At 37.8% G+C, this 72089-nt stretch overlaps 2 pseudogenes; one reads left to right on the plus strand and one right to left on the minus strand.

Annotated features, from left to right (window-relative positions):
• Positions 1-43838: 43838 nt before the first annotated feature.
• On the plus strand, positions 43839-44353 carry LOC144255144 (protein tyrosine phosphatase type IVA 2 pseudogene; annotated as a pseudogene).
• A 7252-nt stretch (positions 44354-51605) lies between these two features.
• Positions 51606-52140, minus strand: LOC144254961 (prostaglandin E synthase 3-like; annotated as a pseudogene).
• Between the last annotated feature and the right edge of the window lie 19949 nt (positions 52141-72089).

The raw sequence follows: 72089 nt of genomic DNA on the forward strand, positions 1-72089 counted from the left end.
CCTGTCAAGTCGTTTTGTCATTGCAGTGAAATAAATAAAATAAATAAATAAAACAGTGTGTTTAAGCAAGAATATCAGATTGTTGACTTGGAGATTTTAAAAAGTTGGCCATTCATTTGAAAGCTTGAGAAATAATCTGTAAATAGCAAGACTTACTGCCAGCTGCTGCTATATTCTCATGCTTTCATTCTAAATCTACATTTATGTCTTTCACAGGCTGGAACCCTACCTCCTGCATGTGTTTTCATTATCAATCTAGTCACATGACTGTCTTTCAAAAGGACGTTATCTCACCATGAATAACTTAAGATTACAGGGACTTCATTGTGAAGTTTTCATATAAACAAAATTATTATTTTGAGATGAATCTTAGAGTAGAAAGGAAGTGAAATTCCTATTACAACTTGAACTCAATGGCCATTTTACCCTGTGCTTAAATTTCCCCTATTGTTTGTTCGGTACTCTCAGCCTTTAACACATTTTTCTTTTTCTTTTTTTTTTTTTTTTTGGTTCTGGAGATTGAACTCACAGGCACTCAACCACTGAGCCACATTCCCAGCTCTATGTTATATTTTATTTAGAGACAGGGTCTCACTGAGTTGCTTAGTGCCTTGCTACTGCTGAAGCTAGCTTTGATCTCAAGATCCTCCTGCCTCAGCCTCCCAAGATGATGGGATTACAGGCATGTAACATGCCTAGATTTAACTCCTTTTTCTGACATGTTTTTCTTAACTCTTATCCAGCCTGAAATTCAGAAATATTAATTGCCTCTAAAAGTTAAATATCTTTCAGAAATAAACAAGCTTCTTATTTTTTGCCCACATCTTAGTTTGAACTAACAATCATTGTGATAAACCATCCAAAGTCTAGACAAGGGGTATAGGCATTTGCAGAGGAATGCAGGATATTTCTAACAATATATATATATATATATATATATATATATATATATATATATATTTATTTATTTCTACATTCCCAGGTCTATATAAATGCTCATGAGTTAGCAAAATAATTAGATGCTAAAAATATTGATAGAGTCAGGATAATCCAGAGGTGACTGGGAGATCCTAAATTTTCTCCAAATCCAAAGATTTCAGGAAATCTGTACACAGGGAGGACAGAATATTTTGGAGGCTACACATAAAAGATTTCTTATGAAAACTGAATGGATTCTTATCCAATTCTAAAACAACAACAACAAAGAGAATCTATTGCAAATTCTAGGAACCATCTCTTGAGCACCCTTTAAAAGTATTTAGTAGTATACTTTGAAAGAAAGAGGAACTGAATTCTCATCATAAAAGGTCCTGAGCCAAAATTATTATAGTAATACCTAAAAAAAGAATGAAAAATAGCCTCTTTGCCAGACAAAACTCAGTTTTTATTGAAATATTTGAAAAAAAGTATTGAAACAAAAACAGAACAAAACTCAAATAAATAGCCTTACAGATGAAAAAATGGGATATTTCCATGCAATCCATCAAGCACTGGAGACAGAAGTTTCTTGAATAAAAATGTTGGTTGACAACTGTAAGGAGAGTGAGAAAACTAATCCTGAAAGTCATTGGAAAATCATTCTGTACTGTGGAAGATAAGAAGGATGTATTGGGAAAATTAATTCTGATATCAAGGTAATTATGTGTTCTATTTTCCATTTTATCCTTAAAGTTTAAAGGAAAAAAAAAACCTCTCTAAATATGAAAAGACAAAATTAAGTGCTTTGACTCAGTTGTAGTAATATAATTCACAAACCTCAACAGTCATGCAATCTCTCCCTCAGAGTCAATTGATCCCTCTTTAGAGACAGTAAACCATTCAAAACTTTTCCTGACTTGTGAAGAAAAGCTATTTTATAAAGTACTTTTTTGGGGCAGGGGGGGGGAGTAATCAATCATAAGTAACTTTTTCAGTAAATTTCTAACATGCTGCACATTTAAGACCTAAGTTAAACTTTTAAATAACTCAATTTATTTCCCAGATTTGTGGTGTGTGTGTGTGTGTGTGTGTGTGTGTGTGTGTGAGAGAGAGAGAGAGAGAGAGAGAGAGAGAGAGAGAGAGAGAGATTGAGATTTAAAATGAACTTGACCTTATTAATTATTTTAAATCTTCTACTAATTTATACACAGGCAATCTGGACAAGCCATTTGGGTTCTGACTTAATATTAGTGAAAATTTTAAAGACCAAATGTCTGCTATAGTTTTTCTATAAACATGTTGACAAAAGTTTGCTCAGCTTCCCTAGGGGCAAGAGTAACATCAACCACTATAGTGAAGTCTACTACGACTTTTCTCTTCCTGTACAATCTTTGCTTTTAAAAAAATAAGTTATATATATTTATTGGCATTCTGAGTTACCTTCTGATTTACCCCTAATCGTTGCTGTAATGTATTAAATCTTGCTATTCCCATTTAAAGAGAATACCATGGTTATCTCTTTCTTGTCCAAACATCAACTTTGCCTTGAATATGTATATTAGAATTCTTACCCTTGAAATTCCAGTTTTAGTCTTTGTCACATTTCAAGATTGATGAGGAAAAGAAACAAGTGAAATATATCATAATGAGCACCAATCTCTCTTAGAATGTCCCTTAATCATGGTTAAAATCACCTGAGGTGGCAGGATTTACAGCTTACCTGAACTTGTCAATTTGCAGGTGCTAAGAGATTATATAGCTAATATCACTGGAATAGTCCTGGACATAAGACTGTTATAGGAACTACAGTATTTTGAACTCAGCAGAAATCCCAATTAAAAAGTAATTACTTTACTGGACTTCTTAAGGAGATGAGTATTAGATAGGTTGAATCTCATACAAGAAGTGATACATGCCCTAGAAGCTTGGGAGGCTGAGGCAGGAGTATCACATGTTCAAAGCCAGCCTCAGAAATTTAGCAAGGCCCTAAGCAATTCAGCTAGACCCTGCCTCTAAATGAAATATATATATGTATGTATGTATGTGTATATATATATATATATATATATATATATATATATATATACATTTGTATATATATGTGTATATATATATAATATATAATAATTATATATCTATAATCTACCTATCTTCTATCTCAAGGGCTGGGATGTGGCTCAGTGATTAAGCACTCCTGGGTTCAATTCCTAGGACCCCTTCAAAAAAACAAAGTGATAAATGAAGGCTGAAAGAAATGCCTACCTAATATTTATGTGAAACATAAAGCTCTGAAAGGCTCTTATTCTCATTACACTGTGTTACACATCTAATTTGTAAATAGCATAACCTTGATATAACTGTACAGATGAGAGATGAACACAATCTGCTAGGTTAATTTGAATACTTCCTACTTGCATGCAATTGGCACTTGCTTTGAGTTTTCAATATCCTGAAGGATTTGGGGTTATTTTCAAGATATATTAATATTTTTCTTTGCTAGAGAGTTACGGATTTGGTAATAGCAAAAATTTTATTCAACTGTGTTTGACAAAATTGGAAATTTTAACTTGTCACTTCATTGATAGAAGTACCCATTTTTATTGTTCCTCTTTTCAAAATGTTTGAAATGTCTTGCTATTTCTGTCCTGCCCCCATAATCATTAGTAAAAAGAGAAAGAGTCCATGGAGTTTTTAAACACAAACTAGTAACATTATCAGAACACTCTTAGGTATCCTTGGACAAGAATATTTCCATGTCCAATTAGTTCTACATTTCTGACATTCACCAACTTCCATCCTATAGGCTTTGTAGTTGTATGGTGTTGAGTATCTCTTCACTGTGAGTTCTTCCTTATAAAGTGAGCATGGCAATATCCTAGAAGGGCCTCAAGCAATACTCAGTCTAAACACCAAGATACAAGCTGCTTGTTCATTATGTGCCCCCTTGTTCTTCTGTGGTATCAAGATAATTTAGATTAATTTCATAAGTTTTGCCACTCCATACAATGCTAAACTTGTCCTCTTATATTTTAATAATGTCTTATTATATATTTAAGATATATAAAATCAATCTCTCTCTCTTCCTCTCTCTCTCTCTCTCTCTCTCTCTCTCTCACACACACACACACACACTCACACCTTCCCCCACCCCAAGAAAAAAGACCTTCTGCATTAAAGTTGGACATTGACTGTCTTGAATTTAGAATTTGGGCTTACTCATCATGTGAATCTGTTTTAGAAATGATATTCTTTGGGCCTCAGCTTATATTTTTCTGCCAATGGTCCTAATGTGGTTCATAAAATATTTCTTGCACATTATGACTTTAGGGTTAATCTTTTTCAGAAACCACTCAAATCACCATGATAATTTCCTCTCCAAAATTTTAAGTATGATTAATGTTGTTTATATTTCTTGGCTTAGATGGGGATTTCTAACAGTGAGTGTTCCTGAGAGTACTTTAGATGATACTTTGCAAGTACATAGACATGAAACTAATTCTTTAAAATTATTGCATAATGTTGCATAACAATAAACTATTTTCTAATTGAGTGATATTTAATATGCTTCCTATAATTCACTAAAAAAATGCTGCAAGAAATATTTTCATGTACACTAGTCTATGACTTAATACAAGACATTCTGTAATAACTAGAATTAGACTTTTCATATCAAAGAATATACAGAAATAAAATTTTGTTTAAGATTATCAATTTGTAAATATTCAATTTTTCATTAGTCATGTGTAAAGGTATACCCTACATTTTCATAGGCTTAAATGAAAGAAATTGCTTGCTCTATAGTTTTCATGGGATAAGTAAATTACTCCAGCATGGCTAGAAGTAATATAGCTTGCATACTTAATAAAAATTTTAAATCATAGGATACTAATGAAACTTACTCCACCCTTTATTTACCACATATTCAAGGGTGTTGAATTTTTCAAAAATGATTCACATGAGCGAATTTCATCAATGCCTTAAGATGGATTACCTATGTCTTCTTGTCAACTAGTAAATGCATTATAAAATCTGTAAATCTATTACCTTCCCTACCTGATTTTTTTTATTTCGTACATACATGACAATAGTGGAATGCATTGCAATCATAATTATCCATTCACAACAGCATTTTTAAATTTTGAATAAGCAAATATATGAATTATTTTCTTCTTCACTGATTTAGAAACTCTAGTAATTTGAACAAAGCAAATGAAATTGAAGATATAGTCAAATGTTAGGAGATATTAGAAAATAATCTGTGAAAATAAACAGGCAAATCATGAGAAAAAAATAAAACCTACATAACATTCCTAACTAAAATTCTAACATCATATAGCTGCTCATCTTGTGACTTTATGGAAATAATCCAGAAAATAATCACTGAGGACACTCACAACAAAGCAAGCACCCAGAGATTATATTTATAAAATCTGATGCAAGATTAATGGCACCATTTGAGAAAGAAATTAAAGACGTCCTGAAACAGATTTTCCAAGTGAAGGCTTGCAACTTGAAAATATGTATACAAAAAATGTTAATTACAGAAATGCAAGGGTCAAAAGTAAATGGGGGTAAAACCAGCTCAGGCACGATATTTAATGCAGGATATGTAATCTTCATCAACAAAAGTGTCATCTAGTGAAAAGACTATGATGTGTTGTGCATTGGGCTTAAGAAAGCAACTTTTCCTCTTTGCCTCCACCCATGATGGCACCAGTGAAAAAGGTGTAGTGAAAGGAAGACACTAAAAAGAAACAGGTTCTTAAGGTCAACCTCAATTGTACCTGTAGAAGATGGAATCATGGACTCTGCTGATGTTGAGCAGTTACTCCAAGAATCAAAATGAAGAGAAAAGTTGGGAATCTTATTGGAAGGGTTATGACCATCAAAAGGAGCAATAGCAAGATTACTGTAACATCCAAAAGGTATTTAAAATATGTCACCAAAAATATTTGAAGAATCATTTACATGATTGGTTGTGAGTAGTCACAAAGAGCAAAGAAAGGTAAAAATTATGTCATTTCCAGATTAATAGATTAACCAGGATAAAGAGGAGGAGGGAGATGAGTATTAAAACTATTTTATTTGGAATATTTTCTATGAGTTCTTGAAGAAAAATTGGGAAGACCCCCCAAATAATAAAAATAAACAGCAGAAAAAATATGTACAATAGAGGGAAGGGAAAGGGGGGTTAGAGGAAGGGAGGGGAGAGGAAAGTATTGGGGACTGAACCAGAACAAATTATATTCTGTACTTTTATAATTACATAAAAATGAATTCTACTGTCATGTATTACTAAAAATAGAACAATTAAAATGTCCAAAAATCTTTTTTTTAAACAAGGAAGCAACTGATCATATCAAATCAGGCTCATGAGAATCTAATTGTAGTTTTTCTTTTGTTTATTTTCCATATATATGTACCAATTACAAGTGATTATGGTAAAATATTTAGTAAAATGAACTGATGACATGTGAAATTTCTCTTCAAATGTAATATTTCATTTTCTAGGTTACATTATCTCTGTAAAAGTAGTCCTAACTTAAACAGGTAAAGTTACTGTGTATTTTACTTATGCATTAAATTAAGTACAAAAGCATATGATTATTGAGTATATACTATTAAGTATGTGTTAATCTTTGTATATATGTAACTGAAGAACTGAAATTGAATAATTGCAAGTTGAAAAAAAAAACTATTAAGTAAGGACTTCTTTAAGCCCAGATAGGTCAATTATTTTTTTCATACTTATCTTTCTATATGACTTTGTCTTCATGAATTTTTGTCTGTGGATTTCAGAAAAGTAGTACCTGACTCAAAATAAAAATAAATCAATAAAAAGGGCTGGGGATGTGGGTCTGTGCTTATGTGTCCCTGGGTTCAATCCCTAATAAAAAGAAAAGTGATACTTGAAACCCTACCACAGATTTTAAAACAATTTGTATTCTGATTACTATTTTGATGTACTTTATCATTGGTACATTTCTTTTTTAAAAATAAATCTACATTACTGTCCAGGTTTTGAAATACACACAGTTATTGCTAATGCCATCATCCTAAAGCTGGGTCTACTGTGACCACAAAATCACAGACCATCAATCTGATGGCCTGCAATATTTCTGCTTTTGCAACTCTTTTTCTCTGGTGTGTTTGCATTTGTATTTGAATAAAGCCACTGCTCTACATGTGTAATTGTGTCAGCATCTGGATTTTCCAGGTATAACTGACAACAGAAATGCAAATCCACCTCAGTACAATGTTACCTTTTCAGTCAAAATAAATGCACAGGAGATATCAAGCTGTCAGGTAGTATCCAAATTACTATCTGCTCAGTTGACAAAAGAGTAACAAGTGCATTGAAGAGTATAAGCAAAGTTGCAAAGTTTCTTGATAAATAATTGTGGCAAGAAGTCATTACATCTGTGGGATGTAGCTCAATTAACAATACCTTTAACAGGAAGATCATCAGCTTGCCTCACCAAGGGACAGTATCTTGTCAAACTAGGGTTTTAGCTTCAGGTTTAATAATGTGGCAGCTACTGGATTCATCCTCTGTTCTGTTTGTGTGTGTTGTGGTAATAATAATAAAAAAAATAACTCAGTCCATCCATAACAAAATACTTAAAAAAATACAACCATCATTCTGAGAAATTAAATGTATAACAGATCTTGTTATCTGTTCCATGTTGAAGGAAATTAAATATCTGGATGGTTATTTCATAAGAAAAAAAAATTAAAGAGACAAATTAATAACCCCAAGAGATGCTAATTGGCTTATTCCCAAGAACACAGAGAGAAAATTGTAGAGAGAACAAGAGTGCTGTTTCCTAATTACAAATTAATTAATTAATGCTGAGTCACCCGAAATAAAACACTAATTCACAGCAGTTTTTATGGATTCCCCATTTTCCCCACATGCTACTGAATCCACCAAAATCTTAAATTTTTAAATTGTTTTATCTATTCATTCCAAATGATTACATATCAGAAATGATTCCTTGCAAGATGCTAAAGTAAGTTATAAATTTAGACTAGAGTGAATGAGCATGTCTAATTTAAGGCAAAACTGAATTTTGCCTTTCCTCATTGAGAAGGTTCAGAAATGTGGCTAAATTTAGAGAAAAGTTGGCATTATCTTTTCACTAATAGAAATCATGCATGTTAAAAAATAGCAGAGAGAGCCTTTTGAACCCTATTTCCAGATTCACCTTTAGTGTAACAGATAGTTTATTTCAAATAAAATGTTCAGGCTAAAATCACAGCAAACTTTAACTAATTAACTTCAGAAAAGAATACCATATAATTTGCTACTTGAATTTACTCAGTTTCATATGAAGAATATCTCCTGTTATGAATTAGGGGGCCAACTAGAAAAAAAAATCTTTTTGTTTTAATGAGAAAGCCAGATGTGAATATAACCTCCCAAATGACTATTTGGTACCTCTTAAGGAGAGACTGGAAAATAGTGTATTTGTTATCTCATCAACAAAATAGGAATATAATTCTATCTCTAGATTTTTATGAAGATTAAGTTTAAAACACAAGAGATTCTTATCATAGAACCTAGCATAAGACAGAGCAAAACTCTATAAATTGTTGATTTCAACATTATGGCCATTCATTAATGTCTACAACATTTAGAAAATATGATATTATGTATTAAGAAATATGCCCATTTTTAGGGGAAAGTGAACCATGAAAATTGGAGAGAAAGAATATGCTGCTTTCTCTTCAGCACTGCCAAAGGAAAGGGTGCTTTAAATCAAACACTTCAGCCACCCATTCCTGCTACCTAAATGGAATCATGTGTCTAGGAAAACTGGTGGGACCCAAACCATTACCATCCATTAATTCCTTTTATTTAGTTTAATCCTGATTGTACTTTTTGAATTGAAGCTTGGCTTCCAATTTCTGTGTACCTGCAGGTAGAAAACATTATTGTCTATCAAATTCATACATTCCAGTCTCTTTGCCAATTACATTTCTTTTTATACATAAACACATTTGCATTTTGTCAAGCGGTTGCCATACATGGCTTTGGTTATTGTGATCTTTCCTCCTGAGTTCAGTCACATCCAGATTTGCTGCCAAAGACCTGTGTTTCCAGATCTGTGGACCAGCCTCGGGACCTTCCTTTCCCCAGCTAGGTGCTTGTACCTACTGAAGCTTGACCTAAATGGCCAGCTGGCCTCTCTAGAGAGTAGCCATAACCAGTTTTTCTCTAATTAGAGCACTGTGGCTATAAGTTAAAAAAAAATGTTAAAAAAAAGAGACTGGATATCAACAAGGATGCGTAACTTACATGTTTCTAAATATTATTATTATGATGGTGGTGAAGATAACAATGGGCAAATAAATAAATAATGACTGAAGAAGAGAATTATACTTTCCAAACTGATGAAAATGTTTGTTATGTGCTGGGGATAGCATCTACACAGGGGTAGGTAATTGTCAAAACTCATGTAACTAAAATTTTGATTTCTTGTGCTTTATCTTATGCAAATTTACCTCAATATTTTTTATTCAGCAGGAATGAGTACAAGATTTCTTGTGCATAAATAAAATGAATCATGACCATTTATATATACAATGTAATATATACAATGAATTTGTGGCATTTTTTATATTTAAAAGATTATTTTAAGGGAAGTTTTAGGTTCACAGCCAAATTAAGAGGAAGGTACAACAATATACTATATACTTCTTAACCCACATATACCACATATCTGGTATATGCCTAGCTTCTCCCATTACCAATATTCCTCTGCAGAGTGGTACATTTGTTACAACTGATAAAACTGTGATGACTTATTATTACCTGAAGACCATAATTTACATTAGGGTTCACACTTGTTATTGGTTCTTTATGACATCAAAAAAATGCATAAGGACATGTAGTCATCATTATACTATAATGAAAAGCATTTTCACTGCTATAAAAATCCTCCATGATCCCCACTACCACCCAGCCCCTAGGAACACTGGTCTTTTACCCTGTTTCCCAAGTTTTGCCTTCTCCATGATTGTCAGATGGAATTAAATGTATGTATCCTTTTCAGATTGGTTTGTTTCACCTAATAATTTGCATTTATGTTTCCTGGATGTCTTCATGATTTGATGGCTCAGTTATTGTAGTGTGGAATAATATTTCACTGCCTGGATTTACACACTACAGTTTACCCATTCACCTACAGGAGGATGTCTTGGTTTTAGTCTTAAATTTGGCAATTAGCTCCTCTATATATTCGGGTACTGATTTTTTGTTTTTAAGTTTTCAACTTCCTGTAAACACCAGTTTGACGTGGCTATGTAGTTTTGCATTGCATTAGCAAGGAATGTGTTCCATTTTTCCACATCTTAACCAGCATCTGGTACTGTTAGTGTTCCAGATATTGGCCTAGATTCTAATAGTTGATTAGTGATATCAGTATTTTAATTCATAATTCACTGATGTAATGTGAGATATCTTTTCATATGTTAATTTTTCATCTGTATATCTTGTTTGTTGAGGTGTCTTGTTAAGGCTTTTGGCACATTCTTCAATTGTGTTGTTTTATTACTATTGAGTTTGAGAGTTCCTGGGTGGTATTTTGGATAATAAACTTTTATCTGATGTATCTTTTACATATATTTTCTCCCAGTCGATAGTTCTTCTTCTCATGATTCTTATATTAATTATCACTGTGAAGATTTTAATTTTAATGGAGTCTAGCTTGTCAATTATTTCTTGCATAGATCATGTCCTTGATGTTGTATTTGAAAATTCATCATCATATACAAGTTCACATAGATTTTTTTTCCTATATATTTTTTAGTAAAAAGAATACTTTTGAAAGATAAATACAATAAAATTGTATTATAATATTTCATTTTCTCTTCTTTTAATTATTTCAATCTTATTGGATATATTTTTATTGTGTCATAAAATCTAATGATGATTTATCTTTTAAAATGGCAAGGCTAAAACATTCCTACAATAAAGTAGCATAATCTTTTGATTCTACTGTAATAGCTGAAGGACACTGTGCTTTACAATTAAACATTATGTTGAAACTGTTTTGCTGCCTGAAACATTTTCTAATTAACTCAAAGAGAATTTTTGGTACCTGGAATTCAACCCGGGCCACTTAACTACTGAGCTACATCCCCAGTCCCATTTTCAAAGGCACACAAGTTTCCATTTTAAATACATAAGCACCATACAATTAAAATAAAAACCAAGACAAAGTTGTGGGAAGCCACTCCTGAGCTATTTAGCATCTTCTTGGGACTTGAGCAAAGGAGATTTCGGTTTGGCATTGCAAGTCATTTTATGGCTCCTCCCACTTAATGGATTACACAATGCTGTGACCTCAGTCTTTGCTGGGCTAGGAAATCTGCTCTCCTAGCTCTGGAATTGGGTGTAACCCCTTGGGCCTGGACAGCTCACCTCCTACCTTATTTGGCAAAAGAACATTCTATTGAAAAATCTTTGGTGTTCCCCCTATATGAATAAACCAAACATGGGCTCTCACTTTCTCTTTTTACAGTGTTGAAGCTCAATTCCTAAGTTTATAGAGCCGTCCTGCCCTCACCTTTCAAAATCACTTTCGATGTTGTGTCTTGTGGTGTTTTTTCACCACCTTTATTTTTTCCCTTAGCTTTATTTTGCAGCCAGTCACTCCAAGCAGAGGAATTCTGTTTTTCCACCACTTTTGTGGGACATGGGTGGGAAAAAAGATGAGAAAATCTGGGAAGAGGATGGGTATCTTGTAGATAAATGAGCATGTTCAAGTAATCGACTGGGATAGTGTAGAAGGGATGGAACAATATATATTATGAAGCATAATTCACTCAATTCTGAACTAAATTTCTTCTAGCTCTTCTTCTGGGTTAGTCAGTTTCCTATTACTATAACAAAATCCCTGAAAAAAATCAACATATGAAAAAGGAAAGGTTTATTGTGGTTCACAGTTTTGAAGTCTGTGGCTGCTTGTTCCAGTTGCTTTTGTGCATGCTTCTGTACTTGTAGTGAGGCAAAGCATCATGGTGGAAGATTATGGTAGAGAAAGTATGTTCACCCCATGGCCAGGGATGAGAGAGAGAAAGAACTCAGCACTGCACAATCCCATTTAGGGGCAAGCATTCAGTGACCCAAAACCTCCCATTGGGCCCCACCTCCTAAAGTTTCCACAACTTTCCTAAAGTGCTGTGGCCTGAGCACCAAGCCTTTAAAACATGGACCTTTGGGGGATATTCTAGATTAAAACAATAGCAGCTGTCATGAAAATGTCACGTTAGCTTGGGGCATTGAGCGACCCCATAATATGAGCATCACACAAGGCCTCAGGCCCATATGGGCGGCCTTATAGGAGCCTCTAAATACCACAAGTGTGTGAGCCAGATGCCCTCCAGGGTCCCTCCCAATGGACCATTCTTTGGTTTGTGAAGGGCCTGGTTTCCTTACTTCCTGCTGACCCTGTGCCTGCAGATAAGCCCATGTTGGTAGAGAGTCACATGGCCAAAGCAGAGGATGGCTATTAGTTTGGGGCCCAGAGGTTCAGCAGGCATCTTGTTTATCTCTCATCGCTACTCTTTACTATCCAGAGCTGCTGCCTTCTGCTCCAGTGCAGGAGGTAAGTGAGGTCATTGACATTAGGTCACCCTGGAGATACTCACTTGAACCACAGTGTTTGCCTTCACTGTGTACTAAGTTCCAAGGCCAAGAAACTGCATTGCCCAAACATGACATTTCCCAGGATTGGGCTGGGTTGGGAGTGCATCTGGGTGGGAAGTCAGTCTGACATTTGACCCACAGATTTGAGCACCACTCATTTATGAGCACCTTCGTGCTCTCCAATCTCCAGCAGAGCTTCTGCACCATGAGATGCCTCTCTCTACATGCATCAGCCTCTGATTACACACTCTGCTCTTCACCCCACATAAAAGCCCACTTTCTTCAGGATTTCAGGGACTTCCCAATACTGCCTCCCTTCTGAGAGCTCCTCTGGAAATCTCCCTCACCCCAAGAGGCTGCAGAGATGATTGCCTCCCTGACCTGTAGGAAGGTGTCTTCCTCCCATCTCCTTTGGTAGCCTGGGTGGAATCTGAGCTCCGCCACTTCCTGTCTGTCTAACTTGGCCAGATTCTAATGCCTTTGTGGCCTCAGTTCCCTGTTGTGTGAAAGAGGGCATACTGCCTTGGCTGTGCATTGTTGCACACTTGTGGGGTCCACTCCAAGAGTGCATGGCACAGCTCCCCAAGGCAGTCTGCTTCTGACAGGCCTTCACCTGCAGGATGATGGGCCATAGTTTTCTTAGCTTGTGTTCTTGCACAGTCCCATCTGGGAGGCAAAGGGTGGGTATAGAATCAGAAGTCTTGGTTTTGACTCATGATTGTGAGTTTAGACAAACCACATACTGGCTCAACGTTGGTCTTGACCTGTATAAAATAAGATTTTGAGCCCATTCCCTTTTCCACAGGATGCTGCAAGCATCACAGAGGCAATATGTGGGAGTGTCTTTACCCTCAAGGCTATCAGGAAAACACAGTCATAGTCAATTATTTTATTTTATTTTCAGATTTGAGTTTGCTTTTTCTATCTTTTGCAGGAGGGTAATTGTACACAACAGTCCACCAGACTTTTTCATGGGATTTGGTTTTGTGTTGGGTAATTTGAGGGGAAGTTTAAGAAACTGTCAGGAAGCTGGGCAAATCTAATTGGGTATCTTAATTTTATGAGATGAGTGGAGTAGAGTGAGGCAAAGCTATACTTTGAAAAGGAGTAGCTAATATTCATGTTAAGTAGGAGAAGGACATGTTTTCCACTTTTGTGGTTCACAGAGCGTCTCTTTTCTCTAAGTGTAGAGACATTTTGGAGTGATTTCATATTTCATACAGAGAGGTTTTATTTTAAGTTGGCCTCCGGTGGAATTGTTTATGGTAGGCGGGGAATCCCACAATGTGGTCTGAGAGACAAATGACAGCAGCTATCTCTGTCAGCAGTGCCCCTTGTGGCTCGAATGTTCTCCCTCTTATACTCTCCCTCCTGTACACTCTCCATCCTGTACTGTCCTGTGTTTCCACTTAGAGTATTTTTTTCTTGCTTCTTACAAACCCTGAGCAAATCCAAAGACATCATGGGCCTTCTTTTCAACAAAGACAATTATACAACAATACACATACCATTTGCAACTGTATCAGGGAATTCATCTGTCCCTATAGTCATACTGGCAGACAACCCCAACTGGCAAGCATATAGTGGAAGTTCAGAAATTTAAGGAGTTGGGCGTAAATACCTCTGTCATCCCAGTTTTTGTCTCACTTTGATTGCTAAACCCAACTTCATTTAATAGCCACACTTTGATTCAACCAAGAACAAGGGGACCCCTTGGAAGAAAAAAATTATGAAAGTCTCAAGAAAACATCATAATATGTCTTCCCTGATATTCTCTTAGCTCCTATGTTATCTTCCTGGGACCAGAGACAGCAAGTTCAGCTCTTTCAATAACGAACTAATTGCATCATCAATTTAATTGTCCAAAATCCCACACTGTGCACTTGGGAAAAAAATTCACACTCTATGTATCCAGGTATGTACGAATACATGTACTTATATATATACTTGTGTGGGGGATTTCTGTATGTGAGTCTAAGCCTTTTTATAAATTGTGTGGCCCCACCTATGATCATACCGCACACCTGGGATTTTGAACTCTGAAGTGATTCAACACTCTGGAGCTATTTAGGAGACAGAGATCACAAAGTAATCTAAAGAGGGGAAGTTTAAAGCATAGAATTATTAAGCTATGATTAAAAAGATAATAATAGGATATTAGCAATTTCCTGTGGTTCAGACCCCAGTGGAAAAGTTGTTGTTGAACCCACTGAGTGGCCAAGAACTGTACTTGTTTGCTGAGCCAGAGTAGCTCTGCAATCATGGGGTAGTCAGGAATCAGCCCTGCAGACCAGGGCAGGTCAAGCAAACTGAAACTTGTGGCCCTAATGGCTGCCCAGTGGCAGTGGGGTGCAGGTGCAGTAGGAGGCCTGGAACACTGCGTGGACCATGGGAGACCTGGGGGAAGGGTACAAGCAGAGGAAATCACAGGCAGGGTGGGTGGGAAATCCCAGGCTCTTTCCCTGTTTCTAGGACTGCAGGAAGGGTGAGTTGAGGCCAGGTAGCTGCTCTAATATCTCTGACTCCCTAGGGTGCAGGCTCTGGCTCAGAAAGCAAACCTACTGAGGCACATCCAGAATCTGCAGGAAGCCCTTGTTCTTGTGACATCTCTCTAGCACCATCTGTTGAAAAGCTTGTCACTGTGCCCACTTGAAAAACACTTAAAGGGATTCTCTCCTTGATCAAGAGCATAAATTGAAGGGTAAATTTGTAGCCCAGAGTCCCCTGATAATTGGCAGATAGGTGTGTCTGTGTATCTTCATGTATGTGCACCCTCATGTCTGTGTGCATAGCAAGTCCATATGTGCACCGAGTGTGCCCTCTGTGTGCAGAAAGGACAACAAGGATTCCTCAAGCTGGGTTGCATAGGAGAGGCTGAGCAGGCAAGGAAGGAGGAGGGGTGGGCGTGGCTGGTTCTGGGCTCAGAGGTCCCCTCTGGCTTTCCTCTTTCTTTCTTTCCTTCCAGGCACAACCAACTGGCTCCCAGCCCAGTTCAACATTAAGAGAACCACTTAGGTCTGGAAATCTCAGCCAACCACCCACAACCACCCTCAGTAGTAGGAAGGTGAGAATTTAGGGGAGGATTTCAAGGATGGAAAGGTAGAGATCATGCAAAAGAATGACCGAGTAGCAAATTTGGGAAGCATAATCTTAAGGAAGGTGTTCTCTGGCAAAAATGCTGAGAGGAGGCTGGTTCCAAAGGGCTTGGCTTTATAACAATTGCTCCACCCAATCAGCTGGATGCCCAGAAACCAGGCCAAGTCAGTGGAATGGTGTTAGGGACAAGAGAGGTGCACACATATGATTCTGCTCCATCCCTACCTGAGCAGAGCCACGTAGACAAGGGCCCTCACCTGGAAAAATCTGTTATTTACTCATAAAATGAACTTAGGAGAGTAATTAGCAACTAAAAATGTATCCTAAGGTTGAGTGATCCCCCTGCTCCCTCAGAAAAAAACAGTGAAAGAAAAGGATTGCTTACTGAGACAGGATAGACACAGAGGCCTAGAAAAAGGAGTGTCTGACCCAGGAATATTTGCCCCAAGTTGACTCCCCTCTTTAGAGATCCATAGAAGGGTGGTTTGTCCTTGAAGGATCAGGGGCTCATGTATATCTCTTGAAGAGAGGTTAGGGCTTTCTTGACCCTGAGGTATTGAGCCAGCCCACACACACAAAAAGAAATTGGGACAGACAACTTCAGACACTAGACTACGAAGTCAGGAGAGAGGATCTGATTCACTGTGTTCACCTGTATCTTGCAAACTGCTGTGAAGAGACCATGTTAAGCATTTGATAATGAAGAAATCAGTAATAAGAATTTTAATGAGAGGAAAAATTCAATTGTTTAGAAAGATTAAAGGGAGGGAGAAAGAAGAGGCATTTATTAAGCACCTGATATATGCCTCAGTGTGATGATTACTTTGTAGGCAATATCTCACTTAATTTTCACAACACTTGTAGTTGGCACACATTATGTTACTACTCCCACCCTGTTTCCATGAGTCACTAGGAGGAGTCACCATTGGACTCAGGATATGGTAGCACTCAGCCATGGTTAAGCCTAGTGAAAGGATACAAAGCAAATCAGAAAACATTAAGAAACGAAGAAACACATAAGGTGAAATCTGGAGAAGGCCAGGTGCAAGCTTCCAAGGGTCCTCTCCTGATGGCGTCACAAAGGATGTGCTTAATGCCTCTAGTAAGAAACTGTGACAACACATGTATTATAAGGCATACTGAGGAAGTTCATTAGAAACTTAGTATTCAGGATTATTTGTTAGTATTCAGGATTATTTGTTAGTATTCAGGTTTATTTATTGGGTGCTGGTAAAGTAGGCAGTTTCTGTCTAGAATATACTGCAATTCCAGGCTTCTGGATGTAAAATAGATGTTTAGACTAAACAGTACTGTTTATACAATGCTTCAGGCACAGTGAGCCACTCTGAGACGTTCTGGGATAGTTTAATCAGCTTTTTCATGGCGGTGAGTAAAAAACTCAACCAGCAATTTCCTCCTCTACAACTGTAGAGGAGGAAAAGTATACCTGGAGGCTCACTGTTGGTTTCAGAGGTCTCAGTACATAGACAGCAGGTTCCACTCCTTGTGGCTCAAGGTAAGGCAGCAAATCAGAGTGGAAGAATGTGGTGGAGAGAAACAGCTCCTATGAAAATCCAAAAGCAGAGAGAGCGACTCCATTCACCTGATACAAATGTATACCCCAAAGTTATAGCCCCAATGCCCCAACTCCTCCAGCTACCACTCAATTAATCCCATCAGGTGATTGATTTGCTGACTGGGTTAAGACACTCATAACCCAATCCTTTCTTCTCTGAACCTTCTTGCATTTTCTCATGCGTGAGCTTTCTTTTGGGGAACACCCCACATCCAAACCATAACATGGGGATGGATGGGAACTCAAGAAATCCAAGTTCTGAGACTCCAATCAAAGGCCTGTCTTACAGGTAAGCCTTTCTAAAGAGGGCAGGTTCTGGCTGCCCTGTTATTTGTTTCCTCCACAGTAGTTTGAGGGACACTCAGGCTCTGGACTATGACCCCAGTGCCTACTCACCTGGGCATCTTTAATGATCTCAAAAAACAACTTGCAGCTTTTAGAGGGATGTTTTGGGAAAATCACAAAAGCAGGATGGGACTCCATGTTTAGGTCTTCGGGAGCCTGGAAGTGAGATAAATGCCGGGACGATTAAGACATGTTTGGAAAAGTCAACAAGCTTATTAACCAAGAGAACTTGAAACCCAGGGTATCTATAATCTTGTCATTGAATGTCCCTATGATAAGGAGTATAGCGTCAGCTCTGATCATCTGACACACTGTACAGTATTTATTCTTTTGGGGTGACCTGTGGGATGAGCCTCAAGATTCCTCCCTGTGACCTAAAGTCTGCTAGACTCCAAAGTCCTGTTACTTTTCTGTCTCCCCTCTTCACTCTCCCTTACCTCCCAGAAAACTTCCCTTGCCTCCTTCCTGGGGCACTGTTTCCCCTACATGTGCTTTTGTTTTCTCACTTCTTCAAAGTAACAAACTTTTCTTTCTTCTGCCTCAGCACAAGTTTCCCCAACTTGGGCTTCTTCTATCTTCTTCATTAGGGCTTCTTTCCCCTGCAACAGGACACATAACCTGGATGTGTTTTGTTGTTTTTGTTTTTGTTTCTGCCTTTAAATACCCTAAAATGTTGAAGCTGGGGGCTGTTTCCTGCAGAGATAACTTGGTCCAGTAAGAAGCAGTCTCTGCCCATCAGACAATATTCTGTTCAATTTGGACAAAACTAGGACTTGGTGTGTTTTCTGAGCAACTGCCCCACAACACTATTAAGCTTGCTAAGGGCATTAGTCAATATATTTTACAGAAGAATGGCAAGCACTGATTCATAAGGAATTTTTGGCACAGTATTTAAAGGACTTCTAAATTAGTATTTCTCATTACCTAGGAACTAACTCCAACTGACTTAGCATATAAGATCCCCGAATTTCACATGATGAATGTTTATCTGGTGTGTATCATTGTATACTGTATAACTTACTATTTATTCTGCCTCATTCTATTTGCAGGTGGCATTATAGTCAGTCAATTTGTGGATGTGTGTTTTAATCTGCTGCAAATAAATTTTAGTTCATCACTTTCCAGTGCAAATGAATCAAGCAAATGTATTTTCAATGCTTCTGCGCTTTCAACTTTCCAAATAGTTACTTTTATTTCAAAGACAGACATAGGAAATTTCAGAAGATTAAATTTGAGAAAATGCTCTAATAATTCTTAATAACAGTGGGAATGAGCTGGTGAAAGAATGGATAACATCTGAATACTAGCAAATCACTATGCTCTTACAATGACGAAACTCTAAAAGAGGAAAAAACAGCATGTTATAATACTTATCTCAGGGCATACATACATCCCCCAGAATATTATAATCAGAGGGGCATTAATGATTGTGATCAAGCAATTAACTTGAGTGGTTCTGAGTATTTATTTATTTATTCATTCATTCATTTGTCAATGTCAGCCCTAGCTCATCTCAGTTGTATAGGTGTACATCTTTTCTTTTCTTCCATTTTTTTAGATCAATCTAGTTTTGCTGAGAAGCACACTTTTCTTATATGTTTCTTAATAGGAAGAATTATTCAGTTTGGTATAAAAACAAATAGTATACATGTTATAAAAAATATTTAAAAACAAAATAACTTTCTCCACCTCAATGGTTTCTTGTTCTCTTCTTTTCATCTGAAGAATTAGGATCATATTGGTAATAATCTAAAGATTTCCCTACCAGAGTGGATTTTAATTTAAAAACTAACAATATCTGAAAAACTATTTTCAGCTTAATTGAATCAATGTGATGTCCTTTTGGTATTACTTATACATGTATAATTCCCAACAAATAAACTGTTCAGTGTTTATTCTGAAGTGGCACACTTAATAAATATACCTTTAATATTCAAATGTGTATTTATATAAAGGTAGAATGTACATTCACATATATGTTCATCAGTATTATAAATGTTTAATTATATGACAATATAGCAGATTGCTAGATCTTTACCATCATTTACTTCTGAGTATTTATTCAATAATTTTTGAAGGAAAAATAAATATTAAAAGCATTACTTTGATTAGTAGGAAACATTGTCAAGAATCTTTTTATACTGCTTGGATGCTAAAACTTTAAGCATATTATTTGTGTGTGTGTGTGTGTGTGTGTGTTTGTATGCAACACATATCTAATGAGAATTTAAGTCTGCAGTACAAGGCACAACAATTTTATTTGTTTTCCATGTCTAAATATACCTTTCTTGAAGTTCTTCTAGTTCACAGTTCCTTTATTCAATTAATATACAACTATTTCTATGCATATTTATTGTACAGTAGATAATGATTCAAACTACTGAGATCAAATGCATTGCTTTTAACAAATAACATGTAAGATATTAAATTTTTAAAATTCAAATGTATGACATTATTGCCATTGGTAATCTGGTAATAAAAAATAAAAGTGTTTTGAATATGTATTTAAAATAATGGATATAGATCAGTAATTGCTTCAGTGTTCCTCAGAAGTTTTCACATACTGTGGAATGTTTTGAATGACACACATTTTTTAAAAGTGAAATTCCTCATAGAGATGAGAGGTTTCAGTTGCAGAACCAACCTTCAAACACACCCCACTGTGAACCTTGTCCAACTGCACCTGACTACTTGCTAGCATAAGATCTGGGAGACTTTGGCAGTTCAGAAGAGGGAGTCACCCAGCTTAACAAGGGTAACCTGAATCATCAGACACCCTCATCACACCTGGATGACCTGGTAATGTCAAATTGGTCTACAGATTTTCACCTGACTCCCATCTTCATTAATGACAGGTCAGTGACAAGGAAGACTGGATTGATTACAAAGGCTTCAACACAAATCTTTCTGGAAAACTTGATTTTTGCTCTAGTTTGAACATCCTTGTAAATCACTACCAGTAAGTTAGTGAAAATCTGCCAAGATGTCTTTTACAAGAAAGAACCCAGAATTTAAAATTACGTCATGCAAAAATTTCCAATTCAGCCATATTTTCACTCCACATTCTTATTTCCTAAATTCCGTGAAGAATTGAAATAGGCTGAGTACTCACGTGCTCTTGCTGTTTTTGATCTCATTTGATTTTCACATAATGTTACACATCAAGTTGAAGATTTCTGGTACATGAAATGTTTATGACAGTGTCCTCTACCCCTCCTGGAAGTTCACTACGTGGGGTCAGAGCCCTCTTCCAGCAGCTGTGGCTCAGTTCAGATAGCTCACCACCACAGAAACGCTGCAGTTACAAGGAGCTGATGTTGGGCTTTTGCGGATCCACTCCTCTGCACCTGCACCATCAGTTTTCTCCAGGCTCAGTCACTCTCAATGGAGGAACAGCCAGGAACAAGCAGCTCGCCCTGGGAAAGCTCTGGGCCAGAACAGGCGCCCACTGTGTGAGCTCAGCAGTGCAGACCTGCCTGTAAGTCCTTAGAGAAGCTTGTCTGCTCCCGGTGGAAGGGACTTTTTTAACAGTCCCTTCGCTCACAAAGGGAAGAGATTTTTTTTTTTTTTGGAGGGGGCTTGCTCTTCCTGTTGTACTTTTGTTTCTGCCCACACTGGACAGGGTCCTCATCTGCCTCTTGATTATAGCATTTAAGGCAGAAGCACACGGGACACCCCATACCCTCTGCTTTTTCGGTGGACTCCAGACTCTGGCGGTGAACTCCAGGCTCGCTGGAGGAGAGGTAAGCACTTATTCCCAAATTTTGCTGGTAGCGATCAGGTGGGGTGCTGGCGGTGACGTTTCTCTCTGCGGGCCTTTGTCCCAGTAGTGGCTTTGGTTTCCTGAAGACTTGTATGTGCGATTTCAACAAGGAAATTATCTTCTCTTCCCAGGGAAAATACAGCTTCCTTCTTCCTTCCGTCGGTACTTCGGTTCCACGCAGTCTCCCCACTTCCAGCGCCCAGCACACCTGTGGCTAATTCCTCAAGGTGTAGCGGCAGCGCCCTGACAGCGCCACCGTGTGGTTCAGAAGGAACTGTTGCCGCAGGCTTCCTGGGTGACCCTTTGCAGAAGAGAAACCGGAACCCACTGGAAAACATCTAACAACTATGCTTTAAGCCGGTTAAAACCACAGGCCAAATTTCTTATTCCTACGGACTTGTGCAGTGGCTAAAGCTCTCTTACACTCAACACATGAAGCATGAAAGACCGTTCTTTAGAACACCAAGGTCATGATGCAGCGCAGTTCTCCAGAAGCCCAGTGTATTCCTGCCCCTTTTGCTGTGCTCTTGTAAGAGGAGACAGACACATTGTTAAGTTTGAAGGAACAACTGGATTATATTTGCTAATTCTTTTAAGTTTTGATTTTTTTTCCATGTAGGCTCATCAGGAATGGTAATAATTCCTCTATCTCCTGAGGTTTCAGTGCCAATAGTCTGTTTATTTTATTAAAAAGTCAGGTTTTTTTTAATTGAAAGGTCTTTGTAAGATTGTTATTATTTTTTTCTCTAAATGTTGCAGTTCCTAAGTAATTTTTGTTTTCCCAAATATTTCTTTATAGCCTGGCTTTTAATGACAAATTTAATTTCTTTAACAGAGGTTGAACTGCACAGATTTTTGTTACTCCATGGGTCCTAATCAGTAAGTTGCATTTTTCAAATATCGTGAAAAACAATCTGTCTAGTTCATCTAGGCATAAAAGTATTTATTATAGTCCTTTATTTTTTGCTAGCTATTAATTATGCTATAATGTTCCCCTTTTTGTTATTTCAACTCTCTTTCTGTTTTCATTAGTCCTGTCTGGCTAGGATGATATCAATTTTATTATTCCTTTCAAAAGACCTTATTTTAGGGGCTGGAGTTGTGGCCCATGGTAGAGCACTTGTCTAGCACATGTGAGTCAGTTATAAATAATGGTGGGTTTCATGTTGCATATTCATGAATACATTTAGTTTTCTTTATTTCAAGTCTCATCAACCACCTTTATTTCCAAAATATTTGAAATACATTTGATTTAATAGCAAACTAGATGGACACAATACCTCTGTGTATTTTTTATGTGGTGCTGAGGATCAAACCCAATGCCTCAGAGTGAGAGGCAAGCGCTCTACCACTGAGCTACAACCCCAGCCGGAAGCATGTTTTCTAATCTCATAGATATATTTAGTTCATAGAAATTGAGTCAATATTAAAATTTAAGGAGACTCATGCAGAAATATGGATTTCAAGGTTCTCTTGAAGAACCACATGGGGTCTCCTTTAAGACCACTACTGTGTGGTGCACAGGGTGCCCCCTTCATACTGGGCATGTATGTCTCCCAGTTTTCTGCTGGTGCACTGTTGCTTTCACTCAGAATCCTGTACTTTGCCTGTATAGAGGAGTTTATGACTCTTGTTTTATAACATATTTTGACTAAAATTTCATGGTTTTCATGGTAATTTTACTCATTTACAAGAATATGGGCTATGGAATATATTAATCTCTTTGAAATGAACTTGGATTTTAGAATTTAGAAATTGATATTTTTCATTCTGTGTACAATAAGTGATATTCCCATTGGAATTTCCATAAACTTTGTTAGTTTACTCATGGTTAGAGGTGGACAGCATATACACATTGTAAGCAATATTGTATCTTTTATTTCAGCATTGCCCCTTAAAATGCAAGTGATTTCTACTTTTTTCATGATGCTAACATTAATCCATGTGTATCAGTATAAAATATTTGTTGAAACACAAAATTTCATAATTTTACATAAAATTATAAATAATTTTAGCAATTATAAATGGAACCATATAAAAAAGAATTTGGAAAAGGAGATATGAATTAGGGTTCCAGGATTATCATTTTAAGTGAGAACACATTGGTATTGAGCTTTCTAACACATATCACAGGGGAAAAAACAATAATTGTAATAAGCAATCAAAGTTTATTTGAAGTCCCTGTCTTTTAACACAGAGCCCATTTCCCCAGTGACACATATGGTGACACTATAAATAGGTTTGTGTAGCATGAAGAAAACTTGCATATTATTGGAAAGCTCCCAAAGCTATCTCCCTGCTATTGTAATTCCTCAAATGTGAATGTTTGCTATGAAAAAGTATTATCAAATAGGTGTTAGCATTGGTGAAGAGATTTAATATTGGACCATTGCTGACACATGACTATAGTCTTAAGTCTTTTGCAATATTACTTGCATTTTAAAAGAAGTCAAGTCACCTTTAGCAAACAATACTGTATTGCATACTTAAAATTTGCTCTATATGTATAATAAGAATTGTAATGCATTCCACTGTCATGTAGTTAAAAAATAAAACCAATTTAAAAAATTTGAACATATAATGCAGTTTTATAATATTTTTCTGACAGTTAATCAAGGAATTTTTCTGATGAGCCTTGGTATTTCTGGAAATGTTGGCATTATTTGGAATATAGATTGATAATCCCTGCTCTAGAGATGAAAGTTTAGCTCATAACTTCAATAAGATTCTTAAATCCTCTTACTACAGTGTTTTAGCTTTAGGTGTTATTGAGAATAAAGTGTCAGTCCTTGTCCTCAAGAAAGTTTTAGTTTTAGTTTTAGAAAGGGGAAAAAGTTATGTAACTCCAAAACACCATGATAAAGGCTATGACAGAGGCAAAGATTCCTGAGAGGAGTAAACAGTTGAAGCAAGTTTTGGAGATGACTGGAGTTCATGTGGCCACTCTAGGCAGAGGAGGGCTTTGTAAAGTGAAAGAGCAGCCCATCTGTAAGTACAGGCCATAGAAGGAAGAGGCTGCTCTTCATCTTCTTTATATATCATATGTTCCTGTTCATATGGTCTGTTATCAGATTTTCAGTTCAACTGAGCAATTTTGTTAATAAATTGGTTTTGTTTTCCAGAAAGGCCACATGCCACTTTTAATTGCTGAATAGAAAAACAAACAGCAGATGGCAAAATTTTGAATTCAGATGAAAGCAAATATACATGCTGTTGATCAGAAGAAAAGGTATCTTATTTAAAAAAAAAAGCCTTAATGATGCGGTGATAGTCACTCAAATCAGAAATATTAAATTAATTGGAAGAAGAATGATAACTTATATTTATTGAGTGAGAAATATAAGTACAAATCACTTGTTAGATAGAAATGTGATTACTTGGACTGGGATATAGATAGATAGATAGATAGATAGATAGATAGATAGATGGTATGATTTATTCCTTTACAATATTATCTGTATTTTTTATTTTTAAGGGATTTTATGGATCACATGATTTTGTGTTATCCAAAGGGTTTTCATGTAAGATTTTAAAGTGTAAACTTAGTTTATTTTTGATCCAAAACTGAACTCCTTAACCTTTCTCTTGTGTTTTTAGCTTCAGCTTTTTAACACTTTCCCTTTGAAATTGCTATATTAAGCAAAAAATACACATTGAAAATCATTTTTTAATTTAGGTGATTATTTGCTTTAAATTACTTTCTTTGAAGTAATTTATATTATATTATTCCTAAATGAAAATTAATTGCAATTGCCAGATGCTGTACTTTTTCTAAAGTATTTTGATTCCTTAGTTTTTTAAGTAATTTTTTACTTGTTTTAATTAGTTACACATGAAAGTAGAATGCATTTCTACATTTTGACATATCATACATAGATGAGATATAGTTTCTCGTTTTTCTGAGTGTACATGTGCAAAATCATATTAGTCATGCAGCCACATTTATACATACAGAAATAACGTTTGTCTGTTTCCTTTTACTATCTTTTCTATCCCCACATCCCTTCCTCTCCCTTCCCATCACTTCCCTCTACCTAATCTAAGGTAAGGCTATTTTTCTCTAGTTCCAACTGCCTTATTGTGAATTAGCATCTACATATTGGAGAAAAATATTGACCTTTGGTTTTGTAGTATTGGCTTATCTCACTTAGCATGATATTCTTCAACACCATCTATTTATTGGTGAATGCCATGATTCCACTCTTCTTTACAACTGAGTAATATTCCATTATGTATATATACCACATTTTATTTATCCATTCATCTATTGAGGGACACCTAGGTTGGTTCCATAGTTTAACTATTGTTTTAATTTCATCTTCAAATCTGAAGCTCATTTTTTTCTGGATATAAAATTCTTGATTGGCATCCATTTTCTTTCAGAGCTTGAAATATGTTATTCCAGGACCTCCTAGCTTTGGGGATCTGGTTTGATAAATCAGTTGAGGTGTGAATTGGTTTCCCCTTATACATAAGTATTTGATTTTTTTTCTCTCACAGCCTTTAAGATCTTATCTTTATTCTCTGTTTTAGTCTTTCTCATTATCATGTGTCTTGGTGTGGGGTAGCTGTAATTTTGTACACATGAGGTCCTATAAACCTCTTGTTTTTGATTTTCCATTCTATAGGTTTGGTGTAGTTTCTGCTATTATATCATTGAAAAGAGTGTGCATTCCTTTGGTTTGTATCTTTCCTCCTTCATCTATTCTGATAATCCTTCAATTTGGTTTTTTTTCATGTTATTCCATAATTCTTGGATATTCTATTCATGGTTTCTTACCATTTTCTCTGCATGGTCAACTCTGTGTTCAAGCCTATATATTTTGTCTTCATTGTCTGAGGTTCTTTATTCCAAGTGGTATAGTCTGTTGGTGATGCTCTCTGTTGAATTTATAATATGGTTTATTGATTTCTTCATTTCAAGGATTTCTTCTTATTTTTTTTCATGATCTCTAACTCTTTATTGAAGTGGTCTTTCACTTCCTGTATTTTTCCTTTGACTTTACTCTTTATACTATCCCTTACTTCACATTTCAATTTAACTATGTATAATCTGAACTCCTTCTTGAACATTTCTTCTACTGTGTGATCAGTGGCTTCTGTTGTTGAAGCATCTTGGTTTGTTTGGGTACTTTATTTCCTTGTTTTTTTTTTATGTTGTTAGTGTGTTTTTCCATCTAGAAGTATGGATGGATCTAAGGGAGCATAAATTCGACCCTGTAGACCTATAGTGTCCCTGAAGGTTTCCAGCACTTTGCTTTTAATACTGAGACCAATATCAACAGCACCCAGTGTACACTATATAGCCTTAAACCTAATAGAATACACTAAGGCAGCTACTGCTTTCTCATATAAAACCAAAATGATAAGTTTAATAACTATAGTACAAACAGAAAATTTGTTAAAACAGTTTATAATTTCAAATGATGTATGAGAGACAGAGGTAATATAATATGTGGTTTTCCATTTTCACGAGGGAGGAAGAGGGAAGCTAGAAGTAAAAATTCACAGGAAGAGTGGAAGAGGAGCTGACAGAGATTGGCTATTCATTGGAGAAAAGTTGGAAAGAAAATCCAAGAAAGTAGATAAGAGAGAGAAAGAATATAGACAAAGAGAAAAAGTTAAAGACATAAGAATACAAGAAAAATGAAAAATTTGACTCATATATCATTATCCTCCACACAGAAAGTGAAAGACCACTTCATTAAAGAGATTGTGAAAAAAACTAAGCAGAAGTGCTCAATATGAAGGAATCAGTAAACCAAATTATAAATTCAATAAATAAATCCTGTTCCAAATATGGTAGAGAGATTAGAGAATTGAAAAATAAAATACGTGTAGCTAGAAAGTCAAACTGTCTGTGTCAGTGTTCAACAGTTTCTCAGCCCCGTCTCTGACATCTCTTGGGATCACCAAACCCAGATCAGCCCTCACAAACCCAGTCTCTATCCCATCCATCTGGGCTTCAGCTACTTCAGGCTTGGCCATGCTGCAGTCTCAAGTTCTCAATGCTGCTCCTATTGCAGACACCACTAGAGATACACTCATCCAGAGGAGCAACCCCAAGATGCAGCAGCAAGACAAGGGCTATCAGCAGTCTCAGCAGGAAGACCCCAGGCACCTCCAAACCTGTAAGCACCCCCACACTGGACCTGCAGGTCCCAGCTGGAGTCCCCAGACTGAGGCTTTTTTGATAGTAAACCTGCTGGCGCCCAGGTCCCCAGGTCCTGGATGGTGTCCCAAAATGGGTGTAGCCCTCTGCAACCAAACCTGGAGTCTCCCACGAAGCAGTCCTGAGGCCCTGGTAGCAGTGGTAGTGGCAGCAGTTATTGGCAGCAGGTGCAGTTGTGGGGGTCACCACTGCAGCTGTGGGGGACACCTCACTAGGCATTCTCCCAGGGTCAGCAGCAGTGTCGGCTTCAGTTGCATCCATGGCAGAGATGACTTCTGTGATAGCAGAACCCAGAAAGAAGACCTCTAGGCGACCCCAGTTTGCAGAATCAGAGGCAGCAGCAATGGTGGTAGAGGAACAGGTGGCAGCTGATTGACAGGAAACTTTTGGTTCAGAGACAGAGACCACCAAAGTAACATTGTAAGTAACATCTGAAGTAACCAAGGCTACAGAGGCTGTGCCCAGAGAAGAGATCTCCAGTCTCGGTAGTTGTGCCTGCAACAGCAGTGTCTACCTGATGCTTACTTTTTTGTGGTGTTTTTGTTTTTTTGTTTGTTTGATTTTTATATTTTATTAGTTGTTGTTGGACCTTTATTTATTTTATGTGGTGCTGAGAATTGAACCCAGTGCCTCACACATACTAGTCAAGCACTCTACCACTAAGCTACAACCCTAGCCCAATGCTTTAGTTTTTAATTGGCATGGGAGAAAGGAAGAAAAAAAGGTTTACTGGAATAAACATTGCCTTTAATGAAGAAAGGCCATGTGTATCTGATAATGAGAAAAGAGACTTTGGATTTATGCATGACTTGGTTGCTTTTATAGATATCCATGTTGCAAAGTGTGTCAACTTAGAAACATTACTTATCACTAAATAGTTTCCCAATATGAAAAGGGATAAATATATGCTTAATGAGTGATCATAAGATGATACATGTAACATTGAGTTCAGCATCTAGAAAATACTTGTCAGTGATGTTAACTGAAACAATGATGACTATTATTATCATTATCATCTTAAGATACATGTAGCTCATACTTGCTTGACTAGCGCATAGCTGTGAAATATATATTACATCAGACTAGGGAAGAAAATGAGCATTCTTCGTTATTCATTGAAATCTTTACCTACTTTATTTTTATTGTTTAAATTAATAAATTTTTAATTAGTTACACATGACAGTACAATGACCTTGACATATCATACATTTGAATCATATGGGATATAATATCTCATTTTTCTGAGTATGAAGGTTGAAGAATCAGTCATGCATTCATATATATACACACAGTAATAATAATGTCTGCTTCATTCTAGTATTCTTCTTATCTCCCCAAACCATTCCCTCCCTTCCCATCACTTTTTACCTACTTTAGATAAATAACCTCATCATTGTTATTGTCCATAAAAGAATTTTAAGTTTGTAACTTCTCTCCGCATTGGGAAAAAAGCTTTTCTTTCTTGTTCTTTTTTTTTTTTAGTCTTAGAGATGATTTGCAAAGATGAACACTTGATATCCCAAAATGGTTATGTCTGTTAGTATAAATAAAGTAAGCTCTTAAATTGGTAAAAATACATCACATTACTGCTTAAATAACTTTATTAAAGTACCTAAGGATGAAGTGATCTTTGTTATTGTAGAATCACCCTCATGATTGTTGCCACATATAAATAAAAAAATATCATCAAGCTGCTTATACAAAGTGGTATTGATATCTTTGCTACACATAACTCTAGAAAGAAAGTGTTAGCTTATGCTTTTGGTAGTGGTCATGCTGTGAAGTATTACATTAAAATGCTAACCAACATTAAATGCTAACCAACATTAAATTTATTGTTATTGTATTTAACAATAAATACAAATATTGCTTCTTATACATGAGGGAAGTTTCATAGTTCAGGTATGTTTAGAATAGTAATAAGCCTGCTTCATAGCCCAAACTGCAAATGTCTAGTTAGAAGTAGATTTTTCTAGATTGATGTAATTAACTTATGACCTCTGTTTTTAAAAACATTTTTTACCCCTTGACTCCACTTTTTTAATCAATGGAATAGTAAAAGAAGAAATACTTAGTTATATTTCAAAGGTGATAGCCAGATTAACAGAGCCTGAGTATAAACCTTTTTTTAAAAAATGGTCCTGAAGGCTGAACTGAAAATCCAATTGATGAGAGAAATCAGTGGTATTACCTGAACTGAAACAAAAACTGGTAACCCAGATGAGGTTTTTACCTCAGATACACTGTCCCTACTCCCTTGTATCTCCAGAAATCAAAGACTAAACCACATTAAAATGTGACTGAAGGTAGTGCATGATTACCATCCAGAGGATCAGAATGGAAGCAATAGGGGAAAGACGAGTTTTAAGAGGAACAATGTGAGTTTTGGAGTCAGAGGTTTTGAGAAAGAGATCAGAATATTAGTAACTGGCAAGTACAGTTCCTCAGCATGGAAACAACTTCCTGAAAAGAATCTATTGCTCCCCTTTATCCAGAAATATCATAGGGAGTTACCTGTTCCATTTAAATTGCTTGAAAGATGAATGTACAATAGTAAAAAACAAATGTGTAATGTGTTATTGAGAATACTTTTCCCTGCAAGATGGAGGCATTATACATTATAAAATGCAACTCATTTTCTTATATAGGTCCTACCTTATTCAGTACCACATTATATAGCAAATAATTCAAATTCTGTAGGCATTCAGACACTCAACGGGAAAGACTTTTGGCAAAGTAGAGTTCTGGATGCTGTACCTCTGTTTCCCTAAGTACAATATAAATAACTTCCTTCCTGTGGGCCCCACTCCAAAGGCCCTCTCCTGCAGGATACAAATGCAATCTCCTACTTTTAAATCTCATCCTATGAAGATGAAGAATTCTGAAACAAGGTTGGGCTCAAAGGACAAAGTTAGGAGCTCTCTCTTCCTGCTCCTGGAAAACTAAATGAGTGCTAAATGAGTGTCAGCCACTGACCTCAGTGTGAACATGTTATGCAGCTACTCAACGGAAGCTTCATGATGGCTCTGCCATCCAGTCACAACCCTGCCCGACCCTACATAGGAATGGAATCAGTGACTTGGATGAATGTGAGCAGGCATCTGTTCAGGGACATAGAAAATTGAAGTTCAGGAACTTCAAGCCCCATGATGCTTGAGGAACTCTAAGCCTTCCTCACATTGCTCTCTGCTCTTCCCAGTGGCTCAAATAATTTTAAGATCTTTCCACAGGAACTTGGATTTTGCCCATTCCTCCAATAAAGCAGAAAAGCATGCAACAGCAACTTCTTCAGCACTCCCTTGGGCACCAATTTTTTAAATATGCCTTTCTAGATAGCTCCGAACATCCTCTGTCATTCATGTTTGTTTGGTCTTTAACAAATTGGCCACAAAACCTAATATTCTGATCTCTTTCTCAAAACCTATGCCTCCCAAACTCACATTGTTCCTCTTCAAACTTGTCTTTCCTCTATTGCTTCCATTCTGATCCTCTGGATGGCGATCATGCACTACCTTCAGTCTCACCTTCTTCAGTTGGGTTCAGCTGAGTTCACTAGAGAAGCTCTCCTATTCTGTTGTTAAAACACTCAGCTATGTGAAAATTAAAACTACTCTGCGATTTCATCTCACTCCAACCAGAATGGCAATTATCAAGAATACAACAAATGTTGGCAAGGATGTGAGGAGAAAAGGTGTACTCATACGCTGTTGGTGAAACTGCAAATTGGTACAAACCCTCTGGAAAACAATATGGAGATTCCTCTAAAAACTAGGAATGGAACAATCATTTGACCCAATTATACCACTTCTTGGTATATATCCAAAGGATCGAATATCAGCAAACTATAGGGAGGCAGATTCATCAATGTTTATACCAAAACAATTCACCATATCCAAGTTATGGGGCCAAGCTTGGTGCCCTTCAACAGATAAATGGATAAAGAAAATGAGGTATATGTACACAATGGAGTATTAATTAGCAGTAGTGAATGATTTTATGACTTTTTTTAGTAAATCGATGGATCTGGAGACTATCATGCTAAGTGTAATAAGACATTCCCATTAAACCAAAGTTTGAATATTTTGTCTGGTATGTGGAAGCTAATCCAAAATAAATGTGTGGGAGTGTTAAAAAATATAGAATTTCAGTGAAATAGACAAACATGAGTCAAGAGAAGGGAGCGGAAATCAGCAAAGGACAGACCCTGGAATGAATCTGACAAAATTTTCCTATGTACATATATGAATATATGATAGTGAAACCATTGTGCACACCTGTAATCATTTAATTTTTTAAAATATCTATGGGAAAATGGCAGAAAGATCAGTGGAGGAAAGGGAGGGGCTGGAGTGCATGAGGGGAGGGGAAGAAGAGATACTGGGGACTGCATTACAAGCAGATATATTCCATGCTTTTGTAATTATGTGATATGATTTCTACTGTCATGCATAACTAAAAAGAAACAATAAAAAATAAATAACAACAACAACAATAAAAGCACCTATAGAACAGTAAAATTATACAATATTGGGCTAATAGGAACTTGAATTTAGATTTTACTGTGGCCACTTACTATATCCAGAAAATCACTTTAATACCCTTAAGTTGTAGGTTATTAATCATAACAACCATTTGCCCAAGATAATAAACACATTTGGAAGTACTACTTTGACTAATTGATAAGATTCCTTAAAACCCTGAAATTCTCAATGCTTTTGATGTGGTATAAAGAAAGAGGAATACTTAGCTGGCAGAATTTTCTTAATAGAGCAAAAGAAACTCAAAGAAAAGTAGAAGAGAATGTAAAAAAACAGGACTATACTCATAACATGATTATACTCACATAAAAGTTAAAAGACTATGAAGAAAAAAGTATCTAGATAGAACAACATAAAGGTTGTAGTCTGAAGGTAAATCCAAACTGAGAAATCGGGAGATAGAGATATCAATTGAAATATCTTCTAAAAAGATTTCAAATGTAATTAATGTTTTGTAACATGGCCTATACATCAATATACCACACCTCCAATAAAATAATTTTCTCCCAGACTTGCCTGATTTTGTTCATATAAAACCCATTGTCCTATAATCATTGCTATTGTGAGATTTTTCCTAAAATATTTGATGTTAAAAGGTATTGGTTATCAAACCACTCTACAAAACATTAAGACAAACTCTTGCAATATATCCCAGCTTCCCAGGTAATTTCTGAATAAAAATGAACACATAACTCAGAGTAAATTTCTGAATTCATTTGGTATGGATCTAATGCCCCATGAGTCTCTATCAATCCATGAACAGGGGCGAAAGTATATATTAGTCAACCAAGCGGGCAGACATTCAAATATCCATCTGCCATCATAGACCAGGTACTTGTTAGTTTGGGAATCATGGGATAGTCAGTACAAATCTGAATGACAGTAGTTTAATTAGTAAACAGTAGGTTATCAAAACATAGTTTCAAGTTGCTGTGATTACTATTAAGGAAAAAAAAGTGCCTGAGTGTGGTGGAGCCTGTAATCCCAGTGACCTGGGAAGCTGAGGCAGAAGGATCCCAAGTTCCAGACTAGCCTCAGCATCTTAACAATGTCCTAAACAACTTAGCAAGATCCTGTCTCAAAATAAAAAAATAAAAAAGAACTGGGGATAGGGCTCACTGGTTAAGCATACTTGGGTTCAATCCCTGGTACCAAAAGGGAAAGGAAAAAAGAGAGGGAGAAAAAAAAAAAAACAAAACAAGTTCGAGGCACTTAATAGGATCTCTGGCTCAGAATAGAGCACTCAAAATGATGTGATTCTGCAATTTGTATTTGGGGTAAAAATGGGAGTTCATAACCCAATTGAGTCAAATGTATGAAAGATGATATATCATGAGCTTTGTAATGTTTTGAACAACCAATAAAAAATAAAAAAATAAAATAAAACATCCTCCTTTTCTCTGTATGCTTTAAATACTTAACAAATACAATTTTTAAATCCATAAAATACTACCTGGTTAAAGTTTCATTTTTAGAACTCTCATCTGTTATTAAAGAAAAGGGTAAATTAATCAACAGTATAAAAACATGAAATAGTAAACGTCATGAGACTGATATTTTATTACAGAGTATTCCTTTGGGACCATTCATGGAAACTCTTCTTCAATGAATATTATTTATTTTACTGTTAGGCAATTAAGGCATTAAAAACTCTCATGCCCCCCCCCCTTTTTGGATTTGTCAAATGAAAGGGTAAAGAATAAGATTTATCAGTGTTTGACTCCTAAACTGATGTGTTCATGCCCATAACACTAACTGAAAGCTGAAAGACTGACAGAAAAATAAGTCATTAGCATATAACTGACGGGGCCAAACACATAGCAGGAGCTTTCTGGAACAATGGCAATAGAACTATTATAAGGAGTATACTATTGCATCCTTGCACACAACAGTGTCTCCAGGTTTTCAGTCAAAACTAGTTAGAATAAAATACCTCACCATGAGGAAGCTAGTTCTGTGGGCAGTATACTTAGTAGAATGACAAAATACAGGAACAGACAAGGGACAATTACTTACAAGGAAAATCTAGATTTCCATTGAGACGTGCTTGATAGAAATTGTTGTGACTGTTCTCACTAATCCTGTTTTGCTAATTTCTTAGTTACACCTATTTTCTCCCTCTTTTTGTGATGCAAACAAAGCTTGTACACCCACAGAAAGGACCACTGGAAAGATGACTCCCTTATAGGTTTGATTACTCTGATCCATACATAACTGTCTTAAAGAAACTTACATGGAAGCTCTGAGGAGGCAGTAGCAAATTTCAAGGAGGAATAGTTGATATGCTAATAATACTTTAATAGAACTATTAATAAACTCAAGTGGAAGGAGGAGGAGGAGGAGGGAGGACAGAACAAGGAGTAGGAAAGACTTTTCTTGTTTTTGGAAGGGCAAATTTAATATTGTCAAAATGCCCATACTACAAAAAATGTTACACAGTTTCAATTCAATCTCACCAAAAAAACCTATGACATTCTTCACAAAACTGGAAAATAGCAGTCCTAAAGTTCATTTGGAAGAATAAAAACTTCAGAATAGTCAATACTCAGAGAGAAGGGAAATGCTAAAGGCATTCCAATACCTGATATCAAACTGTACTCCACAGCTATGGTAGCAAAAATATCAGGGTATTGACATCAAAACGTGCATAGAGACCAATGGAATTGAAAACACAGAGACAAATCCACACAGTCACTTGATATGTGACAAATGTCAAAAACATATATGGGAGAAAAGATAAGCTTTCTAACTAATGGTGCTGAGCCAACTATCCATGTGCACCAGAAACATCTTTCAACCTGGACATTTGTCAAATCAAAGTGGATCATTTGTCAAATCAAAGTGGATCATTAGATCAGAAAGTTTGCAACTGCTAAAAGAAGAGACAGAGTCAATACTCCAACATATTGTCTCAGTTGTCAAATGCCTTTAGAAGATCCTAAGCTCAAGAAAGAAAATCAAGAATCTATAGTGGAATGGCATCAAATTTAAAAAGTTGTGCATACAATTGTGAGCAAGAAAATAGAGCATACAGAATAGGAGAAAATCTTTTCCAGCTGCTTCTCCAAAAGCAGAATGATATCTAGAATATATAAAGAACTCTATAAAGATTAACACCAAAAACTAAAGAAAGAAACCAATGAATAAATGGGCCAAAGAACAAAACAGATACTTCTTAAAAGAAAAATTACAAATGGCCAAGCAACACATGAAACGAGTTCAACATCCCTAGGGAAATCCAAGTCAAAAACGACACTGAGATTTCATCTCACTTCAATAATGGCAATTTGGGGGAATATAAACAATGATGAATTCTGGAGAGACCAAGGGGAAAAAGGTACACTCATACCTGATGGAGACTTCAAATGAATAAAATAACTCTGGAAACCTGCATGGAGATTTCTCAAAAGCTAGGAATGGAACCACCCAGCTATCCCACTCCTCCTTCCTGTTTATCCAAAAGAACTAATATTAGCACAATGTAGTCACATCAATTTTTATAGCAGGGCAACTCATAAGACAAAGACATAGAACCAGCCCAAGTGCACATCAGTAGGTAAATGGATGGAAAATGTGGTATATATAGACAATGGTCTTTTACTCAGCCATAAAAATTGATTATGGCATTTGCTTGTAAATGGAATTACCTGGAGAACATCATCCTGAGTGAAATAAGCCAGACTCAGAAAGTCAAGGGTAGAATGTTTTTTCTCATATTCAGAAGCTAGAACAATATGAAGAAAAATGGGAAGAAGGCTATGAAAATTTAAGGAATATCAGTGGAATAGAAGAAGAGGATAGATGGGAAGACAAGAGGGACAGGAAAAGGGAGCAACTATGAAAGATGTTGATCAAATTAGGCTAGGCACACATATGAATATACCACAAAACATTTCAACTCTGTGTCTATAGAAAAGAACAAATGTTAAAGACTGTAAATAGAAGGAGGGCCAGTAGAATGGAGGAAGGAGAAAAATAGAAGGCAGGTGGGGAGAGAAGGAGGTCCTACAAATTATGTGGAACAAATTATATTCCATGCATGTATTGTTATGTCAATAATAAACCCCAATATTATATATAGCTATAATGCACTAATAAAAATTTTTAAAAACGTTTAAATGTAGCAACATCTAAGACAAAGTCATCTTTATAAAAATTATTTTCCTAGGCTTATAAATAACTTTTATTTTAATCATAGACGCTGACTTTCACATTTGAATTTTTTATGTGAAATCCTTCCATAGAATTTGGAAACAAAACAAGGATTGGGAAGTTTGCTTAAAATTCAAGAGTTTAATGTAGTTCTTTCCAGAAAAATTGTATAGCAAAATTTACCTGATTGGAATGTCCTTACATCATTCACTTCCACTACCTCATTTGCTTTATTTTTCTCTTCAATGACAGCCTTGATGGGTTTGGAAACAAGACATTATATTAAAATTGTATAAAATTGTATACAATATATAGTTAATATATTAGAAAAAAATGGAAATATTTCATCCTAACATGAGAATGTTTCCTTGGAGAGACTAAAAAGCAAAAGGGATAATCAATTATACAGGAATATATCAAAAATAATCATAAATTCAGACAAAGTTATTAGAGAGCAGAATTCTTATGCATAGTTTGGAAATAATTACTTTAGCTCTGGGCTTTTTCTTTACAGTTAAGGCAAAAAATGACAGAATATACTGTAGAAAAATCAGGAATACAGGTTTAATGAAACATAAAGTTAAGATTCCAGTATCAAGTTTATGTTTCCAATGACACCATCATAGGAGCTGTGCGTGGTGGTGCACACTTGTAATCCCAATTTCAGAGGCTGAGGCAGGAGGAGTGTATGTTAAAAGCCTGCCTCAGAAATGTAGGAAAGCCCAAAACAACTCAGTGATACCCTCTCTAAACAAAATACCAAACATGGCTGGGCATATGGCTCAGTGTTTAAGTGCCTCTGAGTTCAAACTCTGGTTAATATATATATATATATATATATATATATATATATATATATGAATGAAAGTGTACATATAACAAGGTAAACATGCTGATTAGTGGAGAATAACATGATCCCTAGTCAGAGGAGCAACACAGAACCCTAGGAGTTGTGAGTCAAATGTCAAAGCTGATGTTAGAATGCATAGAAAATGTTATTTGTGGAACACATCAGAATCATTTATATGATTATAAGTCATGTATACTGCTCCTCCAATTGCCCTCGAATGAAATAAATGCAAATTATGGCATTTGTTGGTTTCTCCATCTCACATTTTGCTTCTATGTTAATGAAAATGTCTATAACCTCAAATCAATAAACAGCACAAGAATGAGCAGCCTTCAAGTATCTTACCATCTTTCTTGGAATGCTGAACATCTCCACATATGCTTCCTTTTCCTTCAGGGACATTCTGGGAAGGAAGAAAAGCTTTATGTGTAATGAGCATTACATTTGATAGAATAATTATAATATTCAGCATTACTACATGATACATTGGAAAGAACATAGGTTTCTGAATCATTCAGACGTACATTCCAACCCCAATTCTGACCTGCATTTTCACATAGGTTGAGAATTATAAGAGATGATAGAGACATCTCCAAACATTACTCCCCTCACCTCTAGTCAGTCATTATGCAAAATCTGTGATATCCAGTAGATTATTTTCTTGATCTCAATAATCCTAGATAAAAATTTTATCCATCGGTAGCTTAGCATACTTGTCAAAATCTGAAAAAGTAATTACTCATGCGTTTTGAATGTTCCCATGAATTTTATTTGCACAAAGTACCTCTTGAGCTCAGTTTTGAGGACAACTTACAACTGAGATGAGAGAGAGTCCTTTTATCCTGTATGTCAGACACCTGAAGACAAGTGATTGCATACATTTGGCTGCATCTGACAAAGGCAATAATGAATCCTTTAGGACAATGATGGATGAATGAGAGGTGCACACAGCAAATAGAAAATAGAAAGACTAATTAAAGAAGCCACCATGGAGGCACAGGTGCCTGAGGCAAATATTGAGCCTAGGGATAAAACATTTCTAGAAAGGTAAGGGAGGAGAAAGAAACAAACAGAAAGAGGGAAACATGGCCAGTCAAGTGAACATGTGTTTAAGCCAAAGAAGAACAGAAAGAAATGAGAGTAGAGTATGGAAAGAAATCCAACACAGAATTTGGACCAAACAAATAACACTGATAATACTGATTTTAATTACACTACAATTTCTTTCTCTAAAAAATTCTAAATAAAGCACTTAGTTTCCTTACCATAAATGCCTCATGGGCAGAAAGCCCTGAGTTCCACCCCAGCACCTGAACAAACAAAAATTCCAGAGTTGCCCCCACCCCCAGGGCTGCCCTTGGCATGACTGAGAGAGCCCAGCTCCTGGCCCTTACCTCCGTTGGCTTCTGGGGAACCCTCCTGAGACAGCAGGCCTCCTAGGGCCCTTTCCCCAGAGAGTGGGTCAAACTTGAGGGATGGGGACAAGGAACTGTGGTCTGTCATGTACTGTCCCCTCTGCTGCACACAGGCTCTGCATGGCTGCTCCTGCTGCCCAGCCAGGCTGTGCCTCCCTCTCATTCCCATGGAAGCCTGACTCACTCCTGTCAGAAAGCATGGACACTACAGGCCTTCCTGGTCCAGGGACCCACGAGAGAAGAGGAAAGGACTGGCCTCTGAGTCCCATTCCTCTCGGCCACAGTGCCCTCCCCGAGGCCACTGCAGTCATGAAGTTGACATGTGTCATCTAGCTCATCTTTTTACCCCTTTCTGCGTGCACACCCAAGAGCGAAACGGGCATGCTGTGGTGTTTCAGGGGTACACCAGCGCTGTCCTGTTGCACCCGCCTTCTGCAGTCTGTTCACATCTGGGAGCAATGTTGGCACGTGGTCAGGTTCATTCACTGTAACTGCCAGGTGGTGTCCCAGGCAGTGTGTGGACCGTGGCTGATCTGCTGTCTCCTGACAGTACTGGAGGTACTCTTTATCCTTGCAACTTCAAGCTTCGCCATATATACATATATTCAATCTTATGATCAAGATGAGTGTCCAATTCTGAATACGCCCTAATCAGAGCACTACACGTTGTAGCACAATGTCATATGAAGGAACTCTGGCCATCATTCTACTGTTCATTCTACTTATAAACATATCATTTCCTATGTCAATCCTTATTGCAACTCAACAATTCATAGGATCACTACACCAACGTGACCACTAGCAATAATGTGATTCATCTCAACACTAGCAGAAACAAATAGAGCTCCTTTTGACCTGACAGAAGGAGGAACTTGTATCAGGATTTAACCTAGAATATGCTGCGGGCCCCTTTGCCTTATTTTTTCTGGCCTAATACACTCAAATCATTATAATAAACACTTTAACCAAAACTCTTTTTCATAGGAGTACTCTTCAACCCACCAATCCCTGAAATCTTTACATTCAGTTCTGCATTAAAAACCCTAGTACTAACTTCAACATTTCTATGAATTCAAGCATCATACCCATGATTTTGATACGGAAAACTCATACACTTATCATGAAAAAAACTTTTTACCCCTAACAGGAACTCTATATGCATATGACACATCTATCTCCCTGCTCATTGTCATGACATGTGTACTCCTAACCTAAAGAAATATGTCTGACAAGAGAGTTACTTTCATAGAGTAAATAATAGGGGTTTAAACCCTTTTAATTCTTGAACCATAGGATTTGAACCTAACCTTAAGAATCCAAAATTCTTAAGGGTACCTTACACGCCATGTCCTATTAATAAGGTCATCTAAATAAGCTATCAGGCTATTCCCAAAAAAAAAAATGTTGGTTTATACCCTTCCTGTACTAATTAATCCCCTAATTGCCTCTACCATCAATTTCACCTCATTTTCAGGAATTTTAATAACACTATTTAGTTCCCACTGACTACTTACCTCAGTAGGACTAGAAATAAGCATATTAGATATTATCCCTATTTTAATTAACAAAGCAAACCCTCAATCCACAGAAAATGCATCCAAATATTTCTTAATTCAGCCTCTAGCATCATCAGTATTATACACTCAGGACAATGAACTCTAATCAACTCACCCAACCAAATTTCACCCCTAATATTTGCTGTAGTGCTGTCAGTAAAAATGGGACTAGTTCTATTTCACCTATGAGACCCAAAAGTTACCCAAGGAGTTCCACTTATATGAGCAATAATCTGACTACAATGTCAAAAATTGCCCCAAACTCCATTATGTTTCAAATTACCCCCTCAATCAATTTGTCCTTATGATAGCAATGATAATAATAGCAATTCTGTCTAATGTATGAGGAGGCTGAGGAGGACTCAAACAAACCGATCTACAAAAAAATCCTAGCCTACTCATCAATCACCCACATAGGCTGAATAATAACAATCATGACATTGAATCCTACATTGACTATAAATCTGATTATTTATATTATATATAAAATCGACATGTTCATATTAATCCATTATAACAAGAAAACCACCACCCTTTCACTCTCCAACATATTAAACAAATTTCCTCTACTAATTTCAATAATTCTTATTGTACTTATATCTCTAAGCAAACTTCCCCCACTAGTTGGATTCACCCCAAAATGAGTTATTATTAAAGAACTTGTATCAGTAGCAATGTCATTATATCTATATCAATACCAATAACAGCCTTACTAAAACTGTATTTCTATATACAACTTCTCAACATCGCTAACACTATTTCTATCATTCAACAATTCTAAAATAAAATGACAATTCGAAACACAAAAAATAAACCCTCTCATGCCAACTTTCATAATTATATCAACCCTCTTCCTTTCCCTTATACCTTAGCTATCAATCTTAAGCTAGGTTTTAGGTTAAATTTAGACCAAGAGTCTTCTAAATTTAATTAATACTTAAGCAAATACTAATACTAATTCCTACAATCAGGACTATCTATCTCACATCAACTGAATGCAAATCAATTACTTTAATTAAGCTAAGACCTAAACTAACTATCTTAATTCTCTAGACTGATGGTATTTAAACCCATAAAAATTTAGTTAACAGCTTAATGCCTAACTGAACTGGCTTCGATCTACTTCACCTGCCATAAGAAAAAAAAAAAAAAAAAGGCCTAAAATCTGTAACATTGCTACTAGGGAAAAATAGCTCTGCCAAATTGGACCCCTGCCCTACCTTACCTGTACATAGGAAGAAAATGAGTGAGTTGACAAAAGTGGCAGAAGTGAGCATAGACCATGTGGTTGAGCAACTGCTAGTCCCTTGGTGCTTAAAGTCTGGTAAACCACCCTCAGGTTCCTATGTACTCTAGAGAATCTTCCCAGTAGCTCAAAAGGTTTTAACATCTTTCAATACAAACCTGAAAGTCTGTCAGTTCCTACAAGCAACAACTTGTTTTGGACTCCTTTGAATCCCTTATTTTAATATCATTTTCTACATAGTTCCCAAAATCCATGTCCTAAATTCCTATTTTGTCTTTATCAAACCAGGTGCAAATCCAGATATTTTGTTTTCTTCTGGGAAAACAATGATTCCTACCCAACTCAGTTTTTCCTCTTCAAATATGCTCTCCCTCTGTTAGTTCTATTATGATCCTCTACCTCCAGGTTCACTTACTAATTCTCTTCCTATCATCCATATTTGGGCTCACTAGATTCACTCTTCTATTTTATTGCTAAAACACTCACCAATGGTATGGTAATTCCAGAGAGTATTTGGCTTACTATTAAGCAACATGAATTCAAATGACATTGCTGTTACTTTCTACAACCAGATAACATCATTTAATATACTTAAGGTTCAGGTTGTCCATCCTAACAACCATTTGGGCAGAATGTTTAAAATATTTTGAAGCATTATCGGTTTCTTTGACTAATGACTTAGAGTTTTTAAAATTCTCTTATTCTATGTTATTTTAATTTTGTCTAGAGAAAAAAAGTAGTACTGAGCTGACAGTAATTTTTTAAAGGACCAAAAACCAATGAAAGCAGTAGAGAAAGTTAAAATTATTTTAAGAAAACATTATAGCTGTAGAAAAGGCATAAATAATGAAAAAAGAAAAATCTTTCTAGAACTAGGCAGGGGTGCTAGCCTGAAGCAAAAATCAAACTGTGAAATCAAGAACTAGAGTAACCAATTAAACTATTCTCTAAGTAATTATTTAAGAAGAGTAATGTAATTAAAAATTATATATTATTAATAATAGTAATCATTAATAACAACTAATAATTATATATATAATCACAGTCAAGTTATAGGTATTCTTCACTTCCAGGAATGGAGTGAGGAGTGGAGCAAGTTTTAGGAGCTGAAATCTTTGAGGGAAAGAATATAATAATAATTCATTGTTTTCCATTTGCTACAGAATTTGGACCTGGACTTGCTAGAACTTCTGCAAACCTTGTAGTAAAAATATCTAGTCATTTTACAATCATTTAAAAATATTTTGTACCATGGGTTTTACTTTTTTGAATTCTGACTTTATATTTTTATTTTATGTTTTTATAAAGCTTCTTTATTTCTGGTTTAGTATTTCAAGTTTGCTTTTATTTATCATTTCTACACATTTAGTTTTACATGTTTCTTAGTTATGCTTTTTGAATTATTTCTGCTTTTTAACTTTATATTTAATGTACTCAGCCTGGTTGATCATTAATTAGGAAACTTATATTACTCATTTTTAGACTTTCAAAAATAAATAGAAGACAATGTAGTTCTCTCAGTATAATTTTACTGTATTTACTGTAAGATATTTCTTTCTAGCAAAATATTTTGTTATTATTCCAAATTCCTGTTTAATCTGAGGGCTACAGAGAAAAATCTTTTGTTCTTTTTTTCCACTCAAGTACATTTAGAGTTAGTTGTGGTTGGTTATGATGGGCAGGTCTATGTATTTGTGGAATACACAATTTCATAAAGTTGTATAAAATGCACATATATTAAATATAACAGCGCAGCGGTGGTGGCGGCGGTGCAATCGGCCGGGCTGTAACCGTCGTCTGTCCGCGAGCGGCTACAGTGGCAGCAGCGGTTGGGCTCGGCGCAAGCCAACACCACAGGGCGGCGGCAGGAGGCGGCAGGCTGCGGCAGGCGGCAAGCGGCAGGCGGCGGTGGCAAGCGGCGGGCGGCGGCGGTCGGGGGGCGGCGGGCGGCGAGGCGGGCGGCGGAGGCGGGCGGGGCCGGCGGGCGGCTGCAGGTGGCAGGCGGCGCGGCAGGCGGCGCGGCGGGCGGGGCGGCGGGCGGGGCGGCGGCGGGCGGGGGGCGGGGGGCGGGGGGCGGCGGGCGGCGGCGGCAGGCGGCGCTGCGGGCGGGGCGGCGGGCGGCGGCGGCGGGCGCGGCGGCGGGCTGGGCGGCGGGCGGGGCGGCGGGCGGCGGCGGGCGGGGCGGGCGGGGCGGCGGGCGGGGCGGGCGGCGGCGGGGAGGCGGCGGTCGGCGGCAGTCGGCAGGCGGCGGCGGCAGGTGGCGGCAGCAGGAGATGTAGCCGCAGCCGCAGGCTGCAGCAGCAAGATGAACTCGTGGACACGTGCCGCTGCGTCCGCCTAGGTGACCTAGGAGAGAGGCGCCTCCTCGCTCCCGCTGCTGGCGGACTTCAATGCCCAGTCCCCAGCTCACCAGCGAACTTAAGAAGTATGTCAAGTGTATAAATGTACATTTCCCAGAGATCTTGCTCTCACTGTATTATAATTGGAAGCACAGCCTGATGTTGTTGTGAAACCAAGGTATGCTTCCTGTTGTGTGTGTGAGTTGTACAGGTGTGATGTCAAGAATAAATGAAGCTTGGCCAAAAAAAAAAAAAAAGTGTGGAGTGACAACTTTGGTTCGAGTTTGAGATGCTACATATGATTAAGCTCCAGTCGAAAAAGAAGGAATCTACCTTCTAGATTGGCCATTTGATGATGGAGCTCCACCCCCTAATCAGGTAGTAGACGATTGGCTGAACTTGTTAAAAACCAAATTCCGTGAAGAGCCGGGTTGCTGTGTGGCAGTGCATTGTGTTGCAGGATTGGGAAGGGCACCTGTGCTGGTTGCACTTGCTTTGATTGAATGTGGAATGAAGTATGAAGATGCAGTTCAGCTTATAAGAAAAAAAAAGAAGGGGAGCATTCAATTCCAAACAGCTGCTTTACTTGGAGAAATATCGACCTAAGATGCGATTACGCTTCAGAGATACCAATGGGCATGGCTGTATTCAGTAGAAAGAAATACAAACGAAGGCTTATGTGATTGTGGCGTTTAGAGGGAAGTCTTGGTACCTGGAAATGTGAATCTGGAATTTACCTGTGTCATCGAAATAGTGTTGGATTCAGTAATCCTCAACCACTCTTCTTAACAATTAGGAAAAAGTAAACAAATAAGAAATCCCTCTATAACGTGAATAAAATGTTTAAGAAAAGAAAAAAAGGGATTAAGTCAGTGAAGGATGATTTTCTCCTGGTTTTGGAGTTTTAATTTCTGCCAGGATCGAATTATTTTAATATCTCCTGTCTTTTTAAACTTTTTTCAGAATAGGTCTCTTAAGGAAAACCAGCAGAATATTAGCCTGTGCAGAACCAGCTGTTTGGGGAGCACATCTTTCATTATGCTTGGCACATAGATTTCCCTGTGGTGGGATATTTGGGAGGAGGAAAGAGGTGCATTTTCCCCCTCTTCTTTGTTTTCTCTTGTCCCCTCCTTTCCCCTGATACACATTGTAGATGGACTAGGAGAAGCCCTTATTGCTGTAGATTTGCGTGCAGTCTGGCAGCCTTAAGCCCATCTGGGCACTTTTAAAGGAAAAACAAACAAACCAACAAAAATGTTAAAAAACACCAAAAAAAAAAAAAAGGCATGCAGGTGGTTTTAGTCTTTACTGATGATAGAGTATTCATCTTAGTTTCTTTTCCTCAAAGCCTTGATCTAACATTAGGCAAAGTAGCCAAGAAACTTTTGTTTTGGTAAATTAGTGGGGAAATAGCTGAGAATAGAATTATTCTCTTTACCAACCAATGATGCTAAGTGAGTATCCCAGAAATTTGTTTTCTGAAGAGGACAGCTCTAGTTCATTACTAAAAATATGTTGAGGCCGAGAATTAGCAAACTCTACAAACAGTAGAATTGTGGACCATAGCACTACTCTGATTTTCTGTCTAATGATGTCAGAGAATACTGGTAGCTTAAAACTTTTACTTCAGGACTTAATTGTACTCTGAATTTTCGGAAATGGTCAGAGGAGCAACAGCAAATTCACAATATTTAGGTCTTGAGAAATGCCTGTGGTGATCATTTTTCAAACTATTCCCTATATGTATAGTTCAGTTGAACCACTGATTGCCTTGTTATTTTCTTTCTAGGTTCTTTTTGAGATTTTTTTTTTTTAAAAAGTCACTGGTTCAGAACAAGAAATGCTATAAACAGGGTAGAAGATACCAGGCAACCCAATGAGAAGCAAAGGGACTGTGTTGCTTATGAAGTGGTATAGTAGCATTTTTGCAAATCTCTGCTGGGTTCAATGTGCTGATTTAGAAAGAAAAGCTGTTTTTCTCCTCATTTGCAGAAGGCAGTTATGACCAGGCTGTATTGACAAAGCAAGTAGAAGAGCACCATCTTCTACTTGCACTCTTTTCACCTAAATATTAAATAATAGTGCCCTGCTTCTAAGGCTCTGAATACAGGCTTAGAGTCATCTTGTCTTGCTGGAGTTTGCTGTGCAGAGCCATAAGCTTTGCATTTTGTTAGTGTCAGCTAGGCCAATAGGAATGGCACAGGACCTCGTCTCTCACTGATGATACCTCAGACATTGGCCGGCTATGTGAACTGCCTATTTCCTACTGCCGGAGTTGTTTTCGATTTTTAACTAAATACAAATCTGTAGATTCTCCTTTCCCTCATCGCAGCAAACAAAGCAAAATAATGCTTTTTGACATTGTTTCTAGAATTTTCAAGTAAAAAAATGATGGTACTATCCAAAATTCTTTTTTATTTCTGAACATGACAATAGATTCCTTTAACACAGACTCGAGATCAAATCAAAATATCACAGCCTCTAAGTTCAGATATACTTTCAACTCTTTGGATCAATGCCATCAGAAACCTTTTCCATTTGACATGCTCTGAATGTTGTTTGGGGGTGGGGGAAGTGTAGGTGTGTGCATTCACATGCATGCAGCCTCCATCAGTACCAGTGCCTGCCCGAGTTAGGAGAACTACATTCCTGGTTCTAAGCGAGAAGAAGGGTATATAAAACAAAGTGAACCATTAGCCCTCATTTTATTTTAAATTACAGACTAAAGTTAATTGTTCTCAGAACTGGAATTTTTCCCATCAAAACATTTTTTTTCCTTTGGATTTAATGAAGTATTGCTAGCTGAAGCCAGTTTGACATGGTGAGAGAGATGTCAGACTGATGAAGGGTATGCAGCCTGATTTAAAACCAAACCCTGAACCCTTTTAAAGAACAATAAAAGATATTTTACACGTTAAAAAATAAATATAACAATTAGAATTTTTCTTGGCACCTCCAACTAAATTTGAATTGCAAGTATGTACCCATTGGATTTTTATGTACTCACACTACCCAAATGCCAGCTAACTAAACACTACCCTGACAATCAAGTGGTCATTAATAAATTTATGGTTCTAAATATCACATTATTGATGACTTATTTGTATTTTCCAACTTTTGTTTCCAACTACAGACTTAACAATTTAGACTAACAGTATTTTGCTATGCTAGTACTGTGGCCCATACCAATGTTTTAATGTTATTAAATTATTACAGTGTAATCAACCTTATATGCTTTTTTCACAATTTTTTATTGGCACATTGTAGTTGTACACAATGATGAGATTTGTCATTACATAGTCATGCATTCAAACACTATACAATATAATTTGGCCAATATCACTCTCTAACCCTTCCCCCCTCCTTCCCTTACACTCTCCCCTTGATCCCTTTTCTTTACTGATCTCCCTTTTATTTTCATAATTTTGGCCCAACATTTCTCTACCTTTTTCCTCTCTAGCTTCTTCATGTTAGAGAGAACATACATCACTTGACCTTATGAGTTTGATTTATTTTGCTTAACATAATCCATTTGCTGCAAAGGACTAATTTAATTTTTCTTTCTGGCTGAATAAAATTCCACTGTGTATATACAGCACATTTTCTTCATCCTTTCACCTGTTGATGAACACCTAGGCTGGTTCCTTACTTTGGCAATTGTAGATTGTGCTGTTAAAAACATGAATGTACATGTGTCACTCACTGTAGAAAGATGACATTAATTCTTCAGGATAAATACTGAAAGATGGTATAGCTGGGTCATATGGTGGTTCCATGCCTAGTATTTTGAGAAACCTCCATACTGATTTCCATAGTGATTGTACTAATTTGCCTTTCCACCCCCAGTACAAGTGTTTCTTTCTTTCCACATCCTCACATATATTATGTGTGTATTCTTGATATCTGTAATTCTGACTGATTTCAGTGTAGTTTTGATTTCTGTTTCCCTTATTGCTAGTGTGTGGAGCATTTTTCATATATTTGTTGGCATTTGTATCTCTTCTTTGGAAAACTGTCTGTTTACTTCATTTGTCCACTTACTAATTGGGTTATTTGATTTTTTTGGTGTAAAGTCTTTGAGGTTTTTATATATTCTAGGTATTATTTCTCTGTCAGAAGAGTAACTAGCAAAGATTTTCTCCCATTTTATAGGCTCTGTGTTTACATTCCTAGCTGTTCCCTTTGCTGTGTAGAGGCTTTTATTTTTCCCCTTTGGATGTCATTCTATGTATTAATTTCTGACATTATTTCCCAAGATCATCTTGTATTTTCCTTACTCTAGGCCCAAAATCCGTCATTCTTTCCCTAAAAACTCTGATTCCTATTAAGGACAAAGATGTGGGCACTATCTATATGAATATTGTCCTTGGGTTTGTCATGTTAAGTATATATTATATGTAACATTCAAAGGTGAATATGTATTTCATATAGATATCAGACAAGAAGGACTTATATATGTTAGGGATATTTATTCAAATATTTCATATGTACATATGTACATTAAGTATATTTAGTACAGCATTATCATACCAAATAGAAGATAGTCTAAATACTCTTCAATAATAAAATAGTTCTATTTTCATACCCATAAAATTATGTAGCATGCAACCACCATTTTAAACTATTAGATCTACAGTGTCCTAATTATTTCACAAGTATAATTAAAGTACTCTAGATTGATGACATATCTGAAGCAAATTTATTCTAATACCTGCATCAACTGCTGAGGTGCAAAAGGAAGCTGCCTGCTACTGGCACTGTATCTTGTTACCAGCAAAGTTATTGTTTGCTACATTTTTAATTTTTGTTCCCAGTGCATGGGTTCTCAGAGAAAGGGCCATATAATTAATCTGAATGTCACTAAGGGATTACATAAGGGGATCCATGTCCCACAAGTACTTCAGTGTATTTGGTAAAGTCTATTAGAATGGTAATAGAGGAACTGTGATAAACTAAACAAGGAATTGGCAAAACTTTTCTACAGGCCACATAGAAAATATTTTAGGCTTAGTGAGCCAGAAGTTCTCTGTGGGTATAGTCTGAAATCTGCTGTCAATGATAAGTTAATGAGTGTGAATGTTTCCAACAAAACTTTATTTTCAGGGGATAAGAAGCATAGCACAGTGGTAGAGCACTTGCCTAGAAGGCATGAGGGCCTCAGTTCACAACCACTACAAAACAAAACAAAAACATTCCATTTATAAAAACAGGCAATGGACTGAATTTGGTGCAAAGGACTGCTAATGCTGTGAATCTTCCTTTCAGTGGTACTGTGCACACAGGACGTGTTCCTTTTTATAGATGATAATGTGGTTGTGCAAACCATAAACATAAATTCACAAAAATGTAGTTAATAAAATAATTTTCCAAATTTCTCTCCCTTGTTAGTGTTATTGAATTAATAATCAATGTGACTGCTTACGTTGTATATTTGACAAGATTAAAATATGCTAGAATTAGAGCAATATTATCATTCAAGAAATAGTACCCTCGAAATTTTTATCTTTCTGTGCTCTTGATTCATTAATATGAGTAAATTAATAGGTTTTATAAGAAATTGGTAAGAAATATTCAAGGGGTCTTCAGTGTATAATTTTATGAATTTATTCCTTAAAACCTTGGTCTAGTATTTTTAGGGATCACATATATATAATTTTTAAAATATTTGAATTGTTATAAGTACATTACATAATAATTACATAAGAATTGAAAAGGTAAGTCAATGAACAGGGTAAGAAGTGCACCTAATTCTGCCTGTGCCAAATGGTGATGATTCTCCAGGAATAAAAGCATAAGTGTATCCAACCCAAGGAAGGCCAGCGTTAACTCCCCAAGAGGGTCTGTCCATTTGGTCCAGGAGAGGACAATGACTGATCCATTTAACCTGTGCTGACCTCAGTCCTGATGATGCTTTTAATTTTACATGGCTACCAATTTTGGAGTAGAAGCTCCTGATGGTTTCTAACAGAGACAGAACACAGAAGACATTGTGTTCTCCTGCGAAAGGCAAGCGCTTCTCCTAGAGACACCTAGCAGCCTTTCCTCAGGTAGGACTGACTACCTGCATGAATCTGTTATTGAGCAATCAAGCACTCAGGAAGCATTTGGGTAATGAGGTAGAAGAAGTGATACAGAACGTGTAGCCACACTGACCTAGATTTGAATCCTGACTCCATTACTTCTAAGCTTGTGACCTTAAGCAGTTCATTCAGTCCCTCTTGTTCTGCTATTTTGAGTACAAAGAGCGTTAGAATAGACTACTTTCCTTAGTGGACTGGGACAACAGCAAGGAGGCGGTATGACTGGAGCCTTGTGAAGAAAATCCACAAATAGATAAAGTCAGTTAGGGTGGAGCCCACTGTATGGACCTCGAGCAAAGATTTAGAGTTTCTTCTTATGAGAAGCCATTGGGAGATTTTAAAAAGAGGAGAGACCTGATCTGGTCTCATTTTCCTAAGCCTTCTCTGGCTATGGAGGTGAAGAAGACTTTAGAAGCAGAAGTGAAAGTCCCAGAGGTGGTAGCTGCACAATCCTGGGACAGCACATGCTGGCTTGGACATGCGCAGTGAGAGGAGAGTGCTGGGGAGAAGGGTCAGATGCAGGATCTCCAAGGTGCACTCCTGGATGTCTAGGAGGAAGAAAATCACAGAGGAAGAACCCCAGTAGCCAAGGAGAGCATCATCACATCAACCTGGCTCATGATTTAAACAATGTGCCAGAGAAAAGATGCCTGCTGTCCTTGGCTTTACCAGTCCTTGTCCTCTTGGGTTGTAGTTGGAAACAGAATGGCCCAGAAAAACAGTGAGACCATGGAGTCCAGTCTCCCAGCAACTACATATGACCATGTGAAGAAGTGTGGCAGATGGGACATTAGTAAGTGTATTTCTATTTTCATCCCCTGGGACATGGGGTATGTTGACCCAGTCATGACCTGAACTGGAAGAATAATCTGGGATTATACTGAGCAAAAGTTGCTGCAATCAGGTCAGAAGACTTTGTCTCTGCTGAGCCTGGCTCATCCACAGGAGCCCTTGATTGCAGGCTTCCACAGAAAAACTCATAAACAATTTTTTTTCAATTTATTTAAAATGATTTATTTAAAATAATAACACTATTATTTTTTTAAGTCTTCCAACAGTAATGTAGACATTTAAAAAAATCCCCACTGTCATGAACATAAATTGAGGTTTTCAGCCAGATAAGCTGAATTAAAAAAAAAAAGAAATAAAAAAAATCCAATAGTGTATTAACATTTTTTCACTCATTTGCCATACTGACAGACCAGATTTGTATTTGATAGTGCAAATACAAATCTGGTCTAAATGTGCAGACTCTCAAGCAACAATGTACAGATTTCTTCGTCCTCCTTGCTAAGAGATGTAAAAGCTTAAGGGCCAAACAATACCAAATGTATAGGCTTCAAAAACCATCTAAGTTAAGGGCATTCACTCGTTTTTGCTAAGATACATCTGGAACACTGACAAGTAATCACTTACATACAATAATATGCAGTAAATTTTCTGAAAAATAAACTTTAGTGTAACAACCCTATAGGGTACACCAGAGGAAAGACAGGTTATCAGTTTAAGATGTCAGCCAATTTGTTTCAGCCACTCTTGAGTCCATATCCTAAAACCTAAAATTTAGTTATCTTTCCCTAAGCTGAGAGCTTCCTATCATGTTGGTAATTATATTATAAAGTAAAGGAGACAGGTGAAATGTTTTTACTTATTACAACTGCTGTTATCAATTGCCAAGGACCTCAACAGCTTCTTGGAAGTCTGGGAAATGTTCTTGCATAAGGATAGTGCCTTAGCTGACTTAAATTTGCCCCATACAATGGTACATTATCAACCCTTAGTGAAGCCTTTAAAAAAGGTGGGGGAGGGGACAGGTTGAAAAATGGGTTAAAGGAGGCAGATACAGCATCTGCCTTTAGAGCTATAACTCAGGAATTTTCTCAATTATGAAACCTTGTGAAGAAGTAATTTTCTTAAAATCCAGGCGATGACAATATTCCTTACTCCAGATCTGGCATTTTTTCATCATCACTGTCTTGTGAATCATCATCTGCTCCATCTACTTCTGGTAAATCTACATCCTCATCACCACCCATGTTGTTCATCATCTCAGAGAAATGATCAAAATTAGACATGTCTTCATCTGAATCATCTTCCCAATCTTTCCAATTATTGAAGTCCACACTAAGCCAATTAAGCTTTGTCCTTTCTTTTGTTAACCTAGGCCATGATTGGCCAGACTCTCCTTTTCGTAAACAACATAAAATTGATCTGTCCGTTCTTTTATGCTTGGAATCATTTGGATCAATACAGAGAAAAAGATCAATTTCATTTAAATGTTTAAAATTATCACTTCCTCCAAGACAACTGAAAGTAAGTTTGGATTTTTCAAAATTTACATTAGCATCTTTACTGTCTTCAACACAAAATTCAATGAAGACATAGTCCCTTCGATCTTACCACTTTGCAGAAGCAGGCTGCATTGTGAACGGGGCAGCGGGACGGGCGAACGGGTGGGCGGGCCTCTCTGGCGGCGGTGGCTGGGGAATCAGCTCCTCTCGGATGGCGACTCCTGCGTTTAGTCGCTCTCCTTAGGCGACGGCGGCAGCGGGCTGGACCTAGATCCCCAGAATGCACCGCGCGAAGAGAGCGGCTCTTCGACCGGGGAGAAGAGGAAAGTGTAGGAAAAGGGGCGCGAGGATGGAGAATGAACGTGCATGCGAGGGAGGGGTGGTGAGCTAACACTATTATTTAATAGTAAAAAAGCAAGAAATATTGCCCTCACAATTTTTTTTTTTATTTACGGGCTCTTTATTCACAAAAACTAACAAATTAATAGATTTTATAAGAAATTGGTGAAAAATATTCAAGGGGTTTTTGTTTAGTTTGTAATTTTATGAATTTATTACTTAAAACCTTAGTCTAGTATTTTTTTGGTACTCCATGTATGTAATTTTAAGACTCTTTGAAGTGTGGTAAATATATTGCATGATTTTTATGTCAGAATTGAAAGATACAGTTAAACAAGATAAAAATTAGATCACCCACAACTATGGCACTTAGTTTGATGTCACTGAGAGGAGGATCTGTACTCACTGACTTCATTGTCATTTTAAGTCCTTGGGCCAATTTCAGGGCAAGCACTACCATTCAGCCCTCTCAGGCTCTTCATTCACTCTTGAACTTGCTCTAGTGATTTGCTCCTCAAGTACTCCTCTAAAGTTCTTTTACCCAAAGTTACCATTCATTTTCACTTTAGCAAATCTAAACGTAACTTCATTCACCACATTTTACATTTATACACTGAACAATGAAACATATCCATTTTTAATTCCAAGGATTCCCAAACTATTTAAAAAGGGCATAGACTCCATGTATATTAGCAGCTCTGCAAAATGAGTTCCCTTTCACAACCACACCTGGAGATATGAACAGCCCTCCATGCCAAACAAAAAAATGTTAGTACAACTAAGACAATATCAGTATAGAGTACAAAAATAAGAACAGCCTAATTGAAAATGGGGAGGAACATGTACCCAGAACAGCCTGTTCTTAAGTGGACACAATCTGGTATGATCAGAGGAAATAACAAATTCTCAGTGTTCTCCTCGGGAGTCAGAAAAAGGTAACATAAGTCCAACATTCTGGTTTTTCAGGTGATGGCTTTCTGTCTCCTGTGACATAGAGAGCTAAAATAGAGGCCCCTGAGAACAAGAGAGAACTTGACAACTGGTTGAGCACCCATGTACTGCAGACAAACCACAGGAGGAATAGTAGGTTATTCATTTGTGACAGGTCACAGCTCTCTGCTTGAAAGGCTCAGAGAATTTGAATTTTCAGAAAGGATGGAGAGGTCATGAAATATCTAGCTGAGATTATTAGTGAAGGTCTTCCCCTGCATGAAGCCACTCTGAGAGAGAATATCCAAAAAGAAATTCTTAGTCACAGGTATACCAGTATAAGGACCACTACAGGATGAGTCAGAAGACACAGCAGGTATTGTACAAAAACCTGACAGATTTAAAATAGACATCTTAGTATTTGTGTTAAGAGATGAGCAAGAGTGACAAAAACATTTCCATCTTAAAATTACAAAAATTATTACTAACAATGAAAGAAATGAATGACTTTGAAAATGTAATATCAGGAATAAATTGATAAAAATTCAAATAATCATTAAATTTGTGGCTCTCAATCTTCTTTTTTTCCCCCACCTGCAATGATAATGGAACCCAGGGCACCTGCCACTGAGAATAGTCCCAGGTCTTATTTTTAGTTTCTTTATTTTGAGACAGGTTCTCAATAATTTTCCAAGGACACTTGTACTTTGGACTTCTCCTGCCTCAGCCTGGGTAATCCCTAGAATTTCATTAATGCACCACTGCACACAGCTTAACAACCTTTTTTAAATGTTTTTTTTTTTTTTTTAGTTGTAGATGACCATAATACCTTTATTTTATTTATATGTGGTGCTGAGGATGAAACTCAGGGCCTCACATGTGCTAGCCAAGCACTCTACCACAACCCCAGTCCCTTATCAATCTTAATTAAGGGAAAAAGAAGGCAAGTGAAACTACAATAGTAGTAAAAATAAAGAAATAACCACAAGTCTGGAAGAGGTTTCTGAATGTTTTTGTTAATGTCTTACACATAATATTGAATTTTCCTTTTACATAATCATACATACATAGAAAGTAATTGCCTCCACTTCAGTCCCCAGTACTACTCCTTTCCCTACTCTCCTCCTATCCCCTTTCCCATGCTTCTAATCTACTGGCCTTCCTTCAATTTATTTGAAGTGCTTTTAAACTACTGGTATCTCCAAATCAAGTGGAAATGTATGTCAATTCATGCATTCACAAAACACACACTACTTCTTAAAATTAAAAGTGTAAACAAATAAAATGCTTTTGATTGTTTTGAGAAAAAATAGATGTTTGAGCAAGAAAGTGTCAGAGTCTAGGTGAGGTTTTCTCCAAATCAGCATATTCCAGTTTCACAGAGTATTTGGGAAACAGTGACCACCAGTGAAGAGGCTGCTAGTACCCACAGACTGATTTCAGCAAGCTTCATAAACCTGGGCCCCAGCAATCACCAGGAACGAGGGACTTGCAACACTGACAAGTAGTCTGGGAGGGTGAGGCCAGAACCTGCAGGCATGAAGCAGGTGAATATGAGAGCAGGACCATGTAGAGCAGATACCATCTACTCTGAGTAAGGAGGATACCTGACCCCTGACCTTGGGGCCACTAGGGTAAAGTTCACACACCTTGAGCTCCCATTGCTTTCTGCAGTGAACTGCCTCATAGTACTGAGAGGAGTAATGGGGTTTGGAATAGCTGTCAGTTTGTTCTTACCAATTTGATTTGTGTTAGCAACCTCTTTGTGGTAATGTTTATAAAATTTCAGTGTCAAAGCACATGCCATGCAAAGGATTCATATTTATATGAATATGCAGAGATGATTTTTATTTCCAGCCATTTTCATTTATTTCTAATGCTTAATTCAGACTTGCTTCTCCTTTAGATGACTATTTTTCTGGGGAGTTTCATCCTTCTGCTGGTTCTGATTCTTATCTTTCTTTTGCATGAAATATTTCATTGAGTAAATGTCATAGTGCAGGCTTTCTGGTTATATGAATTATTTTATATTTATCATGGAAGGTTTTTATTTCCTTTTCAATTCTGAAGGACAATTTATGCTGGATTTGTTAATTTTGGTTGGTATATAAATATGATTCCAAGCACTCCCTGCTTTTAGGGTTTGAACTGTGAAGTCATTTGAAACTCTAATTTGCAAAACCACTTGGGATATTTGCACTGCCCTCAAAACATGACTTCCTTTTTCATCCTGAGACTTTCAAAATCCTAACCTTAATCTGTATATTAGGTATTTTTCCTATAATGTGTATTGGAGAGGATCTTTATTAATCCTGTTTGTTTGATGTTCAAAGAGGTTCTATATTTAGATTTTCATCTCATTCTTAAATGTTTTGAAAATTTATTGATATTCATTGAAAAATGCTACCCATATTTATTGAAAAGTCCAGCCACAGGATAACTTCAGCCCTCAGCACAGAGTTCCAAGATGGGCGTGGCTCTTGAAGCTGTGGTGCCCACTCCTGTCTCTGTTACATAGGGTTGCTTGGCAACCATTCTTCATTTATTAGCTGCTACCTGAGTATTGAGTGGCTCAGCCACAACTAGGTACCTGGTGGGACTAAGTTGTTTATTCTGTGACTGAGAAAAAAGTCTTGAAAGCCCCAGAATACAAGGCTGGGGCCTGTGAGGCCTGGTCATGGCTTCTAAGTTTGTCAGAACCGAGAGCTCATTCATGAGGAGCCTGTGGAAACTGGGCTCTCGCTATAAAGCGAACACGAGAATCCACAGAGCAGCCTTAGAGGGAGATGTAGACAAAGTGAACCACATCTTGACTCATGGAGAAGCTGGCGTTGATGACCGAGATAAAAAAAACAGGTAATAATGTCCAGAGGAGTAGGCGTCCTAGGGGGACAGGGTGCTGACCAGGGAAGGCGGGGCCAGTAAGGAAGAAGGCTCCACCTTTCCCACTGGGCCAGGGCGGGCGGAGGGAAAAGAGGCCAACTCTCCTTTCACCAGGTGCTTGACTTTCCTGCGCTCACAGGCTCCTCATCTCCTGGGCTCTATAGACCTTGGAGACATCTCCCATCCAGGAGGTCTTATTGAGCAGCCAAACAAAACGTTAGCCTGCTTCCTATATTTTGTATTTTGATGCCTTCATCTATCACAATGATTCTTACCTTTGTTATCTCACATTTCTTGAGTATTATGGTTATTTAACATCTTTACTGTTGACAATATTCTTTGTTTTACTGTTGACAATATTCTTTGTCTTCAAGACCTGAGATTCTGTCTTTAAAGTGGTCTCATTTATTGGTGACGTTTTCCACTTAATTTTTAATTTGATTGTCTGAATCTTTCCAGGATTTCTCCTTTTTCAGAATATCTATCTCTTTCTTGAAATCATCTTTTACCTCCTGTATTTTTAAAACCCTTACATCTTCTTTTAGTTCACTGAACATTTTAACTATGAACTTTCTAAATTCTCAATATTTTCTGCACTGTGATGTCAATGGGATCAGTTGTTGAAGTGTTGTGGGTTGTTTGGGGTGGTAGGTTTACACGCTTTTTCATATTATTTCTGTGTGTACCCAACTTCTGAGAGGATGATTACCTTTACTATTTTTTTTTTTTTGTACCAAGGATTGAACCCAGGAGCTTAACCAGTGAGCCTCATCCCCAGTCCATTTTTTTTTTTAAATTTTGAGACAGAGACTCTCTAAGTTGCCTAGCACCTCACAGTGTTGCTCAGGTTGGCCTTGAACTTATGGTCTTTCTGCAAAAACCTCCTGAGCTCCTGGGATTACAGCCATGGGGTTCCAAACCTGGTTATTACTTATACTTTTAAACAAGAGACAATTTAGTGAGCTTCTTTGTGTAAGTTCCCTGGGCTGGGTGAATATCCAGGTATTGGTATACTCCCATTCAACATGTTCATCTTTATTCCCAAACTCAGCATCACTGAAAGAAGATACTAAACCTTAGTACCTTCAGAGCAAACTTCACGTACTAATAAACCTTAGGTCAAGTGGGACTTGATGAAAAAATTTTCAACTCTTCTCATATTCTGGGTATAAAATTGTGGTAACACTCTGGAGTAGGTTGGGAAATGAGTTATTACAGATAGTAAAATTACTGTCACATTATGTAGGACATGAAAAGAAGAGTAGAGATTAAATGGAAAGAAAGAAAGAAAGAAAGAGAGAAAAAATAGAAATGAATAATACAAACCAAGTTAAAAAGAAAAGATGGCTGGAGGAATTTGTGTTAGTAGCAGATAATGGTAGAGGAGAAAGTGGGACTAAGAGGAGCAAGTGTACATATGACCTAGGAAAACAAAAATAGAATGGTTTCCAGTAAATCTTTAAAACATTACAAGAATATAATCAAATATTGATGAGGGTGTAATTTGATAAAAGATGAACATGTATTGATTCAAAATAAAAAGTAGCATGTAAGATCAAAATTGATATTAGTGCTGTATGCAACAATCCAGGCCAAAGTGGAAAAATTTATTATTGAGTCTTGATTGTTTGGATTTCACCAGAATTGGAGACCTTTAGAAAATGCCCACCAATCTTCAGCTTTACTTCTATGTTTCTCTGGGTGTGGCAGTACTGGAAAAAGAACTGGGAGGTTCATCTTCCAAGACCTCCACCAACTTCTGGGTGGAAGGGCCCAGTGCTGACTGAGACAGATGGTGGAGCTTCCAGAGGCTCTTGACTATGCTGGCCACTCAGGTGCTGGCCATCACGCAGGTGGGCGGGGGTTTCCTGATCCTGTGTAGTCAGCAAGCACCTAACCTGGTCGGCCAGTCCAGCCACAGGATAACTTCAGCCCTCAGCACAGGGTTCCAAGATGGGCGTGGCTCTTGAAGCTGCGGTGCCCACTCCTGTCTCTGTTACATAGGGTTGCTTGGCAACCATTCTTCATTTATTAGCTGCTACCTGAGTATTGAGTGGCTCAGCCACAACTAGGTACCTGGTGGGACTAAGTTGTTTATTCTGTGACTGAGAAAAAAGTCTTGAAAGCCCCAGAATACAAGGCTGGGGCCTGTGAGGCCTGGTCATGGCTTCTAAGTTTGTCAGAACCGAGAGCTCATTCATGAGGAGCCTGTGGAAACTGGGCTCTCGCTATAAAGCGAACACGAGAATCCACAGAGCGGCCTTAGAGGGAGATGTAGACAAAGTGAACCACATCTTGACTCATGGAGAAGCTGGCGTTGATGACCGAGATAAAAAAAACAGGTAATAATGTCCAGAGGAGTAGGCGTCCTAGGGGGACAGGGTGCTGACCAGGGAAGGCGGGGCCAGTAAGGAAGAAGGCTCCACCTTTCCCACTGGGCCAGGGCGGGCGGAGGGAAAAGAGGCCAACTCTCCTTTCACCAGGTGCTTGACTTTCCTGCGCTCACAGGCTCCTCATCTCCTGGGCTCTATAGACCTTGGAGACATCTCCCATCCAGGAGGTCTTATTGAGCAGCCAAACAAAACGTTAGCCTGCTTCCTATATTTTGTATTTTGATGCCTTCATCTATCACAATGATTCTTACCTTTGTTATCTCACATTTCTTGAGTATTATGGTTATTTAACATCTTTACTGTTGACAATATTCTTTGTTTTACTGTTGACAATATTCTTTGTCTTCAAGACCTGAGATTCTGTCTTTAAAGTGGTCTCATTTATTGGTGACGTTTTCCACTTAATTTTTAATTTGATTGTCTGAATCTTTCCAGGATTTCTCTTTGGTCCTTTTTCAGAATATCTATCTCTTTCTTGAAATCATCTTTTACCTCCTGTATTTTTAAAACCCTTACATCTTCTTTTAGTTCACTGAACATTTTAACTATGAACTTTCTAAATTCTCAATATTTTCTGCACTGTGATGTCAATGGGATCAGTTGTTGAAGTGTTGTGGGTTGTTTGGGGTGGTAGGTTTACACGCTTTTTCATATTATTTCTGTGTGTACCCAACTTCTGAGAGGATGATTACCTTTACTATTTTTTTTTTTGTACCAAGGATTGAACCCAGGAGCTTAACCAGTGAGCCTCATCCCCAGTCCATTTTTTTTTTTTTTTAAATTTTGAGACAGAGACTCTCTAAGTTGCCTAGCACCTCACAGTGTTGCTCAGGTTGGCCTTGAACTTATGGTCTTTCTGCAAAAACCTCCTGAGCTCCTGGGATTACAGCCATGGGGTTCCAAACCTGGTTATTACTTATACTTTTAAACAAGAGACAATTTAGTGAGCTTCTTTGTGTAAGTTCCCTGGGCTGGGTGAATATCCAGGTATTGGTATACTCCCATTCAACATGTTCATCTTTATTCCCAAACTCAGCATCACTGAAAGAAGATACTAAACCTTAGTACCTTCAGAGCAAACTTCACGTACTAATAAACCTTAGGTCAAGTGGGACTTGATGAAAAAATTTTCAACTCTTCTCATATTCTGGGTATAAAATTGTGGTAACACTCTGGAGTAGGTTGGGAAATGAGTTATTACAGATAGTAAAATTACTGTCACATTATGTAGGACATGAAAAGAAGAGTAGAGATTAAATGGAAAGAAAGAAAGAAAGAAAGAAAGAAAGAAAGAAAGAAAGAAAGAAAGAAAGAAAGAGAGAAAAAATAGAAATGAATAATACAAACCAAGTTAAAAAGAAAAGATGGCTGGAGGAATTTGTGTTAGTAGCAGATAATGGTAGAGGAGAAAGTGGGACTAAGAGGAGCAAGTGTACATATGACCTAGGAAAACAAAAATAGAATGGTTTCCAGTAAATCTTTAAAACATTACAAGAATATAATCAAATATTGATGAGGGTGTAATTTGATAAAAGATGAACATGTATTGATTCAAAATAAAAAGTAGCATGTAAGATCAAAATTGATATTAGTGCTGTATGCAACAATCCAGGCCAAAGTGGAAAAATTTATTATTGAGTCTTGATTGTTTGGATTTCACCAGAATTGGAGACCTTTAGAAAATGCCCACCAATCTTCAGCTTTACTTCTATGTTTCTCTGGGTGTGGCAGTACTGGAAAAAGAACTGGGAGGTTCATCTTCCAAGACCTCCACCAACTTCTGGGTGGAAGGGCCCAGTGCTGACTGAGACAGATGGTGGAGCTTCCAGAGGCTCTTGACTATGCTGGCCACTCAGGTGCTGGCCATCACGCAGGTGGGCGGGGGTTTCCTGATCCTGTGTAGTCAGCAAGCACCTAACCTGGTCGGCCAGTCCAGCCACAGGATAACTTCAGCCCTCAGCACAGGGTTCCAAGATGGGCGTGGCTCTTGAAGCTGCGGTGCCCACTCCTGTCTCTGTTACATAGGGTTGCTTGGCAACCATTCTTCATTTATTAGCTGCTACCTGAGTATTGAGTGGCTCAGCCACAACTAGGTACCTGGTGGGACTAAGTTGTTTATTCTGTGACTGAGAAAAAAGTCTTGAAAGCCCCAGAATACAAGGCTGGGGCCTGTGAGGCCTGGTCATGGCTTCTAAGTTTGTCAGAACCGAGAGCTCATTCATGAGGAGCCTGTGGAAACTGGGCTCTCGCTATAAAGCGAACACGAGAATCCACAGAGCGGCCTTAGAGGGAGATGTAGACAAAGTGAACCACATCTTGACTCATGGAGAAGCTGGCGTTGATGACCGAGATAAAAAAAACAGGTAATAATGTCCAGAGGAGTAGGCGTCCTAGGGGGACAGGGTGCTGACCAGGGAAGGCGGGGCCAGTAAGGAAGAAGGCTCCACCTTTCCCACTGGGCCAGGGCGGGCGGAGGGAAAAGAGGCCAACTCTCCTTTCACCAGGTGCTTGACTTTCCTGCGCTCACAGGCTCCTCATCTCCTGGGCTCTATAGACCTTGGAGACATCTCCCATCCAGGAGGTCTTATTGAGCAGCCAAACAAAACGTTAGCCTGCTTCCTATATTTTGTATTTTGATGCCTTCATCTATCACAATGATTCTTACCTTTGTTATCTCACATTTCTTGAGTATTATGGTTATTTAACATCTTTACTGTTGACAATATTCTTTGTTTTACTGTTGACAATATTCTTTGTCTTCAAGACCTGAGATTCTGTCTTTAAAGTGGTCTCATTTATTGGTGACGTTTTCCACTTAATTTTTAATTTGATTGTCTGAATCTTTCCAGGATTTCTCTTTGGTCCTTTTTCAGAATATCTATCTCTTTCTTGAAATCATCTTTTACCTCCTGTATTTTTAAAACCCTTACATCTTCTTTTAGTTCACTGAACATTTTATCTATGAACTTTCTAAATTCTCAATATTTTCTGCACTGTGATGTCAATGGGATCAGTTGTTGAAGTGTTGTGGGTTGTTTGGGGTGGTAGGTTTACACGCTTTTTCATATTATTTCTGTGTGTACCCAACTTCTGAGAGGATGATTACCTTTACTATTTTTTTTTTTTGTACCAAGGATTGAACCCAGGAGCTTAACCAGTGAGCCTCATCCCCAGTCCATTTTTTTTTTAAAATTTTGAGACAGAGACTCTCTAAGTTGCCTAGCACCTCACAGTGTTGCTCAGGTTGGCCTTGAACTTATGGTCTTTCTGCAAAAACCTCCTGAGCTCCTGGGATTACAGCCATGGGGTTCCAAACCTGGTTATTACTTATACTTTTAAACAAGAGACAATTTAGTGAGCTTCTTTGTGTAAGTTCCCTGGGCTGGGTGAATATCCAGGTATTGGTATACTCCCATTCAACATGTTCATCTTTATTCCCAAACTCAGCATCACTGAAAGAAGATACTAAACCTTAGTACCTTCAGAGCAAACTTCACGTACTAATAAACCTTAGGTCAAGTGGGACTTGATGAAAAAATTTTCAACTCTTCTCATATTCTGGGTATAAAATTGTGGTAACACTCTGGAGTAGGTTGGGAAATGAGTTATTACAGATAGTAAAATTACTGTCACATTATGTAGGACATGAAAAGAAGAGTAGAGATTAAATGGAAAGAAAGAAAGAAAGAAAGAAAGAAAGAGAGAAAAAATAGAAATGAATAATACAAACCAAGTTAAAAAGAAAAGATGGCTGGAGGAATTTGTGTTAGTAGCAGATAATGGTAGAGGAGAAAGTGGGACTAAGAGGAGCAAGTGTACATATGACCTAGGAAAACAAAAATAGAATGGTTTCCAGTAAATCTTTAAAACATTACAAGAATATAATCAAATATTGATGAGGGTGTAATTTGATAAAAGATGAACATGTATTGATTCAAAATAAAAAGTAGCATGTAAGATCAAAATTGATATTAGTGCTGTATGCAACAATCCAGGCCAAAGTGGAAAAATTTATTATTGAGTCTTGATTGTTTGGATTTCACCAGAATTGGAGACCTTTAGAAAATGCCCACCAATCTTCAGCTTTACTTCTATGTTTCTCTGGGTGTGGCAGTACTGGAAAAAGAACTGGGAGGTTCATCTTCCAAGACCTCCACCAACTTCTGGGTGGAAGGGCCCAGTGCTGACTGAGACAGATGGTGGAGCTTCCAGAGGCTCTTGACTATGCTGGCCACTCAGGTGCTGGCCATCACGCAGGTGGGCGGGGGTTTCCTGATCCTGTGTAGTCAGCAAGCACCTAACCTGGTCGGCCAGTCCAGCCACAGGATAACTTCAGCCCTCAGCACAGGGTTCCAAGATGGGCGTGGCTCTTGAAGCTGCGGTGCCCACTCCTGTCTCTGTTACATAGGGTTGCTTGGCAACCATTCTTCATTTATTAGCTGCTACCTGAGTATTGAGTGGCTCAGCCACAACTAGGTACCTGGTGGGACTAAGTTGTTTATTCTGTGACTGAGAAAAAAGTCTTGAAAGCCCCAGAATACAAGGCTGGGGCCTGTGAGGCCTGGTCATGGCTTCTAAGTTTGTCAGAACCGAGAGCTCATTCATGAGGAGCCTGTGGAAACTGGGCTCTCGCTATAAAGCGAACACGAGAATCCACAGAGCGGCCTTAGAGGGAGATGTAGACAAAGTGAACCACATCTTGACTCATGGAGAAGCTGGCGTTGATGACCGAGATAAAAAAAACAGGTAATAATGTCCAGAGGAGTAGGCGTCCTAGGGGGACAGGGTGCTGACCAGGGAAGGCGGGGCCAGTAAGGAAGAAGGCTCCACCTTTCCCACTGGGCCAGGGCGGGCGGAGGGAAAAGAGGCCAACTCTCCTTTCACCAGGTGCTTGACTTTCCTGCGCTCACAGGCTCCTCATCTCCTGGGCTCTATAGACCTTGGAGACATCTCCCATCCAGGAGGTCTTATTGAGCAGCCAAACAAAACGTTAGCCTGCTTCCTATATTTTGTATTTTGATGCCTTCATCTATCACAATGATTCTTACCTTTGTTATCTCACATTTCTTGAGTATTATGGTTATTTAACATCTTTACTGTTGACAATATTCTTTGTTTTACTGTTGACAATATTCTTTGTCTTCAAGACCTGAGATTCTGTCTTTAAAGTGGTCTCATTTATTGGTGACGTTTTCCACTTAATTTTTAATTTGATTGTCTGAATCTTTCCAGGATTTCTCTTTGGTCCTTTTTCAGAATATCTATCTCTTTCTTGAAATCATCTTTTACCTCCTGTATTTTTAAAACCCTTACATCTTCTTTTAGTTCACTGAACATTTTAACTATGAACTTTCTAAATTCTCAATATTTTCTGCACTGTGATGTCAATGGGATCAGTTGTTGAAGTGTTGTGGGTTGTTTGGGGTGGTAGGTTTACACGCTTTTTCATATTATTTCTGTGTGTACCCAACTTCTGAGAGGATGATTACCTTTACTATTTTTTTTTTTTTTGTACCAAGGATTGAACCCAGGAGCTTAACCAGTGAGCCTCATCCCCAGTCCATTTTTTTTTTTAAATTTTGAGACAGAGACTCTCTAAGTTGCCTAGCACCTCACAGTGTTGCTCAGGTTGGCCTTGAACTTATGGTCTTTCTGCAAAAACCTCCTGAGCTCCTGGGATTACAGCCATGGGGTTCCAAACCTGGTTATTACTTATACTTTTAAACAAGAGACAATTTAGTGAGCTTCTTTGTGTAAGTTCCCTGGGCTGTGTGAATATCCAGGTATTGGTATACTCCCATTCAACATGTTCATCTTTATTCCCAAACTCAGCATCACTGAAAGAAGATACTAAACCTTAGTACCTTCAGAGCAAACTTCACGTACTAATAAACCTTAGGTCAAGTGGGACTTGATGAAAAAATTTTCAACTCTTCTCATATTCTGGGTATAAAATTGTGGTAACACTCTGGAGTAGGTTGGGAAATGAGTTATTACAGATAGTAAAATTACTGTCACATTATGTAGGACATGAAAAGAAGAGTAGAGATTAAATGGAAAGAAAGAAAGAAAGAAAGAGAGAAAAAATAGAAATGAATAATACAAACCAAGTTAAAAAGAAAAGATGGCTGGAGGAATTTGTGTTAGTAGCAGATAATGGTAGAGGAGAAAGTGGGACTAAGAGGAGCAAGTGTACATATGACCTAGGAAAACAAAAATAGAATGGTTTCCAGTAAATCTTTAAAACATTACAAGAATATAATCAAATATTGATGAGGGTGTAATTTGATAAAAGATGAACATGTATTGATTCAAAATAAAAAGTAGCATGTAAGATCAAAATTGATATTAGTGCTGTATGCAACAATCCAGGCCAAAGTGGAAAAATTTATTATTGAGTCTTGATTGTTTGGATTTCACCAGAATTGGAGACCTTTAGAAAATGCCCACCAATCTTCAGCTTTACTTCTATATTTCTCTGGGTGTGGCAGTACTGGAAAAAGAACTGGGAGGTTCATCTTCCAAGACCTCCACCAACTTCTGGGTGGAAGGGCCCAGTGCTGACTGAGACAGATGGTGGAGCTTCCAGAGGCTCTTGACTATGCTGGCCACTCAGGTGCTGGCCATCACGCAGGTGGGCGGGGGTTTCCTGATCCTGTGTAGTCAGCAAGCACCTAACCTGGTCGGCCAGTCCAGCCACAGGATAACTTCAGCCCTCAGCACAGGGTTCCAAGATGGGCGTGGCTCTTGAAGCTGCGGTGCCCACTCCTGTCTCTGTTACATAGGGTTGCTTGGCAACCATTCTTCATTTATTAGCTGCTACCTGAGTATTGAGTGGCTCAGCCACAACTAGGTACCTGGTGGGACTAAGTTGTTTATTCTGTGACTGAGAAAAAAGTCTTGAAAGCCCCAGAATACAAGGCTGGGGCCTGTGAGGCCTGGTCATGGCTTCTAAGTTTGTCAGAACCGAGAGCTCATTCATGAGGAGCCTGTGGAAACTGGGCTCTCGCTATAAAGCGAACACGAGAATCCACAGAGCGGCCTTAGAGGGAGATGTAGACAAAGTGAACCACATCTTGACTCATGGAGAAGCTGGCGTTGATGACCGAGATAAAAAAAACAGGTAATAATGTCCAGAGGAGTAGGCGTCCTAGGGGGACAGGGTGCTGACCAGGGAAGGCGGGGCCAGTAAGGAAGAAGGCTCCACCTTTCCCACTGGGCCAGGGCGGGCGGAGGGAAAAGAGGCCAACTCTCCTTTCACCAGGTGCTTGACTTTCCTGCGCTCACAGGCTCCTCAACTCCTGGGCTCTATAGACCTTGGAGACATCTCCCATCCAGGAGGTCTTATTGAGCAGCCAAACAAAACGTTAGCCTGCTTCCTATATTTTGTATTTTGATGCCTTCATCTATCACAATGATTCTTACCTTTGTTATCTCACATTTCTTGAGTATTATGGTTATTTAACATCTTTACTGTTGACAATATTCTTTGTTTTACTGTTGACAATATTCTTTGTCTTCAAGACCTGAGATTCTGTCTTTAAAGTGGTCTCATTTATTGGTGATGTTTTCCACTTAATTTTTAATTTGATTGTCTGAATCTTTCCAGGATTTCTCTTTGGTCCTTTTTCAGAATATCTATCTCTTTCTTGAAATCATCTTTTACCTCCTGTATTTTTAAAACCCTTACATCTTCTTTTAGTTCACTGAACATTTTAACTATGAACTTTCTAAATTCTCAATATTTTCTGCACTGTGATGTCAATGGGATCAGTTGTTGAAGTGTTGTGGGTTGTTTGGGGTGGTAGGTTTACATGCTTTTTCATATTATTTCTGTGTGTACCCAACTTCTGAGAGGATGATTACCTTTACTATTTTTTTTTTTTGTGCCAAGGATTGAACCCAGGGGCGTAACCAGTGAGCCTCATCCCCAGTCCATTTATATTTTTTTTATTTTGAGACACATCTTCCTAAGTTGCCTAGCACCTCACAGTGTTGCTGCGGTTGGCCTTGAACTTATGGTCTTTCTGCAAAAACCTCCTGAGCTCCTGGGATTACAGCCATGAGGTTCCAAACCTGGTTATTACTTATACTTTTAAACAAGAGACAATTTAGTGAGCTTCTTTGTGTAAGTTCCCTGGGCTGGGTGAATATCCAGGTATTGGTACTCCCATTCTACATGTTCATCTGTATTCCCAAACTCAGCATCACTGAAAGAAGATACTAAACCTTAGTACCTTCAGAGCAAACTTCACACGCTAATAAACCTTAGGTCAAGTGGGACTTGATGAAAAAATTTTCAACTCTTCTCATATTCTGGGTATAAAATTGTGGTAACACTCTGGAGTAGGTTGGGAAATGAGTTATTACAGATAGTAAAATTACTGTCACATTATGTAGGACATGAAAAGAAGAGTAGAGATTAAATGGAAAGAAAGAGAGAGAGAGAAAATAGAAATGAATAATACAAACCAAGTTAAAAAGAAAATATGGCTGGAGGAATTTGTGTTAGTAGCAGATAATGGTAGAGGAGAAAGTGGGACTAAGAGGAGCAAGTGTACATATGACCTAGGAAAACAAAAATAGAATGGTTTCCAGTAAATCTTTAAAACATTACAAGAATATAATCAAATATTGATGAGGGTGTAATTTGATAAAAGATGAACATGTATTGATTCAAAATAAAAAGTAGCATGTAAGATCAAAATTGATATTAGTGCTGTATGTAACAATCCAGGCCAAAGTGGGAAATTTTCTTATTGAGTATTGCTTGTTTGGATTTCACCAGAATTGGAGACCTTTAGAAAATGCCCACCAATCTTCAGCTTTACATCTATGTTTCTCTGGGTGTGGCAGTACTGGAAAAAGAACTGGGAGGTTCATCTTCCAAGACCTCCACCAACTTCTGGGTGGAAGGGCCCAGTGCTGACTGAGACAGATGGTGGAGCTTTCAGAGGGTCTTGACTATGCTGGCCGCTCAGGTGCTGTCCATCACGCAGTGGGTGGGGGTTTCTTGATCCTGTGCAGTCAGCAAGCACCTAATTGGTTGGCCACTCCAGCCACAGGATAACTTCAGCTCTCAGCACAGAGTTCCAAGATGGGCGTGGCTCTTGAAGCTGAGCATGCCCCCTCCTGTCTCTGTTACATAGGGTTACTTGGCAACCTTTCTTCATTTATTAGCTGCTACCCGAGTATTGAGTGGCTCAGCCACAACTAGGTACCTGGTGGGACTAAGTTGTTTATTATGTGACTGAAAAAAAAAGTCTTGAAAAGCCCCAGAATACAAGGCTGGGGCCTGTGAGGCCTTGTCATGGCCTCTAAGTTTGTCAGAACCGAGAGCTCATTCATGAGGAGCCTGTGGAAACTGGGCTTTCGCTATAAAGGGAACACGAGAATCCACAGAGCGGCCTTAGAGGGAGATGTAGACAAAGTGAACCACATCTTGACTCATGGAGAAGCTGGCGTTGATGACCGAGATAAAAAAAAACAGGTAATAATGTCCAGAGGAGTAGGCGTCCTAGGGGGACAGGGTGCTGACCAGGGAAGGCGGGGCCAGTAAGGAAGAAGGCTCCACCTTTCCCACTGGGCCAGGGCGGCAAGAGGGAAAAGAGGCCAACTCTCCTTTCACCAGGTGCTTGACTTTCCTGTGCTCACAGGCTCCTCAACTCCTGGGATCTATACACCTTGGAGACATCTCCCATCCAGGAGGTCTTATTGAGCAGCCAAACAAAACGTTAGCCTGCTTCCCAGCCACTTAAAATTCATCCTATAGAATGCTTGATTGACTATTTAAAAGTGATTTAAATCACAAAATTTTGTTCCAGCACTTTGTTTTAATGTACACATTTTTAAAAAATGTCATGTACATTGTAGAAAAGTGCAGCATGAGACAACGTTTCCCATAATAGAGCAACTTAAGGGCAAAAATAATTCTTTGAACACAATCTGGAATCCATTTGCATCAGTGTAGATGTATATGTATATAAGTTCTCTACTGAGGACCCTTACAAGGACATTTTGAAATGGCAAGATGGCTCTTGTCTCTGTTGTGCAGGGTTGCTTGGTAACCATTCTTCATTTGTTAGCTGCTTCCTGAGTATTGAGTGGTAGCAGTGTTTTGTTTCTAATGTTATTTCACACTAGCATTTTTAGGGGTACCAATTTCAGTCTTCAAAGTATTTTCCTTGTTTCTTGGGTGGTCCACTTGTACCCATCCATCAACTTCTGAAGGCTCACTCAGTGTGGTTTTAAGCAGACAACCATCTTCATAACCAGATTTGCCGAGAAGTCTGGATTTCCTGCAAGCTTTGCACTAATTTCAGGTACTTCCCTTGAGAGAGGATAGCAGTCACTGGGCGATTTCACACTTAATGAAACCGCAAACACATCATGCTTTTTTGTCGCACCTCCAGTTCTGTTTCCAGTACTGCCTTTACCACCCTATATCCCAAATGTCCACCTATCTGGTTGGAGGAGTCCAGGGTTGATTGGAGAGCAGGTGGCAGGACTTTCAGGAACCCTTGGCCACACTGGCCACACCTATACTGCTGTTTCAGGCAGGTGGATGGGGTTTCCTGATCATGTGCAGTCAGCACTCTGCTGGACTGGCAGCCTGGATGATCATGAGTGGAGGAGGATCACTGAAGATATCTACAGTGACTTCTTTTAGGCTTGCGGTAAATCCTGAGGTTCTCTTGGGAAACAACTGAGCTTTTCAAGACCTCCCTGAATGTCATTGATTTCTGGTCCATCATGATGGACCAGATCTTGGAGCTATTCATAGTGTTGGAGCTATTCATAGTGTTTACAGGAGAAAACTCCTCTCCAGTGGGCTTGAGTTTCTTTGAGAGCTCAGGTTGAGCACGCGCAGTGTCACTGTCCTTTTGGCTCTGCAAGCTCACTTGTGTTTAGCAGGGTTGTTTGTGAATGACTATTCTGCCCTTGAAGGACACCAGATCTTGGAGCTGCCTTGCTTAGTCGCTGTGGCAGACTAGTTTGGCTCACCTCTTGGATTCAATGGGTGGTGAAAAGTGCTCTATGATCTCCTAATGAATCTTCTTACTTTCCCAGGACCCCTCTCCATTATGCTTGTGCTTTTGGACACTGGGATGTGGTGGCCCTCTTAATAGAGAAGAAATGCAATCTTGAACTTTTGGATGGTGACTACAACACACCTCTGATTAAGGTACACAGTTAGTAGCCTAGGGTTTCTGCAGGAGATGGATTTGATTGAAATGCACAAATAAAAGGGGCTTAATATAATTTAAATATAACTAATTAGTGGACCCTATAAAATGTTTGGCTTGCATTTCTTGTATCTATGATACATTTCTTGGTACAATACCAACAGGCAGCAGAACAACATCATGAGCGCTGTGTAAATCTGCTTCTCGATAATGGCGCCAATCCAAATGTTCAGGACAGGGATGGTGACTCTCCTCTCCACAATGCCGTATTTTCTAGGACCACTGCAATGGCAGAAAAGCTGCTTTCACACAATGCAAATATGGAACTCCAAAACAAGGTACACATCACTGAATTTTATTTCCAGATTATTTGAAATACTTTTGTTTTCATAATGACATATGTTGGGTTTATTTCCATATTAAGAAGCTGAAGCACTCAGTGCAGGAAAATGTGTTGAAATGAATGGACTTTTGAGACTTCACTTCAAGTACCGATACTTTAAAAGTATTAGGAGGTACAGCTTTCGGGTATGCACCAATGGCAAATATTTGTAAAAATACTGAATTTTTAAGTTAAAACATTTCCTGTGTCCAAATTATTTTTTGCACCAAGACCTTTTTCTAAATAGTGTAAAAGAAAACAGAGAAGCAAATTTTGCCCTGGAAATAGGGTTTATCTTAAAACTCAAAACAGAGAATTTTACAATAAATGGTGATCTTTTTGATGTGGGAAATGTTACATGAAAGTTAAATATCTCTCTGTGGTAAGGCTTGAGCAGGAAATGTGGAAAAGCAGATAATTTTCCAATGAGGAAATTTAGATAATTAAGGAAAAAATACCAAGAAGAGTCTAGTTTTTGTAATTTTTCTCAGTTTCTGTGTATGGATGAGGTGCTATTCGATCTGGGGAACAACAATACTTAATTTAGGGAAGGAAGATGCAGAGTTGCAAACATGTTTAAAATGCAGTTTTAGGTGGGTTCTGAGGAAACCATGTTGGCAGTGACTAGGCAGTGATTATGGGGAAGCTAGTGGGGAGAACACATTATTAACTGATAGATGATGTTTTTCTGCCTGAAACAACCAATTAGATAAGAGTCAAACCATTCTGTCAAACCTACACTATCTTATTAAAATGTGGGAGCTAAGGAGCTTACATATGAAACCAAGCTGCATTTTGAATTTACTGGCCCTTATTATGCCTCTGTCTAGGAAAATTACATGGAGTATTGTTAAATCACTCTCTCTCTTGCCTGTTTTTTTATTTTTTTATTTTTTGGCAACTCTCCAAATTGTAAATGGAATTGTTCCTGAAAATGAGAGATGAGATGAAGAGATGATTGTCTGGTCTTCTAGTTCTCTGCTCCAATGGTATCACAAAGTGACCTGGGAAAGATTTAAATATTGTCAAACCTAGGCTTTTCCCGGGAGGTTTATATTCACTAAATCCAATAGGACCTGGACATGGATATTTGCAATATTTCCTGAGATTCTGACCCAACTCCTGGAAAAGAATCACTCAATAGAGAGTATAATATACAAAATCCCAGATCCCCAAAACTGAAGAAATAACTGGGAGAATTGGAGTTTGACTAGGTACAACTTCCTTCCAATCTCTCCTTTCTGACCAAATTAGTTTAACTTACATTTTTTTTTCTATTTCCATGGCTGGGAATTTAAAAGAAGTATGATTAGTGATATATTTTTGGCTTACAGAATACAACCTTTTTCCTTTCAACAAACATTAATCAACTACTATCATTGGAAAGGTGATTAGAAATTTTCTTATGGCTAGTCTTTCAATAAGCAGAGACCAACCTTTTAAGGATTTTATGTCTCTGTTATCATTCCAATCATTGGGTCAAAAAAACCTGACTTGAAAAATGATTTTCTTGGTCAGGAATGGCAAATGTTGAAGATTTTTAGCAGAGGTTGGATGCTACTCTATATCATTAGGTCTATTATGTTTCTGGGCCTGACGTAATCAGCCTAGCAGTTTTAAAAACTGAAAACTATGTAGTAAGAGCATCATGGGGGCTCCTCTTAATAATTTAGTTTCAGCATTCCTATGCATCTAAATTCTTATTTAAATAATCATCTGGGAGAACAGTGATCAAATGGAGTATGTGTTTATAGTTGGTAGAAAAAAATATTAAAATGAAGATGTTACGAATTTTTTGTATTATATTTTGAGGTCTCATTTTTGGGTGAAAAATTATATTAAAGAAAGGAAAGATTTTACATGCAAACACTTGCTTTGAACATAACCACTCGTATACTCACAGTAAAGATAAAATCAAGAGCTGCAGACTAAATGTAACACACAGATATATGTGTTATATTCATTCATTGAGTCACCATTTAA

Source organism: Urocitellus parryii, chromosome 5 (assembly GCF_045843805.1).
Source record: "Urocitellus parryii isolate mUroPar1 chromosome 5, mUroPar1.hap1, whole genome shotgun sequence".
In the NCBI taxonomy this organism is placed as follows: Eukaryota; Metazoa; Chordata; class Mammalia; order Rodentia; family Sciuridae; genus Urocitellus; species Urocitellus parryii.